Source organism: Lytechinus variegatus, chromosome 18, assembly GCF_018143015.1.
Source record: "Lytechinus variegatus isolate NC3 chromosome 18, Lvar_3.0, whole genome shotgun sequence".
In the NCBI taxonomy this organism is placed as follows: domain Eukaryota; kingdom Metazoa; phylum Echinodermata; class Echinoidea; order Temnopleuroida; family Toxopneustidae; genus Lytechinus; species Lytechinus variegatus.
In genome coordinates, this window is record NC_054757.1 from 10487671 (window position 1) to 10559759 (window position 72089).

A 72089-nucleotide genomic window follows, 5' to 3' on the forward strand; every position below is an offset into this window, starting at 1 on the left:
AAGTATTTTGTACGATAACGAATGATTCGAACCGCAGTAAATATCATCTAACCTATTAATTCACCTTTCAGTCTTGACAAATGGCTGGTCAATGTTTTATTCCATAGGTCGTGATGTTCATTCAAATACAAGCCTTTGGATGGATGGATGGATGAATGAATGGATGAATGAATGAATCAATATATAAAAAAGTGAATAGGCGAATACAGACTTCGAAAAGAATTAATAACAGAATAAGTAGATAAATAAAGTATATAATTGAATAACTATGCAAACACATAAAATCAGCATGCAGGCTACTGTACAAAGTTAATATTCTGTTGACAGTGCTTCTTATAGCAGGGTCTCGCAACACAAAGTTTAAAGATTGATCGTAGAACATTTTTCTACGATTGATTCCATTGACTACAATGTACAATCAAACGTGAAAATCAAGCGTACGATCAATCGCTAACCTTCGTGTTACGGGACCCAGATCAGATTTTTACAGTAAAAATGATAAATCATGGTTTCCTGATGATAATTCCAAACGTAGCATATATTTTGTAATTCCAGGAGCGGAAATGCTTTATCTCTAGATTTCCCTATATTCTGACCACGTTCACAGTCAGGCAAACGTATATTTTGAAACATGTTAAGGTTTATGTTTCCATTTTATGAGAAAGCGATCACTCACCACGTTATATTAATGTAAATTGCTGCTGCATCTGTCATTTTTAGAATTTGGCAGTAATTATGGAGACAAATTAGTAAGCATTCTTGTAATGAAAGCTGGGTTGTTTTACAATCAGGATATGCCGAACCGTCTCATTTGGCTAAAACATGGTTGCTTTGTTTTTCCTCAGGTTTAGTGTGTGTGTGTGTGTTGTAAACAAATGATATGATATCCATTTCAAATTGTGAGGCATCATGTCGTCCACTTTTGTTTTCATAGGGAATCAAGCTTTTAATCACACATTCTGTCAAGTGCTTCATTTTTCGGAGAGGACACTTTGGAAGGAATTAATTTTTGACAAAATTGTAACGTGAACTGTCTGAAATATAAGTGGATGTGCATAGCAAACTGAACATTCTCCGTTTGTTGCATGTTCTTGTACGCACACACACATTATTAATCCCGTAATGTCTGTGCGGAAAAACACCGACTTTGGTGAGGACATTTTTCGAATTCAGAAGGTTCGATATTCCAAAGATTCGAATATTCCGAAGGTTCTTTATACCGAAGGTTCGTAATTCCAAAGGTTCGTCATTCCGAAGGTTCGTTAATCCGAAAACAAAATAAGGTTCGTTTTTTCCGAAAATGAAATTGATTTATTTCAGGAACAATAACGGTGTTACAATTGAAAAATAATAGGATATAATGCAGTAATAGTTTCAACGGAGGATGATACATGCTTGTGTATGGTGTGGTCAAAGCATGTATTGCATCAATAATTGGCGCTTGGATACAAAAATCTTAATAATGAATTTCTCTGAGCGATTGCTGCCTGATCGAGCTAATGGATTACGAATGTTGGGGACTGTGTACTGGACAAATGTAAATAACCTCCAAATAAGGGATTTTTTTTAGGGGAGGTTGTAATTTTTTACAGCTTCTGCTGTTTGTGAAAAAAAAACGTAGGAAAAAATCGTTTTTTTTTTTCAAAATAAAATTCGCCCTTTTTAGAGATTAAATACTCCTTTTAAAGTACCACATAATACACTTCAGTTTAGAAAAACATTTTTTTTGGCTCGCGCTTCGCGCTCGCCTCAGTTACTATGTAGTTAAATATTCACCCTTTTTCGGTTATGAAAATGCTTAGAATGTCCAGTTTTCAGGTTGGAATATAAATTTTTAGGTCGCGCTTCGTGCTTGCGTTAATTCTTTAGTTAGATACACATTTTTTCATGATTACGGAATGCTCGGAATGTTTAATTTTTTATTGATATGTCCAAAATAAGAAAGTTTCGACATTTCGAAATTTCGCTTAATTTCACAAAACAGTTATATTCACATCCTTTTCGGTATGCAAATGAGGGGACTGATGACATCACTCACTAATTCTTTTGTATTATTTGAAATCTTACAATTTCCTCCCTGTTGTCTTGTGAAACGATTACTTAATTCTTCCCTGAACATGTGCAATTACCATTGTTAAGTATGTTTCAATCAAGTTGGTCCTTATTATTAAATCTGTAAAATGAAATATTGGATAATTCAAACAGTAAAAAAACAAAAGAATAGTGATTGAGGGACATCATCGACTGTCTCATTTGCACGTCACCTAGTTGTGCATATCACTGTTCTGTGAAAAATAAACGAAACTTTAAATGTCATAACTTTCTTATTTTACATCCGATTTTGATGAAATTTTCAGCATAATGCTTGTTTGATATTCTATATTTATTAAAATCAACATTTCTCTGGAGTGAACTTGCCCTTTAACAGTTTCACGGTAACTTTTTCGAAAGTTATCAGCTGATGACTTTCATGGTGCTCAAATTTCTAACCAAAGCCATCCCACCAGGATGCGTATTGGCACCCTACACTGTTATAAAATTTATCCTTAAAATAAAAGAAGTTCCTGCAGCAGAGTCTCGAGAACACCTGTAATCTTACCAGATTGCGTAATTATACAGGAAATTGGTATTTGGTGTATGGAACCTTACAAATTTCCTTTAATAAAACACCCTTTTCTCCTTTTTAAACAGACCTGTTCTGTTAAATTGCAGAAAAGTTCCTGCTTTATTAATTTACAGAATGATTCTGTTATTGCTTTTTGCAAAATCTTCTTTCTTTTTTTTCTGTAAAATCAGGGTATTTTTAACAGTGTAACATTTTGTTGTCACACCGGTGGATTATTATTATATTGAGGAGGGGGAAGATAAACTACATTGGTAATTATTAACTTTAGAATTTTCATGGAATTATACTTTACCTTTGTTAGATTTGACGTTTTACACACCAGAGAATTTTTTAAAAAAGGAAAGAGAGAGAGATTTAAATATTCGGTGTTGTCCAACCACTTTCACTTTTCATTCTGGATTGGAAAATGGTTCTTTATACACTGTAGTAATTGTTGTAATTCGTTAAAAAAAGGGAAGAATGGAAAATTATTTCATGACTCCGCAGGACCCAAGTGTGTAAGCCATTACGGAATCAATTTCATCATTAAACTGAGAGTAACATATACCGCCTCTGTATGTCTGGTTATTCAATACTTTCGACCGTTAGATGACACAATTCAAAGAAATTTCAGAAAGAATTTTCAGAAATTGCCACAAAAATCACTTCAACAATTATCAATGATCTCACACACCTGGTAGGTGCTTGATAAAGCTGTTTGTAATATACAAATTACTTTACGAACGACTGGTGATCCTTTCTTACGCTATCTGATATCCCTGTGTAATTGATTTATGACCTAAGAAAATGTTCCAGTCGTGCGTAACTTTACGAACAGCTTTATGAAACACCCACCAGGTAAATTTGTTAAGTCAGAGTAGAAAATTCGATATGAAAAAAGTAATGGGTGATCTTGATTTGTGTAATATGTAAGAGAAAAGTGTCATATTATAATTTACCTGCCCACACTTCATCGCATTTCATTTAAAATCACAAAACGCTGAAGGAAATTTTAAAATATGTCCTATGAATTTAGGATAAGATGTTATATAATTCTTTAATGATTGACTCAGTAAAAAGTTAAATAACTTCGCATTTGTTCTGACTTGTGTCATTTCCTGTCACATGAAAATAATGAAAAGGGTTTAATGCATTTTTACATGTAGATGAAAATAAATCAAACACAAACAGATAAATAATGACACATCTATGTCAGTTTTAATACTCATATATAGAGATGATTAAAACTTTATAGCTTCCTGGTATTCTTCTTTTCAGCAAAATCTGTAGATCCATTTGATTTAATTCTAAAATGGCTCAATCCATGTTTTCAACTTATTTGCACTACCTTTTTAGTAGAATTAATGAAATATAAGAATATATATGAAAAAATAAAAGAAAACAAATGTATAGATTGGTGTTCTCAAGAGTTACGCTCTAGAAATTAAGAAAAGGGAGAAAAAGGCGATTCTAAAGAAGGCAAATGGATTGCACTTCTTTATTGAGCGAAGGTATACTGATCAATAACAAATCTCGAGAGGATCGTTGTGGTTGTGAAATCGGAGGAGAAACAAACGCTTTACACTTTGTATCATGTAACAAATTCAATAAACTTTCAAAGTTGAAAGTAATATGCAAAAGAGAGGACGGGTTTGGACAGAGAGAGTGGGAAATAGAAAGAAATACAAAAAAGGGAATAAAAAATGGCGGGGAAACCAATCAAATATGAAAATTGGCTCGTGACTCCGTTACAAAAAACATTATTTAATACAATAATTACTCAGGAAGTGTGGAGGTTATGCAGTGTCAACACCTCTCGACACTAGGCTCTCCAATCTTTTCACAGTTTGTTTGAGATCATGTGAGAATGGCAAACAATCTCGCTCTAACTTCTGCATTTTGACAATTTTGATCCTTTTTCTCTCTTATTTTGATGTTACACCCCTCTTTTTTGAGAGAGAGTGAGGGGGATTAAAGCAAACTTGATTAAGAAATCCTCGACGCCAGTGATTTGACAAGTGCAAAACTAATTAAGCCTCCGGGGGAAAAAATCGAAGGTGCGATGTCTGAAAAGTGGTGCATTCACGAAACTCATGCGATTGATCATATAAAGCTCAAAGAAGGCCGTGCCAGCTTTACAAATTATCAGAAGTTTTTTTTATTATTATCGCATCCCCAATTCTTAGCATGAAGTATATTTCCTTGATCCGAAAGTTTATTTAAATGATCAGCGCGTTTCCACCTCCGGTATACTACCATTTAAAATCTAACATAGCCTCACCTATATCCCTCTGGTAATTACCTTTTGAAGGTAATTTGTAGATAATTATATAAACATGACAAAGAAGCAAAGAAAATATAATGGTGCATTAAGAATGTCTTGATGTCGCCAATTTTTTTTTTAAGTAGTATGTTTTATTTATAAAAGAAACAAAATATAGGGAAAAATGGGTGATAGGTTAAAACCTTGTTTTTAAAGCATTACCAAAATACAAGACATACGTCATTCAAATAGCACAACCTCCTTTCCGTGCTTGTAGTTGACGTCTAGATATTACGGAAAGTGTGGTTTTGATCCTGCCCATGGCAAATTGTGTTTTATGGAAGATCAGAAATGACTAAGTTATCAAATTCTATCAAGAATGTCATCAAATAGCTTTCTATTTCACTGTTTGGTGAAGTAAATACGAGGAGATATCAAAAGGGAATATTTATTTGTACGCTTTATCTTCCGAGCATTGAACTGTCAGAGCGTGATGACTTTTAATGAATGAATGAAGGTGTCTTTGAGGTAAGAGGCAGGACAGTCATATAGGTGACCCGACTCACTGACTTGTCGCTTTCAGAATAATAGGGAGTTTTCGTTCCACGACACACGACAAATTTAACTACAAAGATAATGTATTTTCAAATGTCCTTCATGACAAAGTACGACCAAAAAGTCTTTGTCTAAAATCGGTAAATCAAAGCAGCAGTTTCATCCTGAGCTCTGAACAAACGACATTCCTACACTGAAAAATCTGTGGTGTTAAAACTGACACCAATTGGTGTTAATAGAGGACCACACCCTGAGGTGTTAAAATAACACCCTAGAGACTGAACATAACACCAAAGAGTGTAAATGTAACAACCATAGGTGTTGTAATAACACCTACAGGTGTAAAGCTAACACCACCAATTTAACACCGGTGTAAAATAACTGTTGTGGTCCTCTATGTACACCGGATAACACCTCAGTTTTTGCTGTGTATCGTGAGCTCCAAAACTTAGGTACGAAACTGCTATTTCGGTTAACCAATTCTCGACAAAAACCTACCAGCATTTTTTTTTTATCATTTGACGGGCACTTTCAATATATTGACTGTGTCCTTGAATCTGTCTTGCATTGCAGAGCGAAACTCCCTATCGGTTATAACGACGAAGAAAATCCCAAAAGAGAGTTGGTTGTCACCTACTTTCCAGATGGAATTTCAGATTGTTATTCGTCTGAAGAAATGCTGAACACTTCTTATTAATGTCTATTACAGCAACCTAAGAAGTTCATTCCCATTGCTGATCTTTATCTTCCCCTTTTTTAACATGACATGTGTTTGCTCATGACTTTGGATAAAGCATGAGTGTGAATTACATGTATTTCTAATTGCCTGAAATTACTTCGTAGCGCAATATATCATGGATCAAACATCACACACACACACACACACAAAGACTCTTGACTTTCAGCTCTATATGACTTAATCACAAACGATTCTAAATAGTGAGTCATGAGGCCGGGGTGGGGTATGATCGAGAGAGGGATGTTTCACCAAAAAAAAATAAGTATGACTTCGACGTTTCATAAACATGACAAATTTGTTTGCAAGTTATGGGCGACTTCATGAATGGCAGAATAGGATCAGTGGTCGTTCGTGAATTCGCTCGATCATAACTTACCAATAGCTGTGTGCAACACAGTTGAGTGTTGGACGGTACATCCGCGTACTTTAGTATAGACTTCACTGACACTTTCTGCAACGTTCAGAATGTACACAGCAAAAACTGTGGTGTTAACCGGTGTACATAGAGGACCACATCAGTTATTTTACACCGGTGTTAAATTGGTGGTGTTAGTTTTACACCTATAGGTAACACCTTTTGCTGTTACATTTACACTCTTTGTTGTTATGTTTAATTTCCTCTAATTTTAACGCCCATTGGTGTCAGTTTTAACACCGCAGTTTTTACAGTGTACTGAAAAGGCCCGTCAAATGACAATGGACAGATTAGAGGTCGTTGTCGAAAGTTGGTGGACCGTGCACTCATCTGGGACCGGGACGACCACATCGCCTTAAGATTCAGACAGGACCAGTCCACCATGACACTGGTGTTTTGATTCACCGATTTTCGACAAAGGCTGCTTTGAAGGGCTTTTGACAAATGATTATCTGCGTTATATGAAGCGTCTGCAAAGTAATTGCTAATATTCCCTGGTCCGGGCTTAAAATATTTATATCTAAATAAATAGAGAATAATTCTCGAAGCACAATGCTGAAAATTTCATCAAAATCGGATGACAAATGACAAAGTTATTGAATTTTAAAATTTATCAATATTTTGTCAAAACAGTCATATGCACATCGTCATGAATATTCATTAGGCGAGCTGATGATGTCACATCCCACTTTCCTTTTCCTTATGTTATTACATGAAATCACAAATGTTTCATTTTTTCATACATGTTTGAATGATGTGTCTCCATTATTATGAAATAAGTTGTGGCAGGAAATAACTAATGCACTTAATCAGTTGTCAATCCCATTGTTTTAGTTCTTGGTGGATTTTTTTTTAATAAACCTTATTTTCATATAATAAAATACAAAAGAACAAGTGGGGATATGACATCATCAGCCCACCTAATGAATATTCATGAACACATGCCTAGAACTGTTTCACCGGAATAATGCAAATCTTTAAAATTCAATAACTTCGTTATTTGTTATCCGATTTTGATGAAATTTTCAGCATTTTGCTTGGTGAATTTTACTCTATTTATTGAGATATATACATATTTTCAGCCCGGACCATCCCTTTAATTCTTTGTGCAACATTTCATTGGATCAGGAAACCCGATGCTGTGCAGTCCCCTTTTGGATGCAATTGCATTGTTTTCCATCAATTCAATCTTGCCTATCATGCCTATGGTGGGTGTGTAATCCTGTTGACATCGGGATCTACATTCGTCTGGCACGATTCTCGATGCTTATTAGGGTGATAAAATTTGACAGATAGACCTGTCGATACTAATTACCCTGCAAACATTACTCAACCAGACGCCGAAATTGATGTCGGAGTTGAACCAGCAAAAGAGCACGTTCCCTTAAAAGCCTCTAGAAATACATAAGTTTTATGATCGAAATGCCTGTTTATTTAAAAAAAACAGGTTTGATGGACACCCCGATCATCATGATCACAGACTCGATATATTGCAGAATAATTCAGTGCAGTAACAAATCATGAACATTAATTTATGAACTATGTCATCAAAACAAAATTACCATCATGATTTTCTGTATACTGTAAAGCAAATCATAGATTTACTGTGTGATTTTCATACTAAAATATTTTCGAGCACAAGTCTCCGATAACTGAACTTAAGGCGTTCCCCATCTAGTAGGCCTATTTTGAAGATTCCACGTTCTCCATATTCGAACTTGTGATGGTTAAAAAAATATTATTTTCTATCAATAAAAAGAAGCGAAAACAATATCTGAAACTTTTTTATTTCTAAAAGTGAATATGTCCTGAAACATGATGATGTTAATTTTCCATCGTAAACGGACTGCCTCATTGCTGAATGTGGTCAAAATTTAGATACTTTGTTTGCATAGATCTTTTGAATGCAAAGGACGGTCTAATAAAAAGACATTGTCTACAATGATAAATTAATTGTCATGATATACCGTAGTAATAGTCAGACATCTGCGCTTCTTAACCATTAGAAACCGATGATAGTTGCCAGGGGCCCGTAACACAAAGCTTAGCAATGATCGTAGAACATTTTTCTACGATTGATTCCATAGACTACAATGTACAATCAATTGTGAAAATCAAGCGTACGATCGATCGCTAACCTTTGTGTCACGGGACCCAGATCTGACAACTTGTCGGGACTATAAAAATTGGTGAACTGATGACATCTATGCAATTGTCTTGAACTGTCTCTGTTTGTAATGCATACAGGATCCACCGAGAGAGTACTAAACCTATCCGCATCCGACAGGGTTGTCATAGACTATCCTGAAACGCCTGGATCTTACGGTGACAACCTGAAGATCACTTGGTTGATACACGTCCCTGATAACAAGAGTGCACTCCTCGAATTCACACGTTTCGGCCTCGAGCGCGGCTTCGATTTCCTTCACGTTGGCTTCGGCAGCGAGCCCGGATTGGAGGAGACGAGATTGATCACGTTGAGTGGTGACGAACGACCGACGGCTGGAATATGGGAGAAAGATAGACCAATAGGCACCGATGGGATCAGAACGAGACATCAAACATCGTGGCTGCTCTTCACTACAGATTCATTCACACCGACAGACGTAGAGGGCAATCATGGGTTCTCTGTCACCGTTAGCGCAATCGGTATAAAAATGTGATTTTGATCAGTTTCGACGGTACGGTGGGGCCGGAAAGTTCTGGTAACGATTACTCTATAAGCCCCTTTTACACCTTCACGAATGAATCACAGATCATCTAGGATTGTCAATCCGTGGGGTCATCCGTGAACATACTTGCTTCTCATCCGGCATCATCCTTGATGTACCGGCATATCAGGAAGAATTTTTTTATCCTGGTGTACACGGACGGACAATCCCGGGACAATCATCCGTGTTCATCCTTGTAGCCACCTTTTACATCCGTGTATCTACCGAATGCATCCGGGAAGCTCCTTTTAAAAATCGGGGGTCCTTGTTAATACCGGCTGTTTTCGGGGTCGAAAGTTTTTTTTTCCATTGTCTGCGTACATGAACAATAGTCCGTGTTCATGTCCATGTATGTGCTCGCTTCAGACGTTTACAAAATGAAAGAAACTTCAAACCTGGCCAATGCTCTATAGATATCCCAGTAGAGATCGTTAAGGTCCGTGTAAGAACCCAGTAACATCCGTGTATTCCGTGTTGACTTCGGAGGAGCGTTTCATGAAAGTTGTCAGCACTGACAAGTTAGCTTTCTCCGACAGTTACCATAGTAACTTTCAGAGGCAAGTGCCTCACAGCCAATCGAAACCAAGGATTTCACTGAAATTGTCAGCACCGACAATTTAGTCAGTGTTGACAACTTTCATGAAACACCCCCCCCCCACCCCGGTATAGCTTATTAAGCAGATCCCCAGTGCTACCTTGTCTATGTTTGTAGAAACCGCTCTTTTTGGAACATTTCCGTGTAAGTACCCAGTTGAATCCGTATTCACTCCGGCAATGGTAGAAAAATATCAATTCGGTACAATCATGGAATGAGATCCGTGATGATCCGTGTGGCATCTTTGAGCATGTTGAAGGTGTAAAAGGGGCTATAATGTACACTTCAGACGTTGCAAAAAAAACGAAAGAAACTTCAATCTTGGCCAATATCCTAGTAGAGAACCTAAGCCACCCTGATGGTCCGTGTGAGGACCCAGTAACGTCAGTGTATTCCGTGTTGACTCCCGGTAGCTTATAAAGCAGATTCCTAGTGCTATCTTGTCTATCCTTGAACTTTTCTGTACATGTCCATGTACATAGGCGGATCCAGGGGGGGCACGAGGGGTCGCCCCCCCCCCCCTATTGGCGGAGCAAAAAAAAGAAGAAAAAAAAGGAACAAGAAAGGAAAAAAGAAAAGGAAGGGAAAAGAGAGGAGAAAAGAAGAAAGACAAACGTAAGAGGAGGAACATGATTGAATAATATAACATGAGGGGAAGACTTTGAAAATAATTTTTTGAAAAAATCTATTTGTTAGGATATAAAATTTTGAACTTTCATTATTTTGTTTGATTTACAAATTGATTTAAAAAAGGTGCTCTTTAAAAATGTCTGTGTTATGGTCTGAATATTATCATTTTCTGCTCGCGCTGCGCGCTCGCAAAATTTGAATGAAAACTTGTCAGGTACCTATTATTTTCCTGTATTCCATAAAGTTCTCAAAAAGTTCCCTATTCAAGTCAGATTGTCAAAACGTATCAGCTAGCGCTGCACGCTAGCATTTTGAATAGTGAGTTATGTATATCCCATTATTAATTCTAAATCAAACTACTTTGATGGCAGTTTATCAAAAATTTCGGCTCGCGATTTCTGCTCTAATTGATAGATATCATGCATCTTATTCATAATTACAAAAGTGCTTTAAATGACATTGTCCAGTTTTCAGGCCATAATATTAACATATTTCGCGCTCTCATGCTTGGGAAGAGAAATATGAAGATAGTCATCATTTTCATATGATGACATAATGCCCTTATAGAATGTCCCGGTCCTATGTAAAAACTCAAGGTAATAATAATAAAATACATCAGCTCTTTTTAACTGTGATCCATCACAATTCACAATTTTCCCACAAAGTGTTTGCAATACAGAGCTTAAATTGACCCTTTCTTAGATCGGAATATCATATATTTTTAGCTCGCGCTTTCAGCTCGCTTTATTGATTTTCATGATAAGAAAGGTACTTAGAAAACCCAAAATTCTAGGCCGAAATCTAAAACACACGTTAATTCAGATACGCAGATTGTTCTCTATTTAAATCATTATCCAGTTTCAGATCACAAAATCAAAAGTGTATTCTCGCGGATAAATAACTTATCCTTTTCATGATGAAACATGAATAGAGTGTCCAGAATTTTTTCGCTCGCGCTTCGCGCTCGCATCAATAAAGTTTAGTTTGTATACTCAGATTATCTTCCAAGATTACCAAAAGTGCTTAGCATTTCCATTATTCAGGTAAAAAAGGTCAAAAATTTTCAGCTCGCGCTTCGCGCTCGCAATATTTGAATGTTGAAATATGTAACATCTTCATGGCTAAATGCAAGCAGTCCATAACAGGTACAATTTCGAGGAGTACAAAACGTATACAAAAATTTTCTGCTCGCGCTCTGCGCTCGCATTATTAATGTAAGGAAGATTCCCACTTACTCATGATTTACAAACACTAATTGAATAGAGTGTTTTGTTCAGTAGGTCTAAACCTGGAAATTTTTTGCTCACGCTTCGTGCTCGCATGTTTGATTATATACCTATTCTGTTAAGTTACAAAACGTGCTAAGAATTTCAATTCCTTAGGTTAAAATGTCTAAAAATTTCGGCTCGCCCGTTGCGCTCGCATTATTTGATTTTTAAAAATGTGTAACGTATTCATGGCTAATTGCAAGCAAGTATTTAACAGTACCTTTTCCATCACTTCATTTCTGCTCACTCTTTAGGTTCGTCGTAGTTATTAACTTGCATACGCATTTTTTTTCAGGAAAACAAACACTTCCCAGAATGTTCAAAATTTTAGGAAAAAGTACATAAGATTTCCAAAAATATTAGCTCGCGCTTCGCGCTCGCATTATATAAATAAGGGTCATGGTATTATACATTTATGTGTCATAAGAATAAAGCTAAAAAGTGACCATTAGGACTTCCCCTTCAAAGAAACAAAAAATCCCGGCAAAAATCATATTCGAGCGGCCGATCAGGGAAAATATGGCTGAAAGAAATTCCGGCCCCCCCCCCCCATTGGCGAAACCTGGATCCGCCCCTGCGTGTAAATACCTAGTCAAATCCGTTTTCACTCCGGGACACTCCGGCAATACTAATTTGACACCCGGATCACAACGGAGTGAGATCCGTGTTGCATCCTTGAAGGTGTAAGAGGGGCTTTATAGCGATTGGCCATGGGGTTGATTTCCACGATTGATTGCATTCATTATTGTATGATCAGCCGTAAAAAAATACAGCTCAGTGAACAATCGCTAATAGCTTTATGTTACGAGACCCGATCAGATAATGATTACAATAGGCGGACTTTTGTGTATTAAAATGGTTTGACCCCTCAAAATACTTCGTCCATTCCAAAGGTTCCGCCGCCACTGACTTACGATGGGGAATCGTGGATGCGAGGCAGTTGAACTACTACGGTAAAACCTCAATAACATTTGCTCCAAGGCGGGCTTACAATGGCCGTAAATACCTGAATTTGAGAGATTTCTGCGGCGGCCGCAGGGTAGACACAGGGGCCGCGGAATGGTTTTGAAGGGGGGGGGGGCTATGAAAAAAAATCACAATCAGATGATCATTATTTACCTTTTTACCCAGCCCCGCGTTTCCGCGGCCCCTGCAAAGCTTGATTCTCCGATTTTCGACAAAGACTGCTCTGTAATGAAGGCATTTTTGACAAAAGATTCTCAACGTTCCGGAAATGGACGGGGCGGATAATTGACAATATTTTACCTATAGTTGTAAACAAGGACAATGTTTGACGGGGGAGGGGGGTTGACCTTTTTAATAATAAAACGTTAAACATTTTAAGACCAACCTTTTTTTGGGGGGTTAAATTTCTCTGGACCAAAATGTCCTTCAGTTTGTATTGAAAAAGCATTTTTTTTTGCTTGTCAAATTTAAACCAGCACCCCATGTTTAAAAAAAACATCCCAGGGCCCTGTTCCTATATGACTGTTGGCGAATTTGAATATTAATGAATAGGGAATATAGGTTGCAAATAATGTGCCATTCTTTCCTTTTCTACAATTCTATATATATATTACATTCTTTAAAGACGAAGGTGTGGACTATGAACCAGAGAGAGATTTCTGCGATCATACAAATGTGAAGCAACATGGAAAAGTACATCTTCCAAGCTATAAGCAAGGAGCAGCGGTTGTGTATCTTAAATCGAATACACTGGTATCTTACGTATTCCAAGCAGAAGAAGGCGCGTGTCTGGGGATGTACCTGAAAGAATTCACAACCACTGACAGGTGAGAAGTTCATTTACTTGCAGATTTAAAAGTTCAAATTAAATTTCTTTAAAAAGTTTAAACTTATAATAGTTAGATATTCCTGAATAAGAATACTCATCCGTAAATTTAAACTAAATTCTTAATCTCTGCTTGCATAACTTACCTTACTTTTTGCATTGATCATGTTTGAAGGTGAGCAATTTCGAACAAACAAATTACATCTATGATGAACTTTGGATCGGATAAAAGTCAGATATTATTCAGGAAATTGAGTTTAAGAATACAAAAAGAATAATTATAACAGTACATTGCAAAATCATATTGTGAATATAATACATTGCCAAGGGGAACAGCCCACTCGTCATAGCCCAACCCACCCCCAAATACCCGCACCAAACAAACACCATTATGCAAGTGGTGAAAACCTTCCGAGCTGGCCAAGATAAACCTATGTGTTAACGACTTGGGGGAACTTCTCGTTTGACCAGGAGTGCCATACTATACATTGGAGATGGCAAGGAGGTTGGGAATAGAGACACTGTACTACATCGTCTGGTTGATACAACTACCCAGTTTGATGCATTCCCTGTTGAAAGCACAGGGAGATGGATGTGGCTTATGTTTGCCAATAGCTACAAAATCAACGAAGAGCAGAGTGGCTTCAAATTACGAATCACAGAAATAAAGCGTAAGTTTTTACTTCCTCACCCCCCCCCCCCCCCTGATAAGGTCGCTGAACATAATCGGTGTAAGCTTAATTTCACCAAGTGAATAGCCAATTTTTACAAGCTGGATGCTACTCCGGCTGATCAGTAGCACTACTCATAATCAATATTGATATTTTTAAAAATCTGGAAAAGCAAAACGAAGAAGTTGTAAGCTTAATTTCACCAAGTGAATAGCCAATTTTTCAAGTTGGCTGCGACTCGGGCTGATCAATAGCACTATTCATAATCAATATTGATATTTTTAAAAATCTGTAAAAGCAAAACGAAGAAGTTGGAAGCTTTTCTTTCGGCTATAGGAGAATTGTAAAAGATATATATATATTAATTCACAACCTGGCTGTACTGTAAAATATTGAAGAATAAAAAAATTGTATTATTACCAAACCCTTATTTCCATTTTCAAACAATGCATCCAACGTCTTTCATTTACCAATCACTACAGACCAGGCAGATCTTTGCGCTCATCCACCTCTGGCTTACTTGTCATTCCGAAAGTTTCAAAAACTTGGGGGGAAAGATCATTTGCTTTTGCATGCCCCACTTTGTGGAATAGCCTTCCTGTCGAAACTTTCACAAACTCTTAGCTCTTTATGCGCCTTGAGCACTCTACAGAATGGATTTTGCGCTTTGCAAGTCTCATTATTATCATTATCATCATTAATGTGGGGGCGTCGTGGTCTAGTGATTGAGACTATCGTCTTTCCATCTGAGGGATATGGGCTCGATTCCCAGCCACAGAGTGTTTTCTTTAAGCAAGGAATTTACCCTCATTGTGCTGCACTCAACCCAGGTGAGGCAAATTGGTGCTTAGGAAGTGATTCCTCAAAAAGCTGTGAGCACCGGAATCGGAGCGGAGCGCCTTGAGCACATAACAACGAGGATAAGTGCTCTATCCAAATCCTTTATTATCATTACTATCAACGTGAACATGACTTCGAAATATATCAATCAGAAATGTATCAAATAAGCGCCAAAGGGTCAATACATTCTAGATAAATTGGACCAATGTTGCAAATAATTTCGTTCACAGAAAACCGAAAACTTCGTGTGTTTTTATCTCTCATTTTGTTAAATATCTGTATAGCAAGCTAAAACGCTATTCGATTGAAAATGTCGATATCTTCCTTTATTTTTTAGCTAACATCACCCTGACTCCAGGAGTCCCTTATAACTTCTCCTACGATGGGTCTGCAGAACGTCCAGTGCCGACGTCAAATGTATACTCCGCATCTTGGACTGTTGGCGCGCCTCCTGGAACAAACATCCGAATAAAATTTCTGAAACTGGAAATGGAGTAAGATTTTTTTTTTTTTTTGGGGGGGGAGAGGAGGGTGATGAACGGATTGGATATGATTTTGTGATGTTATTTTGAAAGTACACGGATGTCAACCATGTCCCTTGGATCCTAGTACCACAGTCTCTTCATCTAGAATTTAAAGGATTATGTCCACAAGGGATTAAATTAGTCTTCTCTTTTCCCTTCTGAGAAAATTAAAGATGTTTTTTTTTTATTCCCCTATATTGCAGATATTCTAAATGTTATAATCTTTACATAGCATAATACCCGAACATGAGAATGTAAGATTACATTTAGAAAAAATCTGCAGGTCTTAATTTTTTTCTTTTGAAATTTTCTATGCGTGCCTTTATGTAATTGCGCACATCTATTTCTTTTTGCTTATGAGGAATCGTTGTGGCATCGACTTCCGTTTTTTAAAATGTAAATTATTACAGTGCTCACGAAACCAACATTGCAAGTAGTCTCAATATTTTGTTTTAAAAGTGGAAGTGGTTCAGTTTATTTTCAAAAGGGGTTAGATCAAAAAAATAAAAATTGGGAAAAAAATAATGGAGAACCGCAGATTTCTTCTAAATGTGATTTTACATTCTCATAGTGAATTATTATGTTAAATCAAAGCTTATTGCTTTCAGAAACACTGCAATATGAGTGAATTAAAAAAAACCTTAATTTTCTCTTAATGGCTAAAAGTGGACCTAACCCCTAATTAAAATAAACTAACATGGACCTATCCCCTTTTGAAAAATAAAGTACATTTTCTTCGCCCATTTCTAAATGGTTTTTCATGGGAATTTCAAATTTTCATTGATTTTTTTTCTTCTAGAGCTAGTAAAAGTGTACAGATTGCGACCAAATAATTTGATGAAAAAATTGGTCTAACACCTTTCCGAAACAAGCTCCTCAAATATTCACCTAACCTAATCGTATACATATTTAGATATCAGTGACTTCTAATCATGACATGTTTCCTAATTATCATTTGTTTTTACAGTGTTAATCTAGATTTCTTCATGATCGCTGATGGTTGGACTTACCTACGATACGAGCAGTACAGGTATGCCGTTTCTTCAGGAACGTGTCAAAGTGATACTTCCGGGCCACGCCCTCTAGATGATGTCATCATCAATCTATCACGAGTTTTCATTGGTTTCTATGGATTCGACGAAGGCGAGGACAGCATCATTGAGGTGGAGCTTAGTGTGGTGGAGAAAGATGGTAGGTATATTATTTTTTATGTGTCATTATTGGATATCCAATCTGATGTTATTTAAATCAGTCGGTAAGTCATATATGTATTCATATTTCCTCTGTCAAATCATGTATCAGACAATTCACATTCATTTCATTCTTTTCTGAAGACTATTCCTACCTGTTTAATTTCATATTTCATTGTGCTATCTTTCACGTTAAGACAAATTCTATATTGTCAATAATCCCAACTGTCATTGTCAAATGAATAAATGTTATCTACTCATTTATTCATTTCAACCATGCCAGATAAATAAAGGGGCAAATGAAAACCTGTTTGGGTCTTTTGATACTAATTACCTGATGACACTTAACAAACATAAGACTATGTTTTTATCCCCCTTCAGATCAAGACTACCCTACTGGTGACCATTTACCAGGAGATGTCATACCTGTTTCACCACGTAATGAAACGATATTGAAATCACCAAATCACCCAGGAGAATATCCTCATTCTAGTATCATGACATGGATCTTTCGCGTTCCTCCACTTTACCACTTCAATGTTCACTTCGAAGACTTTCATATTGCTGAGGGTCTGGATAAGTTAAGCATCGGAAATGGAACCGCTCCCTTTTCGAGTGTATACGAAGTGTTTTCCGGCGGCGAATCGAAAATTGACGAACAAGACACGGTGCTCACAGATCTTCAAATCACCAAACAGTACATGTGGATTAAAGTTGAAAGTTACCAACTTGCAAAAGATGGGAGCTTTATAATTAATATCACCGCTGAGATTGGTGAGTAGACAATGATATATAACTAGAGCATTGTTATTTGAATGGTCATTCTTTTCCACGAAATGTCCCACGATTCGTAGATTAGTAACAATCGTTTTCTTTCCTTTGCTCGATGTTCCAATAGGGCTGTTAAATATCTTTAAAATCTTATTCATTCTAAATAAATACGAATGGTCTCACTTGATTCTTTAAAACTATACTATTAGGTATCATCATATCGAAATTGAAATAGATTGGTTAATGACTGCCCGAAGTGAAAATGCATGCGCCATATCACCATTTTTTTCTGATCAATGACCACTGTGACTATTGTGACTACCTTATCAATTTAGATCATCGCCATTACTACACACATTCACGAGCCTAGTGTATTTATTAATTCTATCAGTAGAATTTTTTTATAAATACAGATACTACAAGGTCAACTATTTCTCTACTATCGTTTCAAAGTTACCTTTAACATTACCATTACTTAGAGGATCGGTAATATAAAATGTAATTGAGTTTTCAAGTGGACTTCGACCTCAAGATGTTTGTTTAAATCTCGACCCCTTCCCCCTCCTGCTTTAGATAAAATTGTCCTGGCCAATGATGGGTCTAAGCTGCTTATGTCGCCGTATTACCCTCTCCATTATGAGAACGAGGCATACGTTGAATGGGAAGTAGGGGTGTCATCGGGATATGGTGTAATGGTGCATTTCATTGAGTTTCATCTCATAGACGATGGAGACACTCTTACCGTAGAGGACGCTCTCCCGGGTGCTGAGGACAGTATCCCAGCAATTTTCACAGGAGTTGACATGCCGTCTGACTTCGTCCTTTGGTCTACTGAAGCTCGAATACGCTTCGAAACAAATTCGGAAGGCGTCGGTGCGGGTTTCAAAATCAAAGTTCAGCCTATGTTTGGAGAAGGTATGTTAATGAATCTCGACAGAAATCATCAATTATCAGTGGATTATCAAAAAATATATTTGCTACAATTCTACCACCCCGATCACATTACTAAACAAGAACGGATAAAAATTTTTTCTTAAAGACTTACTTCCATTGAGGTGTTCTTAAACATCGAGTAACCGATGAAAAACTTATATGTGTACGTGTGTGTGGGTGTGCGTGAGGGTGTGTGTGTGTGTGAAATTACCATTGTTCTTTTCATCCATTTCTTTCACAATATTCATCCATTTCATCAATTTCTTTCATAATATATATATATATATATATATATATATATATATATATATATATATATATATATATATATATAATGAAATTACTGAAATATATCACATTATGAAACAAGGTCCGTTTTCTTTTCAACATTACAATTGATATAGGTCATTGTCTTAGCCCATTAGGGTTAGAAGGGGGTTGGATTCCCGATGATAGTCTGTACTCTTCTACCCTAATTGACCAACAACACGCCGCAACTCACGCCAGGCTTAATGGCCCCTCAGCATGGGTTCCAGAACCGAACGATCCAGCACCAGTGCTCACGGTAACACCATTCATGAGTGGATCTGGGATTTTATTTGGATGAATAGGGACTCAAAATATTCGCATATCCCCCCCCCCAAAAAAAAAAGCTTCCCCAAAACAGGTTCTCATTTTAAAAAAGTGGGGTAGTCATGTTTCAGAAAAAAAGAATTTACGATTGGCATTATTTTCGGACAACGGAAAGGGGGCTCGTTCCTATGAAAAATATAGTTAAAATAATTTCTCCCCATTTTTTTAGTTCAGTAATAATTGAATCTCTTTCAACACATTTCGTATTTTCAACAGAGTAGCAACGTTAGTCATTTTTTATTTATTAATATAACATTGCAGTTACGATTCGTCTCTTTGGTGTTTCCTCTGCAGGTTCGACTCAAGACAAAGTCTTATGTAACGGGTGTGGTCGTCCAAAGTGGTCCTGACAGCATCGGCAACTGGGTAGACTCTTTCACATTTGAATTTCCTCCCAGTGATGAAAATGAGGTTTGTTGGAAAAACATAAATATCTATCTGTATTAATATTTGCATGAATAATGTTAACACGATAGCTCAGTCAGTAGAGTGGGGTTTCGTATTCCGGTGACCCGGGTTCGATTCCCAATTAGTGCGCTAGTGCCCTTTGGTAAGGCATTTAAATCGTCATTACTTAAGCCGTTTGGTCAACTGGTTGCTTGCGTACAAGCATTCATACTTTCTCAGCAATCGGGTAAGAAATCACTACCATTTACCAACGAATCATTAATTACATAACTTTAAAAACCGGTGACTTTTTCCTTTGTAATTAATTTGTTTAAATAGGACCAGAATCGAGAGCAACGGGACTGAAACACGACAGTTTAAGAAATCATGCTTAGAAAAATAAACATGTGACCAAATAAAAAAAAACCTCACAATGATTAAAAACCTGTGAAGATCATGATAGCTTTCTTTCTACCAACTTGCCCTCTAAAGCACTTTCCCAACATAGTCGGAACAAGTATTTGAGTTCTATGAAGCAACAAATACAGTATCTTTGAATGTGATAATATGTATACTTTTCTTGATCATGGCAGGGGAAAGACAGTTGGAGGACGACCCTCTTGTGGCTATTTTTGAGTTACAGTTTGGAGGCGATTCCCTCTCTTTTCCGACCGCCGTCGATAGTCCAACAAATACATGATCAAGTGACAGCCATTATAATCTTTCAACAGTTCATTCAAAATTGTCCGTTTCACATTTTAAGACTTTATAACAGCAAGAAAGTTATTCAAATATATTTCATTTTCTTGAACTTGATCACCTTGTATGTAGGTCATTGAAGGGAGGTGGGAATCGAAGAAAGTTTACCGGCTCCTGTTTGTCAAATATTACCAGACTGAAGTCATAAGGGTTAAACCTAGGACTAGGTCGGCATCGATCTTTTCTCTTCGTCTTGAAATTCTCGGTTGCCGTACTGGTAAGTATCATACATTTCAAGGATTTTTCCCTCCGTTTTATCTAAAGTTTCAATAAATCCGGATTTCCAGTTTTCTGTCCTATATTCTTTTACCTGTTTTACACTCTTTCCTCTAAGCATTCTCATCGCACCCCTCCTCTACCTCTTTTTCCATTATAATATCCAGCTTCAAACATAATTTATTGAATTTTATGATTGCTAAGTGTTTTCATTATTATATACTTATCAAATGAACCCTTTCAAATATTTACAACTGTATGATACGTAAGCCCCCCCCCCACACATACACAACAACAACAACAACAAAATAGAAAAATATGGAAAAAAATTCTGCACAGCGATTAGAACTTGCACTACTCTAAAAGACCAAGGTCAAAGATACGTAAGCAATTCCTGTTTACCGCTGACCCTATGAATGGCTTTATAGAGTAGAGAGCAAGTTGCCACAAAATTTGTATAATTGAGTGTTTAGTTATTGAAATAATAACGATGAGTTTTCCTTATTCATCGAACAATTACTTTGTAGATTGTTTCTTTGATTTGGGCCTATCATCCGGTCATTTACCCGATCGAAACATCAAGATTTACCGTGGAGGAGACATTGCCTCGGAAGCCTCGGACACTGTTCGGATGCTTCCTTCTCATGTGTTCCCTCTGGACGGGCTATCACCGGGTGGACCTGATGACAGTCTCGCTGTCCGCATCGATTTCGATACCACGACCCTTGTCAAGGCTATCATCATCCAGAGATGTGGAGACACGAATCTCAAGAAATTTCGTTTCCAATACGACAATCATTCTGAGATGGAGTTCGTAAGTTCCGATACTATACACATTTCTCTATTTAAGACTCGAAAATATATGTAATATAGACTCTCTTGAGTCATCCTTTAGGGGGAGGTCAGGTGTCCGATGCTCATGAATGGGACATCGACTTTTCTTGGACGACATGATGTAAGGATAAAATGTCATTTTTTATGATGGACGTGAAGAAAATGAACCTTAATATGAATGAATGATTAAATGGCCTTTCCAATGCTTTATTCAGGGTAATCCGTACACTATTGAAAACTGATCCCATTTCCGTAATTATAAAAATTATTTCGATTATTTTGGGAAGAGGGTTGGGGAGAGGTATTGAGGGAGGTCCGATTACTTTTATTTGTCAAAATAATGTCGTCCAATTGTAGGGTATCCTTTGAAAAGCGTGACCATTAGAGACAAAGATTTAATATTCTAAATACCTGAGAATCTAATCTTTGCATATATTCATGCATGGATCCCGTTCTATACATACCTGCATTGGTCTCGTTGATTTTGGCCAGGACATTTCTGAGTGTGATCAAAGACTATGTAAGGTGGTGATCAAGGAACCGCTAGCTGCATTGTCAGTGACCATCGGTAACTTAGAATGGAGTCCTTCGCTGCCACACTGTTTGCGTTTTGAATTTCTGGGCTGCATCAAAGTAGGTAAGGATCAACGCCGAGGAGCGATCCAGGGAACATTCCATGAAATTACTGACTACTGTTATAAGCTACTGAAATACTTGCATCTGATTGGCATAGAGCAAATTATTCGATGGAAGTCACTGAGTATTTGTTTCATGCTCCCCAGAAATCGACCTGAGTAGAAATGAATATGACATGATCACATATAATAAAATGAATATTAATAATCACAAATCTCACAATAATATAAAATACGTGTATATATTAAAGTGATTGGTTAACATTGGTTTGACTTTTAAAAAATCTGAGCTAGAAGGTCACACTTGTCACCTGTGTCTGTGATATGTTACAAAAATGAAGCCCCCAAAAAATTGCGTTCGAAAATAATTATTTAGTGCTTCAAACATTGAAATATAAAGTGAACGGAAACACCATCTTAGTTTCATCCCATACACTTATGTGTACTATAAGACGCCTATTTACAAAATCGGGGTTTGCCTTGTAGTTTTAGCTTCTCAGTGGTGGTTGTTTTCAGGGTTTATTGGTTCTAATACATGCACTTGTACACATGCTTCATCTTGGTTTGAGAATTTTTTAAATCGGCTGCTCACAAAGTTAAACAATATCTTTAAGGTCCTGTTGGACCGGCATCTTGATTTCTTCATTGATGGAATGCAGATGATGGTGTTCAATTTTATTACATCAAAGATAACACATTCCATTAGTGGCCATAGCTGCATCTAATGTTCACTATGTTGATATTCCTGTTTCTTCACAGACTGCATTCAACCTTATTGCACGGATGATTGCGACTTGACGATGCTTAGATCTGAAAATGCCCTGGAGATCGCCAAGTCACACACTGCTTTGATGCCGGCGAGGTCAATCTGCGAGCTAGATATCCCAGAAAAGGACGATATGTTCATCACTTTTATATTACTTGGATTTAATGTAAGGGCCAATTGTATAGTGTGGTATGCAAGGGGCGGATCTATAATTTTCCAAAAGGAAGGCACATTTTCCCGCCGAAAATTAGACAAGCCAAAAAAAAGGCATATTTACATTAATTTTGTTATTATGACTCTCAAAGGGGAGGGGCGCGAGCCGGATGTGCCCCGCCCCCCTCCCTGGATCCGCCAGTGGTGGTAATATATATATATACAGTTGAGGCCAGAAGTTTACATACACCTAGGAAATTCAAAGAAAAGTCAACACTTGCCAAACATCATAAAATTTACTGTAACTTATAAAATATATGTGCTATCATGACAAATGTGATATCAAACAAATGAGTATGCCATGCCCCTTCATCACATTGCTTTATCATCAGGAGCTGAAAAATATTTTTTAAAAAATTAAAAATAAAAACTTGATAATTTTTTTCCATAATTGCGCTAGTTCTTTCTCAACACAAACATTTCTGATCACACTTTTTTGCTCAGTGGTGACATATGATGATAGAAATGAAATATAAATCATAAATTTGACATTTATATATTTCTATGAAACGATGAATCATGTGAAAGAGCTTAATAGGTTTTTTCATTTGATACCAGATTCGTCATGGTAGTATATTTCTGAAGATATAGTAAATTTTAAGATGTATGGCAAGATAACAAATTTCACTGAATTCCATGGGTGTATGTAAACTTTTGGCCTCAACTGTATATATATATATATATATATATGATATTGTAACGTACTCCTTTCGTATGGAAATTAATAGATAGAGCAGCATTATAAAGTGGTTTGCATTCTTGAAGTATTTGAAATTATTTTGAGTAGGAAGAAAAGCCTACTTGATTAAGAGAAGGGTGATATTCTGAAGAGACAATTTCCGCCACAGTTTTTCAACAGATTGCACTTGGGAATGCGAAACTAGCCATATTATTTATGCTCATTCACATGATTAATTATGTGTCAAGAAATCTCACTATGAGAAACAATTAAGTAATGATATCCATTTTCCACCTTGGTCAAGAACTGAAAAATAGGTGAGCTACTTAACCAATACAACACAATCTTTCGATGATGGAAATGGTTTCCAAAATGCCACTTTTCGTTTGTATTTCAATGGAGGTTTCGATTGTTCAAATCATTCAAAAGATACAGACCCTTCCGGGAACGTCAGCATTTGAACGTCTCGTGGAAATGTGAATCTTCTTAAGAGTGAATGTTTAAGATCATTAACTGTCAATTTATAACAATCTCATCAAGTTTTTTTTCCCGGGTTTGTCCTCTTGATACATCCATTTGCCATAGTCTGAGGAACAAATCGCAGATGGTGGACTACTTGAAATCAACGAACCTGAGAATTTAGAGGAATTCCCCTTGGGCTCTGAGATCCCGCCTGTGTTTGTCTCATCGTCTTCTACAGTATATTTCCGCATCCTGACAGGCATCAGCACCGATCATCCCAACGTAACAGTAACCTATGGTTACACAGGTCTGTATGACACTTATCCCTTCTTCCTATGATAAACATAATAGTGGAATAATGAAGTCAATCATTGATTGATGACAATTCTATCACTGTAACAGCAAGATGATTTTTATACAGAATAAATCAAGCAAGTAATGTATTAATTAAGTGTGGTTGAGGCACTTACTGAATTAATGCCCCTACCTCCAAGGTGTATAATATCCGTCGGCAGTACGTGGTGTCCGAGTCCAGCGAAGGTCTAGAGGTCCTGTTTGTTGCGGCTGAACACGTACTTGACTTGACACTCTCCAGACACAGAACTCTAACTGGTTAACCTTGACACTGACTCTTAATTGGTCATTGGGGTACATATTTGGGGGTATTGCAGGCGCGCCGTGCGTAATGTTCATTCATGCAAGGAGGTGAGTTAACTCAGTGAAGGGCTATTAATCGTCTATATGGCCGGTTAAACCCAGGCGACATTGTTTAACGACCCTTTATGCAACACAAGAATAGCACTCGAAATTCCCATCGAATTCGGATTTTATATTTCAAAGTTTCACTTCGTTTTACTGTCATTCTCAAACAAAAGAACAGAATGATGCCACAGACTCAAATTTTCTTCTGGAATCTACACAATAAATGAAATTCAATTTTAGCAGTTTTCAAGATAAGATTTCTTTTTGATCGAACCATCATGGCCATGTGCACATGGAAGAAATCAAGCAATTTTAAAGTTCATGTTTTATAACCATGGACCAGACTCTAAATACGAGTGGTGACATCTCCAGTTCTCCCTTCCCATCGTCATATCGCACTATGAACTAAGCTAACATTAACCAAGTAAATGTTTTCGGAATAAATCTGTCTAATTTCAGTCGAATTTTGTATTGTATGAAGATAAACCGGGTTGTCACCATGGCTACGAAGACGACGAAAATACAAAATGTAAAACTTCAAGTGGCATCATCATGTCTGAGAACTACTTCAATGGCTATCCAGACGGCGTTCACCACACCTGGACGCTCATCACCCGACTTTGGACCAGGGTTATCCTGTCCTTCATTGAAATCGACGCGTATTCCGCCGATGGTGACTGCCTGGAGGACGATTACGTCAACGTGTCCTTTACTGACCAAATCACCGTCTTGTGCGAGGTTCCAGGGAAGTCCGCTGTTGTGGAGTCCTCCGGAAACTGGATGACTGTCACATTCCACTCTGACCCACAGGATAATGGGCAGCAAACCGGGTTCCTTGCAGAGTATAGAACAGAACTTCTCAAGCCCGAATACTCCAAGTCTGTTGATAACGCAAGTAAGTAACGCTGATTGGGTAAATACTATTGTAATTGTTTTCTGTTTCTGTTTGTGGTAACTCCCGAAGGAACTCGGCAAGACAGCATTTTTTGCTGGTAAACGCCAAGCTGGTATTTAATCAATTAGCTTGGAAACATTTTGCGTCTAGGTTAATCAGTCATTGTGGCTGACGTAACAGACGACAGATATCACTCTTGGACCTTTTTATCAAAGTGGAGACAATGGCAGAGTTGGGATTTGAACTCACAACCTTGCGATTATGAGTCCAATGCTCTAACCACTGGAACACACGACCCGTATATTGTATATTCTATATTTTATTGTAATTGTTGACCAGTTAGGAATGGTATGCTGGCACTAGAGTGGATCTAGGAATAAAAATACAGTTTGGTTTTAATGGGTTTCAGTGAGAAAGCACTTAGAATTTTATCCTTAACTTTTCCGATCTCCTACATTTCAAAGCCTTTGGAATACATATTTATTTCGAATTTCCAATGCTTCACCCAAAGGCTTTATACCTCTTTCTAAAATTACCCTAACAACCATGTTAACAACTTTCCATCCGGCTTCTCAGTTCATGCTAGTTCTTTGACGCATTGCATAGCTCACAGAGGGTGAAATCAGGTCTGTAAAGAGGATTCTCGCTTAATAACGTGATTTGATTTGCACCCCCCATAATAATAATAATAATAATATAGTGATAATGAATAAATAAATAAATACATTATAATAAATGAAATAAATAACATAAATAAATCTTGATTGATGACTACCACTTATTTTTTTCATGTTTTTTTTTCAGCATAATCCCCCTGTTATTTATCTTGAACCAGGCACAATATTTTTTTCTTCTAATTTCAGGTTTCAGATGTGAAGATGAGTGGGAAATATTCCAAGGTTCGTGTTACAATCTGTTTCGCAACTCTGAAGACATAACATGGAAAGATGCAGAAGCGAAATGCAAGGACGAGCAAGGTCATCTAGTAAGCATCAGGGACGAAGATGAGATGACCTTTATTCACTTTATGATATCCTCCACCGAGTTGAATTCCACCGAAATAAATGCATATATAGGTAAACTATACCGGGACCGTTTCATAAAGCTTTTCGTAGGTTAAGAGCGACTTTAAGAACGAATGGTGAAAATTTCTTATGCGCGAAACAATTGCCAATTCAATACACCCTTTACCACAAGAAAGGATCACCAGCCGTTCTAAAAGTCGCTTTTTAGTTAGGAACAGCCTTATGAAAACACCCACCGGGAAATCACAATTCTAGACCACGTGATAATATCTTGTTACTAATTAGCCTTAGATTGAAGTTTGATAACTGAATGTCTTAACTGGCTTCACTGGTCACAACCGGTTCCAATTTTCTTTTAATATTATTGGAACCATTCGTGAATTATTTGTGATTGTTGAGAATTACAGTCGTAAAAATTCAAAACAAGTATTGCACAAGGGAGTTCAAGGCATTAAGTCTTTATCGTCATGATCAGGAAAAAGTTAATGTTACGATACCAGTAAGTCTGAATGGTGACACGACAATTTGCTAAAGCAACAATTGCTCCAGGGCTTTATTTCATCTAAGATATTTGGTTAGGATTGGTTATTTGGTGATTTTCTTTTTACCTGATTGCTAAGAAAGCATGAATGCTCGTAAGCAAGCAACCAGAGGACCGACAACTTAAGGTCCTCTTCGAGGGGCCTGGTAGTGAGGATTAATGCCTTACCAAAGGGCACTATTGCACCAAGTGGTAATCGTACCCGGGTCACAGAAATCTGAAACCCCCGCTCTACCGACTGAGCCATCGTTAGGGTTGCAATGGGGTTTTATGTTAGGTTTAGGGTTATGTTTAGGATTGAGTATAGCGTTAAATCCAGGGTTAAAGTTAGTAATTCCATTGATGTTTCGAATTCTCAGCTGAGCAATTGTCGCCCTAGCAAATGTCATGGAACCGTTTGAATAAGTAGGAGCGTGATACAAATAATAGAAATTCAATATTCTCTTTTTTGATAACTAAGTATGTCATAATACGATTAATTAAAGGGTTTCTTTTTTTGCTTACATTTAGCCTAAACTCTCTTGATGTGTATGAGAATACACAAAATATGAAAAGAAAAATCAACAGATGTTAGTTATAATTCAATGCCGTTTCCTTGACTTTCCCATCGTTCAGGTCTTGGGAACAGAGAAGTCTATGGAGTCTTCAGATGGACGGATGGAACTCCAATGTCATATACAGCTTGGGCGAAGAAAAATGAGTAACTATGTAGACATTCTTGAGTGCCTTTTCCATTTTACTGCATACATTTCGCCCATTTGCTTTCCGTTGACATGTTCGTGTAACATTTTTATGTTTGAAAATTAATTCATGTTCACTTCATTTCACATGAAAGCCATATAATTAGTCTTGATGCAATCCTGCCAAATAATAGTCAAAATAAGTGATGTATTAATGAATATCTGTCCGGAAAAAAATAGTCGAAATCAAATGGAAAATCGGGAGTATTTCAGCAAGAAAAATGCTCAGTCTTTACCAATACTAAGGCCCATAATGGTCCATCATTGTTATAAAGAAGCGAGCCCTAAATGATCTTGCATTCGTATTATATACTTTCCATTCATACTTTGTTTCCCAATCAGAGAAAGACCTAAGAATAATATTAACTCGAATGCAAATTTGCATCAAATTTCCATAGCATTAAAGAGTGAGGAATTGCCCTGTCGACTCCAAATATATTCAGGAGGATCTTTTTAATAAACGAGCTACAAAAATCTAGCAATTTCCCTCATAAAAACACCTCATTATGTGGTATTTTCCACCTAATTTTGTATATCTCATTATTGGAAATCTGAAATGAATTAAATTCTTACCAACCATTCAATCAATCAATCATCTTCTCAATTAATTCCTTACCCACTCCATAAATTACTCACTCAAACACCAACTGATTAAACCACTCAATCACTCACCAACTCATTATAATAATCACTCACTCTACCACTCAATATGACAAACAAGAAATCGCCAACTTACACACTCGCTCGACCACTCATGCACGCAATAAAGTCATTCAATCACTCAATCCATCAGTCAGTCAATCATTCTATCACTCAATCCATAGTCAATCAATTACGTACCCACTCACTCACTCACACAATCAGTCATTCAAACAATGATTCCATCCAATCACACCCACCTACCCACTCACGCACTCAATCAATCAATCCACCATTCAGTCACTCAACACACCCACTCACACGCTCAATCTTTCAATCGATCTATCACTTTAATCAGTCATTAACTTACACACTCAATCACCCACCCTTCCACTCACACACTCAATCACTGGTAAACCCACCCACTCAATCAAGAAACTTTTTTTTTGCAGTCAAGAACCGGCAGGCACAACAGATACACAACCAGATGGAGCTTCTCTGGAAGGCTGTGTCAAGTTGGTTCTCAATACGGACTTACTGACCGACCTATCCCTTGATCTATGGCATGATGTTGCGTGTGCAGCCGAGGACACCAATGAATTCATTTGTGAACGGGCTGCTGAGAGAATTGGGGGTAATGCACTTCTTTTATATAAAGAAACTCTAATTCCGATTAAGGGCCATCGTTGTATGAAAAAGAAGATAGATAGATAGATAGATAGTAGATATAAATTAGAATCTTCTGATTTGGTGCAAATCGGACTCACTACGCATGCGCGAGGTAGTCCATCCCGCGTCGCACTTCATGTTACAGTCGTGACGGTTCTCCAGCAGTTTGAAGTTTTCCCCCTATTCACGGCGTGACAAGTTTGACGGAGTTGCCGTGCTTTGAAAGTTCTCTGTCAAAATTCATTTGTCGCATAAGATCTTAAGCAAGATTACCTTGATGCGGAGTAAGGATGGGAATGCAACATTAGGGGAGATAAGATTCTACTTCATTGGCTACGTTGTGAAATGTTAAGTTCCTAATAAGTGGCAGATAATACTGACAGATAATCGAAAGTTAAAGATAGGAACTGTGTATGGAGTTCATTTATATTGAAATAGGTTACGTCTTTTGAGGAGGGGGAGGGGGCTTTACAGGCCTGAGGCATTTACAAATTTATGAGAAATAAATGGCTTTATGAATTTCATCCTTTTTGATCGTGGTGGCCGACAAATAAACTGTCTTGTTTTCCTGTTTGGAAGTAGAGTATATACGTATATGTTCCAGATTACCTCCAAGTAAGTTTGATGCTTTTTGTTTTGATAAAAGTGATATAGAAGAGAGTTCAGTGTGTGAAATATCATTTTATATATTTTTACAGGTTCACCCGTCGATGCCCAACTTCCACTTTATATTGCAGGTGAGGATAATTACACAAAGCATATTGTTTAATTTGTTATTTATTTACTTTAAAAGATTGTGTGGCGAAAATATAAAATGAAGATGATGCAAATAGTTTTAAAATATTTATCCTCCCAACTTCATGCAATATTCCATTTGTGATGATATTTTCTGATCATGAATCTGATTTAATTGAAATTATTGATCGTCATTAATAAACATCTCTTAGGAAAACCAACTTTCCCCCACTACAGTAGCAAAAATAGTTGTGTATGTATTTGGCTGTGTACTTGGAAATTGATCCTGTGTAACTTGTAATTTTTGCTTTGCCTCCTGACCACTTTTGGCCGGTTTTGCCAAGATTTCCTCAATGGTTCTTCATGTTCTTGCAAACATCTGCAAACTTTCAAGCTACATTCATTAACCACCATACAATATGAAACATGCATGCGTGTTTAGAGAAAGTTTAATAAATTTTCATCAAAATACACAGACGCAGAACACGATCGATGTGGGTCGGGGTTATTCCATTGTTCCTCCGGTGAATGTATAAGTGAGGTTTTCATCTGTGACGGCAAAGATGATTGCATCGATGGCAGCGATGAGAACAATTGTGCTGAAGGTAAATCTGCTCACTTTTAATTTCGAAGACCTTATGATATATTCCAAAAATGGTTAGATAAAGGTAATATGAAGGAAATGTTATACTGGGTAATTCAATAAGGCTTTAAGCTAGGCGCTAGAAAAAAATCTTCTTAATGAAGTTTTGATGATTTATTGTTTTTGCTTTTTAACAACTTTCTACATGTCGACATAACTATACTCCATTTTTTTCTGTGCAAGTAGTAACCCAACATGTATTTCAATCGTATGTTTATATTTGAGGTTTAAAGCAATATGCCTAATTTTCAGGGGGCTCTATTTACTCCCATGTATGCCATGAATTCTGTAAATATGGCAAATTAATGAAAAAATATGGGAATTCAATCTTTATCAATTCATATTATATACAAGATCTGTCATATGACGCAATTTTTTTACGATTTTACTGCAAAACTATTTTTTTCGGCGATTTCCACCGATTTAGGCCCATCTTGCAATTATCCAGTCATACCTAATAGCTGACAAATAAGCGAAATTATTTCATTTCCCTTCTCACATTTCAGATGATAAATGTTTAGACAATCAGTTCCAGTGTACAGACGGTGCGTGTATAGCGTCTGCGTTCTTTTGTGATACTATTCCTCACTGTCTTGATAACTCTGACGAAACGGCTTGCAGTAAGTTTTAATAGTTGAAACTTTTTTGTTTTATAATGGAAACTCCACTATACTGGCATCGCACTAGACTGATAGCTAGCTCATGCGCAGTTTGCATCACTGTGGTGGCTCTGAAGTACGGTCGAACACGCGTGACTTCAGTCGCAAAGTTCGCAACTTCCGTAGCGTGATATTTGCATGATGGACCGTATGGACGGTGACGAGAAGATGACGAGACACGATCTCTCAGCTCAAAACTCGGGAAGAGGTAACCCCGACGATGGTGGTTGAGGGCATTAAATTCGAATTTTGTACATCAGTCAACGGGAGAAGGTCGTTTCGCCTGTCTAAAGAAGTTTCTTTTATCATAAGAAATATGGGGGGGGGGGGGTAACAAGAAAAATTCAACGGGAGAAGGTCGCTTCGCCTTCCTAAAGAGATTTCTTCATAAATTAAATCTCAAGAAAAAGTCATGCATGATCATCGAACATGTGCTTTACTCGTTTCCCATAGCAAGAAACAAGACTGATTTCAACGTTATAATGATATCGCATTTAACTGTCCCCTGTTTATGTGTGTCATCTGAATGTTTTATTACTACTGAAGATGAATATCAATTTAAGTACAGTATTAACAATTAAATTCGTGCCGTCTTCCTAGATCCTGACAAATTGTTGCTTTCAGATTATCCTGAATGTGAAGAAAATGAAATCCCGTGTGCCAGCAAGCAATGTATTGAAGACTCAAAGAGATGTGATTTCATCCGTCAATGCCATGATGGATCAGATGAAATAGGATGTGGTGAGTGAATGCTTCCCAGGAAGTGGAGCAAGTACATACATAAAGTATATGTACCAGTAACGTGCTTCAATACCTCGGGACGCGTCGTTATGACGTATAAAGTGCTATATGTATGCTTATATATATGCCTAAAAGCGGAACATTAATATAATTAAAACGTGTTTTTGTTCGTTTTTTAAGAGTATCTACCCTTTATAACATGACCGCCATATCATTACAAAATGTTCACTTGGTAGAAAGGCCTATGTTAGTTCATATTACATTTTGGGGGGTTATTATGCATGATAATCTTGAAGAATTTACCCCCTTCGCAGACTTAAGTGCTCAGGTGCTGTTGATCTGTTAAAAGATATTTACTAGATTTACAAACAAGTACTACCATTATATCAAATAATAATAATACATTCTTGATTGATATTTTCCTTCGCAAAAGAAAAAGAGAACTATAATGTCGATGTATTCCAGTGTTATGATGGAACGCTGCTACCAAAAGAGGTTCACTGTGATGGCATGATAGATTGTATTGGAAATACACACGAAGATGAACGGAACTGTCGTAAGTAGACCCTATTGTTCCTTTTATAATACATAGGTTTATCTCAATATACATGTAGTAGTAGTAGTAGTAGTAGTAGTAGTTAGTTGTAGTAGTAATAGTAGTAGTAGAAGTAGTAGTAGTTAATTAGTTGTAGTAGTAGTAGTAGTTGTAGTAGTAGTAGAAGTAATGGTAGTAGTAGTAGTGGTAGTAGTAGTAGTAGTTGTTGTAGTAGTAGAAGTAGAAGTATAGTAGTAGCAGCAATATTTCCGTTTCCATATCAAAATCTTTGAGCGAATTTAATTACATGTTATATATTCAAATACGCTCGATTGCCCAGATTCAGCTCGACTGGCACAGCCACGCTGGTCTACGTGGGGTCCAAATCCACTGAAGATCTTTCGCTGAAAAGGAGTGGGCGCTTCCTGCAGCCGGGTGACTGTGGCCTGGCGGTGATGGGGGTTGAATATATTGGTCCCAGCCCACCTCCCCCAATTATCCAAGTTCAGTATCTAGCAGGGCGTCACGCGTCTAAAAGATTACTTTACTACTCAGATACAGTTCATCTTTTCTTTGAACTACTTGAAGCAGATTTTAACTGAACCAAATTGTCACTGTCCATACGCCATCCTGTTGTTAATCCGAAACTGGGCAGCACAAGATAGGATGGGCACGCTAGAGAACAAGAAGTCTATTGATGATGTGCCCTTCAAAATAATGTATTATTTCAGTATTTCCGGCTTTATCAAGAAATGTTAGTTAAATCAGAAAACCTATTAATATGGTAAACTTGATAGCATTTTTTCTTGACATTCTTTTTGCTTTAATCAGCAAACCTGGATGAATTAGAAGAGCGGGAATTCTATTGTCCTAGTGGCGACCTTGACGGTGTACCATTCAAATGCATGTATGACTTTAATTCGTATGGCTTGATCAAAGGATGCCGAAATGTTGACCATTTGAAAGACTGCGGAAACGGTGAGTGAGATTTAGCTAGCCTGTATCTTTAAAGCTGAATAATTTCACGATTTCAGTTTTCTGGTGTATAAGCACCGGCCCTTATCATCTTTAATACTGATATTGTCAGTTAGGATCTTCTATAACTGATAGAAAATACTTTGAAAGCTGTTGCAACTTCTGTTTTCAAAACTTTGTTTTGAAGAATAATGGTGTAAAAATGCGTAATCTCAACTTCTAAGACTTTGGATCTCCTCGATCAAATATTCATCCACCGTGGTATTCCATTTATGGTTACGTATGAGCGAACGGTGTGTGCGTTTTAGTGTGTGTTTCCGAGAGGTGAGGGTGTGTTTGTGCAAGAGTATGGTGTGTGCGTATGGGGTGCATTAGTGTGTGTTTACGAGAGAGGGTGAGGATGTGTTTGTGCAAGAGTATGGATCAGAGTGTGTGTGTGTGTGTGCATGGTGTGTGCGTGTGGGGTGCGTTTGTGTGTGTTTACGAGAGAGGGTGAGGGTGTGTTTGTGCAAGAGTATGGATGAGAGTGTATGTGTGTGCGTGGTGTGTGATGTGAGTGTGTGGTGTGTGTGAGGGTGAGAGATTGCGTGTTGGTAGTTGATTTGTGTGTGTGTGTTTTCTGCTCTAGCCAATAAACAAAAAAAGTACATTCTTTTTAGGTGAAGTCGTTGCGTTTCACATGAACTGGAGATATCTAATTCATTTGCAGTCATGATGATTGACACGTCAACATACATCTTTCATTGCGTTTGATAACATGATAATAGATATGCACGTCTTAATTGAGGAGGGTGTGTGTGAGGGAGTGTGTGTGTGGAAGTACCGTGGCCAAGTGGTCGAAGGCGCCTGGCTATGCATGGAAAGTCCGGTGTTCAATCTGCGGCACCTAAGCCCGTAAGCAAAGCACTTAATCGGCAGTGCTCTGTTATCCTGCAATCAAATAAATGGAAATGTCATGCAGCATTCCTGGTAACTAGGTGTGCACTTGTGTTCAATTTTATTTCAAAGTGTGGGTGGGTCTGCGGGCTGTGTGTATGAAGATGAGAGGTTGCGTATCTGTGCTTGAAGTTTGCGTGCTTTTTGTTCCCATCAATCTGAGTAATAAAACGTGTATTTTGTAATAACGTCTGTGTTTTCACATCTACCGTAGATATTTAATTCAAATATCTACTGTTACTTTATTGGATGATTCAATATTCCTCAGTATGTTTAAAACTGATAGACACACACATGCCATGGTTATTGCATGAGATGTATGGGTGTATGCAAACTTTTGTGTGTGGGGGGGGGTTAGGGTGTGGGTGTTTCGACGAGGATGTATGAGCGTGTCTGGGGTTAGTGTTTGGTTTGAAGGTTGCGTTTGCCTATTTGATGCTTTGTTTTATTTTTAGTAGGCCTTTTCTTTTTTAAACAGTTTGATAAAACAGAATGAAAGTCCTCGCAATAAACCTATATGCAGTGTTTTCACATCTTATCAAGATGTGTAATCATTTGTTGATATGAAATGATTGACACGTAAACGTCACTCACACTATATATATATTGTACAAATGATAGACATATTTTTTGATAATTCAACTATATGTTAGGGTGTGGGTGCGTATGTGCGGAGGGTGTGTATGTGAGTGGATGTGGGATGTGCGTGTGTGTTTGCACTGACCCATCGTTCTCGGTACGAGCTATTGCAAACGACCCCACATTATTATGCTTCTGCGTAATAGAGGCATAGCTGAAAAGTCCATGATAAGCATCAGTGTAACATGTCCTTCACATTACTAGCAAATAAGTTCACTTTTATGAATTTATGATTATGTTGTATTATTATTGTATTTCGATGCAAATTTTTGTAAAGCGCTATGGTACAAACGTGAATAGCGTTTCTTAAATACAAGTATTATTATTATTTTTATGTTTAAATTGAAATACCTGTCTGAAAAAAATATCCCAGATTTCCAACATAAACCTCTAGGGTGTGTGTGTGTTTGTGTGTGTGTGTAAGGGCGGGCATGTAGGAGTGAGTGTGTGTGTGTCAAGGTGCGGGTTAGACTTTGGGTGAGTGGTATTTTGGTGTGTATCATAGTCATTTTTTAACAATAAAAAAAATAATAGATGTTTACTAGGCCTATATTCATTGCAAGAACTAATTTTGTGTTTTCACATCTACTCAAGATAAGGGGAGTGTTCCATGAAAGGACTTGCTAGACAAGTTACCATAGCTACAATGCTTCCCAGCGAGCCAAAATCAGGGAAAGTCGTCAGATCTGACAACTTGTCGACAGAAATGTTGATGAAACGTTCCCCTGTGCTGTCATTCCATCTAATTATATTAACACAATTTAACTTCACGTTCGTTCTGTTTGAAAACTGATAGAGACATGTCCTGAGAATTCGATGAGGTGTCCTGGCTCTTATTGTATACCGCTCAAATACCGATGTGACAATAAGAAAGACTGTCCCTATGGAGAGGACGAGAATGAGTGTGGTAAGAAGCTTCTTGGTTTGTTCATTATTCGGCAAGAAATTTATCCACATTGTGCTGCACTCGACCCAGGTGAGGTGAATGGGTACCCGGTAGGAAGAAAGTCCTTGAAAGCTCGAGCGCCCGTTCAAGGTAGCCGTGCAAAAGCCGGGGTAATAATAATAGCAGGGCCCGCTGGGAGAATAGTTTTCGGAACTGAAGTGGCTACCCTGGGTAAATATGCTATTATTATCATAATTCCTATGACAAAGTCAGTTTGAATTTCTATGCAGTTATCATGTTTATCGAAATTAATCTTAATTAATAATTAGAAAAAATTGTATTCGTTTCAATATTTCTTCAGTGCAGTTTGAAAACGTTTGAAGCCCAAAGAGTGAGTATATAGTTGGGCGAAGATAAATAAATGTGCGTAATAAATTAGCGAAGGAATTGTGTTTTAGGTCTAATTAAGTAGCCAAACATGTAAAATCGACATTAATTGCAATAATTGTGTACATACATGCGATAGTTTTCAGTAGGTCTCATATTTACTGGTGGAGGCAGACAGAAATCACACAATGGAAGAATCAGAGGAAGAGAAGGAGAAAAAAATATTCGAGTCTGCACTTGAATTTATCTATTTGGAAGGCTCGTTTTAATGCTCTTCTTAATTATTATTTATTCTAACATGAGATGTGTTCTACTTTTACTCTACTTGCTTTAACCGTAAAGATGACTTCATCTGCCCCCCTGGCACCTATCGTTGCAATAGCAAATCAGGCAAGGGTCTTTGTATCAGCCCTGATCACGTGTGTGATGACGTCATAGACTGTCCAGATAGAGATGATGAACTATTGTGCTGTGAGTATTAAAACCTATTGAAATAGCCACACTCTTATCGTGAAAACTACGCACACATCAAACACACAAAAATCAAATATACGGACGTCGCTGAATTGGGATGTCAGAATATATATAAATATATATATATATAAATATATATATATATATATATATATATATATATATATATATTTTTTTATTCTGTTCTTTATTCACAATATTTCCATTGCTTCATATTATGGTACCTAATTCTCTCTCTCTTCTCTACCCTGATCCCCACACTTCCCTCTTTCATTCCCTCCGACCTCTCTCTTTATCTCTTACTTGCTCCTCAAACTTCTCTTATTCCCTCTCCCTTTCACTCCTCACTCCGATCCATCCCCCCTCTGCTTCTCGCACTTTCTCCGCTCAACTCCCCCTCCTCTCCTCACTCTCTCCCACTTTCAATTCCCCTTTCTCCCTCTCTCTCTCTTTGTATCTCCAGATGAATGTCCTGATGGATGTGACTGTCAGGATCTCTCTTATTCTTGTAACCTAACTGTTGACGTCAGCCTCCAGTTACCAAGACAACTCAGAAAACTGTATGCCAAAATTTCTACCTACCCCATCCCCAATCGCTGAAGGGAAAAAACAATTATCAAAGCATTATAGAAATGATAACGATACACTGAACTATGCATGTTTAATGAACTATGCATATGATCGATAATTTTGCATTAAGCCGAGATTCTTTAAATCGATTATGGGTTAAGTAAGATTTGAGATGTAGGTTTAAAAGCACGTATGCCCGATGAATGACAAAGACATATTTTAGATGATGCCTTATAGGCGTTGTATTTCCTATAGGGTCAATCAGTTTTATATCTCATGTTAATTTTCTTAAAGTTTCTAATTTCATTAATCGGTCAAGATTTAATTGAAACGTCTTTTTCGTTAAGTATCTATAATTCTCTATATTTTCAAAAATGTGGCACTGGGCTTAAAAAATAATTCAAAATATGTTAATCCTTGTTATGAATTTAAATAAATATTTTCATTTATCGATGGGTTTGTGGTGGAGTGTTTTAAAGTTCTCATGAACTTACCAGAAAGCAGTCATTCCGTTGGCTGATGTGATATTTAGATTTAGTCCTTTTCGGTTTAGCTATTTACTTTGATTCTCATTAAATTTTTATAAGGTCTCTGACGTTACTTAATGAAACGACTGAGAATAGCACTAGAGTTCTGCGACCTCTTGATAATGACCCGGAAGGAATTGATTTCATCCCTTCCAAGTGGCCAAATCTGATCTACCTGTAAGTACATAAATTCACTGCCAAGATAAACGAGAAGAAAAATATATCGTTTGTTATTTTTTATCAAAGAAACATGTTTCTTGTTAGATACTTATGTTGAATTTGAATACATGAAGAACGAAGCAACATTTCAAATTGATAAATTGTAGAATCCTGTAGAGTGTCTTATTTCAATCAAGCCATTGCTTATCCCTGATAGAGGAAACCAATAAAAAAGTCCACCCTAGCAAAAAGTTGATTTGAATTAAAAAAAAAACAACCAACATAACACAGAAAATTTTATAAAAATTGGATGTAAAATAGAAGCGTAATGACATCTTAAAGTTTCGCTTAATTTCACAAAATATACACATCCTGGTAGGTATGCAAATTAAGGAAATTATGGCATAATTCATTTACTATTTCTATTTTATTTTATTATACGAAATATGAAATATTGTATTTTTCTCATTGTCCTATGAAACAAAGTTTTATTTCTCCTAAAAATGTTGAATGTTTAACACTTTATGGTTCAGTCGAGTCGGTCCTTAATGTCAAATATGTAAAAATTGAAATATTGTATAACGCAAACAATTTTTAAAAAGTTAAATGGTGAGGGCTATCATCGACTTTGTCATTTCCATGTGACTAAATTGTGCATATATTTTATGAAAAATAAGCAAAACTTTGAATGTCATAAATTTTTCTTTTTCTCATCCGATTTTGGTTATATTTTCAGCACTAATGCTTGCCTGATTTTTCCTTATTGATTCAAATCAACATTTTTTTGGGGGGTGGTCTTGTCCTGTAGGGAAACTACTCAATTGATTGATAATTCTGTTATATTTAAAAAAAAAAAACGATAATAATTACAGGGATATTAGCCACTCCGAGATTTCCGAGGTAAAACCGGACGCATTTGCTAACAACAGGAATGTTCGACATCTGTAAGTATTGCTATTTTTAACAATTTCTATATCAAGTATCAATAGTTAAAAATTTGTAATACGCAACATGGTATTAATGACATATAACATGTTCTATGTGTTTGATATTTCTCTTGAAAGGAAATGTTGTGTATAACTTACATTTCCATGACTAGCATATAACGTTTTCCGCGACTTCACACTGTCTTTATTATCATCGAATATGTAAAGTTATCTTAAACTTTTACCTTAGAGAAGCTTAGATATTCTTTCAGAGTATGGATCCAAATTATTGAAATGACTTTCAATCGATACTAGTAGAAAATTAAATTATCCAGATTTCAGGTTTACTGTTTTTTTTTCATTCATTGCTTTCATAATAAAGTTAAATAAAATTACATTGGTGAAATGAAAAATATGAAAATAGATAGGTTTTGTATGGCATAACGATTAATACAACTGCATCTCTCTTCATAATATCACCCCGGATTTTATACTACCAGGGGTCCGTTGCAGAAAGAGTTGCGTTTGAACGCAAGTAAAAAAATAAATAGCAAGTCCCAAATGCGCGCTGTTGATTGGTTGAAAATAATGTTTCGCATGATTTTAAGAGTTGCGATTTATTGCAACTCTTTCTGCAACGGGCCCCTGAATAATTATATTGTAATCAGGAATATGAAAATAGAACACTTCACACATTCAGGGTATATTTCTCATCCTAAAGACACTATGTATGTTTTATATATTTTATAGAGATTTCATTTGTCTCTTATTGTCGTTTCTGTATCGTACAGGAATCTGCATAACAACAAAATTCGTGAGCTCCACGAAGGTTCTTTTACAGGCCTTGAACAACTTCGCTTCATGTGAGTTGATTTTGATATATTTAGTCAAGTAGAACCTTAACAACTTGATGGTCATGCAATATTTTTTGTCATATCTACTCAATCTAATAATTCCTCACCAGAGATAGCTTGTGTATTTGATACTCTTCAACGATGTTTAAGTTACCCTGAATAACCCTGGATCATGAAGACATCCATCTTATTTTTAACCAAACTTACTTGAACACTGTTTGTATTCTAAATCAGGAACTTATCTGGGAACAACTTACGTGAAATCCACAGTGGAACGTTTAGTAACCTCGATAAGCTCCAAGAACTGTAAGTTTACACTTGAATATGATGCTAAACAAAATAATTGTCTAGAAATGTGTTGCTTTCTCCATATTGTTTTACTGTCTCATCGCATACAAAAAATGTTTGGATACTATTTACAGTTTTATATATTCCGTTTATTTTGAAATAAAATTGACCATGGTCACTTCTGTGACGACAGCTCTGTTGTATAAATTTTTCGTCATCTCTTGTTGACAGGGATATTCGTGGCAATGAAGAAATCGCTTACGCTGAAGAGAGTCAACGTGCTATATTTGCTGGCCTTGAAAATTTCAAATTGTGAGTACATACAATTAATCGTGAAGAATAACTTACCAGAAGTCAGGCAGCAAATAGTGTGGAATGTATAATTATTCATCTTAAAGAAAAAAATATTAATGAATATCCTGATATCAACCACTATGACCCAAAGATTCAGATCGTTATTCATTTTCGCAAACTATACATGTATGATCCGGGCTCCGTAACACAAAGATTAGCGATCAATCGCTAAATGAACTGGCCGATCAATTTCAATGTTACACGCGCATTAGGTTCAAAATACGGACCAGGGATCAATCGGTGCGGTTCTTTCATATTTGCAATTCATCGCTAATCTTTGTGTTACGGGACCCTGGACTGTAAACATGTAATACCCCCGTTCTGTGTCCACAATTATATCACGCATGTCTTACTTCAAACATCGATAACTATGGTATCCTGAGAGTATCTTCTAGAATGATGTTTTGTCGGAGGTGATAACAAAATGCCCTTCACATTTTCACTGGATAGTCATCCTATAATTCATTATCCCATGTGACGAATCAACATAACAATGGCGTGATTATATATTGATAAACTAAACATTTTGAAACTGGCTTAATGTTTCTCTTGGAAACCGTAGGTACACTGACAAGTACATCTTCTGCTGCATGGCGAAAATCGATGATGCCAACTGCGACGCCCCTCGAGATCAGTTCTCATCTTGCACTGACCTCATGGAGAGCATCATTCTCCGAGCCTTGATCTGGATTCTAGGTTTCAGTGCGTTCATCGGTAACGTCTTCGTCATAGGGTACAGATTGATCGTGGGTAGGAAGGAACGCAAAAAGAACAACGTCCAGGCTAGTCTGATCACCAACTTGGCTATATCTGATTTCTTGATGGGAGTTTACATGCTGACCATAGCCAGTGCTGATGTCAACTTTCGTGGGACGTACATCTACCAGGCAGATTACTGGACGTCGAGTACCCTGTGCCAACTCACTGGTATGGTCTCTGTCATCTCCAGCGAGGCATCTGTGTTCTTGGTGATGATGATCAGCTTGGACCGTTGCTTTCACGTGGTGGCGCCCTTCAAGAGAGGTCTCCACATGTCGCAACGATCCAGTCATATCATCGAGACGGCCATCTGGGCTTTGTCATTCCTGCTTGGCTTGCTCCCGATCGTGATTCCGTCGTACTTCAAAGACGAGTTCTATGGAGCTTCTGGTGTATGTCTGGCCCTTCCTCTAACGACCGACCGTCCTGCAGGATGGCATTACTCCATCTCCATCTTCATCGGCGCCAACTTCATGTGCTTCTTGGTCACCTTCCTGTGCTATGTGGCCATCTTCATGTCCGTGAAGACATCACAGCGGCAAGTTGCTAAAAGTAGTGCCGCCGTTGGTCGGGAGGACAAGAGACTAAAGGAAGAGATCAAGCTGGCCACCAAGATGGCTCTCATTGTAGGCACAGATCTTATTTGTTGGATGCCTATCATTATCATGGGGCTGCTTTCAGCAGGTGGCACGTCTCTGCCTGCTCAGGTTTGTTTCTGAGTGCTTTTAAGTCCATTATTAATGTAGGTCTATGGTTATTTCTACATATGTCTTGAAATAGGATTGTATGTTCAATCATGGACCCTACTGCATGTACTACATGGTTCAATCTGAAAACTTGGTTATAAAACGTAACCCGATAACTAAAGGGATTTAAGCCTGCCGTCCACTGTCTGCTAGCAGCGAATGTACACCCACTTTCATGTAATTGGCATGCAGCTGGTTCTGTGATCCAAGAACTTGCAGGTAGATCATTTGTTACTTTCAATGCTACTTGATACGTCTCCAGAAATCTTTTACCAAAATTTAACATCCAATACCTTGTACATCATCATGGCTTGTTATTTCATTCAGCACTATATTACCTGCACTACTGTACAAGATAATTCATACCATTTTGAAATTTACGAACTTGGATCATACTCCGTCTTTAAGAAAATGGTACGAGGTCAGAGATTAAATACCATATTCGTCAATCGAAATCTTGTATGATTTTTATTCAACAAAGCTTTACTCTCGTTTATTACATTCTGTTTCTTTCATTAAAGTGTATTATACTCGTATTCCTAACTGTACCTCGTCTCTCTTTGTATATTCAGATCTAAGACATAAATCTGTCGCTTTTGTTTTTAACTTTTCCGCCTTTTCTAGGTGTATGCCTGGACAGCAGTGATTATCCTACCTATCAATTCATCTCTGAATCCCTACCTCTATACCATCTCAACCGTTCACTCGCAACACCTTAACAAACTCAGACTCAAACAGGAGGCTGCTGACACAAAAACAAGAGGTATGGCGAATGTTGGTTTACCAAAAGCTTGACATGACTATTCTAACTCATTGTTCTCTCTGATAGTATCGTATTTTTCCCCTTCAATTTTTCGCCATTTTATAGGTAATTATTTTACTCACCAGTTTGTAATGAGAGATAAAATGTCATCTCAGAATACTAATTTCATTTTAAGAGATGAAATAAAATATTTTAAAGACAAAATGTCCTCAGAATACCGCCCCGGGTTTCCCGTTGTTATGTCCTCAATTGTGACATCATCTGAAACCACTTCCTGCTGGCAATTTGTCGCTGTGTTCTAGTCAATAAAAGGATTTAATGCTGCAGCAGATCATGAAGTCATGTAAGAGTGGGGAAAATTAGTTCGGATGCACAATTTGGTGACATTTAGAATTGTCAATGTTCGTAGTCATGTTTACTCAAGTTTATTAATAATGTGATCCAATCCACATAGCCAAGTGTCACCAAGAGTCGGGTCAACTCAATCTCTGTTCACTCACCATTGATTCATTTTTCAGAGAGTGTTAATTCTGAACTCACAACGTCACTCATCACACCCTTCACGTCACTACCCAGTCCCCTTCCTCAACGCATGCGCACCTGGCTCAAATGCTTCTCACGTGACTTGACCAAAGAAGAACTGGAAACTATTGAGCGTGACGTCGTTGAAGCAGTGTCCTCCATGAGGTCTGAAGGGGTCAAAGTTGACGAATTTCTGCATGTGGATAACCTGGCAATCCAAACTGTAAGTTATTTTATCAAAGAGTAGGGGTTATTAGGGCAGAACTCCACTCATAATTCTAGATAAAAATTTTGGTGTAAATCATGGTATTCTATTAGCACTCTCTTCATCTTAAAACCTAGCCATAAGGTGTCACGCGCGTAAAACATTCCCAATAGTCTTGTGTGTTAAAATGGAACTGTTGAAAAATTCATAAAAATAAACGTGAAATTGGATGGACGAATGTTTACTACTGTTGGATAGGATATACATGAGACATGCCATATCTGACCGGAGAATTGTATCATAGCCAGCTCATTTTTTAAATAAAGCGCCATTTATGACGATAACTATAATTGGATCAAACTCAAACATTAAAAAAGCCCTAATTCTTCCGCCGGTCAAAAAATAGTTCCAAAGTCATTGATATATCTTTCCAATTTTGGCAAAGGAAGTTCAGTAGTTACCATTTCTAGAATCGGTGGTAAATTTTCAATTCATACACTTTTGTCAATCAGCAATATCATATTGGAAAAAAAATCGAATGGGTTGGGTCGAACGAATATCTGTAGATTCCTGTTGTAAATAGACGCATGAAACCATAACTTAAAATCTATAGTAATCCAAAACAAGGGGCGCTAAACTTCTCTATGATAAGATGAAACAACCTTAAAAAAATAAACGGAGGGGATAAGAGGAATGGAATTGATGAAAGAAGACTATTAGGAAGTGATTCTGGGTTGTGTAAGTCTTCATTATTTCTGTTATTTAATTATGAGAAAAATGATATCGATATCACCTTCATGTCGCCCTGCGCACTCCCCCCTTCCCATAGTCTTGGCGCAGCCTTTGATTTAAAACCCTACATTTTATCACTTTGGCAAGTACTTCAGAGTTTTGAACCTGAGCCGAATACCGTTTATTTTATGTTACTTTCACTCTTCACTATTAATGTCTACTCTTGTAATCCTCCAATTGATTCTCCCCATTTTTTCTATAATCTCAGAACAATGCTGGGAAAATCTCACAGGCATTTATTGTCCTCGACGCCCCTCTCCCCCTCGCCAACGGAAAGAGCAAGCTTATTGATGATGACGAAAAACCGGAAGCGAACAGCCCGATGACGAGGAATCTAGTCAAACTCCAGACTATGTTTGACCGAGTCGCTATTCGTAAAACCACGAATAAATTGTAGAAGAAACGATCTGTCATTGAATATTGTAGTAAATATTGCAAAATGAGGGATTGATTGATAGAAAATGTACTTAATTCCATGATTCGATTACAATGATTACTAAGAAAAATATAACAAAATAAAAAGAGTATGTTTACTGGAAAGCATGTATTTGTTTACGCAGGTTCCTTGTTACATAGTACTAATCTGCGTCATTAGTTAATTAGACTGTCTTTGAATAATATACGAAAGAACAAAGACAATAGTCGTACTCAGCTTTCTTACGATCTCAGGTCTGAATAAATGGTAAGAACCGGTATGAGATCTCAGTTGGAGTAGAGCCTAAATGAAAACACAAGTAAGGAATGGAGCATGAGAACTGCTTTTGAATAATATGCAATTAAAGAGAATTACAAGCTGAAGCTGTGTGTTAGGATGTAATATTCATGGGTAAAATCCATCCAAAGAGCAAGTAGACATGAATGTAAAGAGAAGGATCAAACAAACTGCATATTCCATCTAAATTCGGCTGTAAAATGAAATATATTATATTCAAATTTTCCTTAATTTCACAAAAGAGTCACACGCACAACCTTTTTTATATGAATATGAATGGCTTATGCTGGTTTTTTTTTAGTTTGCCACATGAAATAAGCCTATCAATTATTTCATTCTTGCAGATTTCATGATAAAGCAGGTCTTTAATTCACTCAACAAAACAACATGTTATAATAATGACGCGAGATTTGAAACATTAGTTTTGATATTTTCAGCGTTATGATAGATTGATTTATCTTATTTTTTCAAAGCAACTTGAGGTGGACTTAGCCTGTAAAAATATAAGATTCAACTAACCTAGACATTGTTTGGTGAAATTATTGTGAAGTTATAGTCTGGGAACCTTATACCTTAAATAATTATCATGGCCATGGGAAGCAGTGTGCTGAAGACCCCCCTATATTTAGCTGTGTTGCGTGTATTATTCCCAACTGGCAGCCACCCCTTGAGATCTTGTAGGTATAGTAAACAGCAAAAATGCAAATAATTTAATATCGGAACTCGTTTATTTGGGTAAAATCACCTTCATTTTGTCGCAAAAAACCTTTTTTCTCCTTGTCAAATTTCTCGTGACCAGAATAACCTTCATTTTGTAGTGAAACCTTTCTTTTTTCTTTTGCTCGTCAAATTTGAAGCTGCACCCAGTGTTAAAAAGCTATTCCCATGGCCCTGTTTATAATGCAGTTTATAAAATTCACACACTTGATTACCGCGACAATACAAAACTGCGGTCGCAGCATTGCTCCACTACTTCATATAATGGGTGTATCCTTTTGCATTTGTTTTTGTTCTTTTTTTTTGCTTTAAAAAGTATATATCTGTTAACTGTGCAATGTTGATATGGATGATATATCATAGGATATATACATTTTTCTTAGATTTCACCTAATAAATGAATTAAAACTTTGAAAATGGTTGATATTTACAATTATCAAAACTTTATTCATTTAAAAAATGCTTATATAATGGAGTCATGGCCATTTCCATGTTCTTTACTCGACATCATGATATTTTGCACAACATATTGATGAATACACAGCACAATGTCGGCAATGTGATAATCTAATTATCATGGATAGTTATGACTTAATCATTTTAACGGGTTACATAGTAGAATTAAGGAGGGGAATGATACGAACTGAGAAACTTATAGGATGTAAACTGTCACTCATGGAGCGACAAAACAACTTCATTTGCAATTAAGTGTTGTGCACTGTATAATCTCATTGAGAGAAATATGCATCATTATCTGCATGAATAATATCCGAACTCCCATCTGAATATCAGAGGGGCAAATAAAGTCTCCTTTCACTATAAAAATCATGAAATGTATTGTAGGGTCATATACATAGATTTCGCATTTTTACAATGATATATATATATATATATATATATATATATATATATATATATATATATATATATATATATGTTTACAATGATATATATATATATGTTTATGATGTGATGTCATATATAATCACTGGATGATATGAAGACCACGATGGATGTCAATCCAAAATTTACATATTAATTTGAAAGATTGAGCATTAACATTGTTGAAAAAGTACAATTAAATTCATATTCATTTGACACAATAAAAGGATTGATTATTTACATAAATTGTTTAGTGACGTCATAATAGTGTATTAAGCGCTCTGTGAAATTTTATTATTACCTCATATACAGTCTAGTTGTAAAACTGTATTGATTTGTGTTACATAGTAGCTTCACTCGGTATGCATTATTGATTTGACAGATTTTTAATCATTGTAAATATAAATGATTTTTACATCAATAAAATAGAGAATATTTTGTGCATCATCTATGAGGAAAATTGTCTTAATTACTAACATTTTCAAACAAATGCATTTGGAAATGAATCTATAGGGGAGTACCACAATTATACTGAAAAAATGGTGTTGATATTAACACATTTCAATTTCCCCGAGATCACTTCACTCTTGTGTGTTAAAATAATGTACATGAAGTATGGAAACAACATGCGATGTGTGTGTGTGTTTGTATGTTTCACTGTATTTCTCTTAAGTTGGCGTATTTCAACGAAAGTGACCTCCATTTCAGTTCGTCATAAAAAAACGTGCCAGAGAAAATGGACCATTACCCTACCCCCCCCCCACAAAAAAGTGAAATCTTAGATCTACCCTGCTTATACTTGACAGATTTGCCTTGTTTCCATCGTTACGTAAGTTTCATTATTAAAGAAAATGGAAGCTATGGACTTCAAAGTCCCAAAATGTTTGCAATTTAAACGCAGTCTTCTTTATCATAAATTTATCATCATGTCATCATCATCATCATGGACCCCTCATAAAAAACAGCCTGTGGATGAAGATGGTCCTCCAACCCAAGAGTTGAGAATAAATAAATATATCATGCCCATAATAGAGTTAGACTCGTAAGACTACAGTCTGTAAAAAAATGGGGCACTTTAATGGTACCACGATCAACTTCGGGTATTTCTTGGATAAATATCATATGCCTTGATTTCGCCACTCATTTACTTATTATCAAAAAATAATTTAATGGAAAACATTACTAAAACCTTGTATTATATTTATCTTCATCGACGAATCAACTAGACCCAAGTTTTTTCTATTCATTCGATAAAAGCGAGAAAATTTAATGCATTTTGGTACAGCAAACCAGGGCCCTGGAAATGATGTTCTTACTGGGGGTGCTGATGTAAATTTCAATTGCAAAAATATTTTTAAAAATAAAACAAATCAAATACAAAATGGAGACCAAATTGCCGATAAATTTGAAGAGAGAAAAAAAAGGTTTCACTAGAAAATGAAGGTAATTTTGGTTGCACTTTCCATTAGTACACATCTTCCAGAATGCCTATGGAGAATAATAAACGCAGCGCCCCTAAGGAATTTTTTTGGGATGCTTCAGCACGCCCCTTTTCCCGCGGCCATTTAGCAAACAAATCTCAGCTGACATAAATGAAAAGTAAATTGATTAAATAGCAATCATAAACAAGTCTTTATTTTTCATCAAATGAAAATCTGTACTGTTTTAACATATGCCAGTGCAGCATTATCACAATATTTACAGAAAACTATGTATTGTTTGAAATATACACAAGAACAATAAACATAATGATTTTTATATCACGAATCAACGAGGTTGGTGACTCTTCGATTACGTGTTACTGCTGAGCAGGTATAAGTGAGAAGTAGGGTATAAAAAGAAAATGTACAAAAAGCATATAAGTGATAGGAAGGCAGTTATAACGTAAAAATAACTTACATTTATCCCCTAAACACCACTGTTATATGATTCTGATTTTTTAGCAGTTTTTTCCTTAGAATTATTTGCCAACGACACAAACATCTTTTATTCTGTATAACAATAAGCAACTTCCATTTGTCCTGTAGATCTTGTCCCATATACAAAATGTAATATGATTGTGATTTTTTGCAAGGCCAGCCCCCCTCCCTGCAAAAATTGTTGCGCGGCACCTACACACCACTTCTCTTTTAGTTGACTGCGGTGTTTCCTTAAGGTTCAATTTTCGGCCCACTTTTATTTTTACTCATATTAATGACAAAAAAAAACTCAGTTTTGTCCTCTGCCTTATTTGCAGACGACACAAACATATTTTATTCTAACAAAGACCTTAGTTCATTAAACAATATAGTTAATCGTGAAATCAACAAGGTATTATAGTGGTTCAAAGCCAATAAACCATCCCTTGATGCAAAAAAGACACATGTATATTAGATATCATTCCCATAATTATAACACACATATTTTACATTAATATTGACGGCACACATTAAGAACAGAAAAATAACTCAAAATTTGTAGGTGTAATCATAGACCTGGCATCAACACATAGATCATGTTACAATGTGCATTCCAAAAGGTATTGGCATAATTTTCAAGTTACCATTTCCTCTTCCCCATAAAACATTCTTATTGTACAATTCTTTAGTCCTCCCTTTTATAACACACAGTGTTATAAAGTTTGTACCAATAATGTTTTTTAAACTCAATTCTATATCTTCAAACTACAAAAGAGAGCCATCCGTATGTGTACAGGGTCACATTACTTAGCTCACACTTGCCCTGTTTTATAAACTTAAAACATAAAAAAAAAATATATAAACACTATTCAAGTAGCAATCTTTATGTTCAAGTATATCAATAATCAACTCTCTCCGTCCTTTGATAACATGTTTGGGGTGAACCGGTCTGTCCACTCCTACCCAACCCACATATCAGGAAACATCCATAAACCCAAAGTTATCAATAACCCACAGATCCAATCGATGTTATGGTCCCTATATTTCGAAGAATTTTCCAAGCAATACTAAATCACGCTCAACTATATTTTCCTTGAAAGCTTATCTTAATAGAAACACCATTAATATGCAACTGCTCCCTACTACTGCACCTACACATGTGCCGGCATTGCACCCGCTCTTGATCAATGGAGAAATACATGTACCTTTTTTTAACGAGGCCACCATCATTATCAAGTCTAATCGATCACGATGGTAGTCTCCTCCATTCTTTTAAATTGTCTTTTTGTTAACTGAGTAATAGATTTGTTTAATCATTATTGATCCAATGCTTATACTACAACAATATTATTATTTTTGGTTATATTATACTGCATTTGTACATATTTTGTAAACTTATATCTGATGCATTGAATGCAGAAAGAAAAGTATTCAAATCAAATATGCAAAGGAAAGAGTTCATGTACTACGCACTATTCCATTTTTATCTCTTTTATTTTTTTGTTGCGGTTGACTTCCCTTTATAAGCAAAGTCTTTACAAGACTTTGCATAACACAAGGTGAAATTTTGAATCATGTAGAGGATAAAAATAAGCGCAGGTGGAGGAGTGATATGTCTACTGATAATTGATGCAATGCTGTTCTTTTATTTGTCGGCAAATCAACAACAACAAAAAACCCCGAAAATTCAAGACCAAGAGAATAGAAAAGGGAAGGGATAGGAGTGAAATATAATAGTAGTTTTTGAATGTTATGCCAAAATCTATCACAAACTTAAAATTTTCAATGAAAATGTCGCAACTTTTTATCAATTTTTTTTTTACATACGCCTCACCAAGCCCCCTTTAATGTGTTGGCTCATTACGCCACTGTCGGCTATAACATGATCATTTAACATTATACGTACACACTTTAAGATGGTCGGTTCATTATATTCTGCTCGAATTCATTTCAGGGGTAGCGCTACAATAAAAAGGGCGACAGCCCCTCCCTCTTATTTCTTTAAGAAGCAACGAAAGAAAAAAAGAAGAAGAGAGGAAACGGAAAACCATGATTGTGACTATTTCGGTTCAATAACGATTATTCATATAGTGCCTATTTATTCATAACTATATTTCTTTTAAATAATAGTTATAATTATGTATCTTCCGATTCCTCAGTATACTTTGAAAAAAAAATAGTTATAGATCCTACAAAAAATTCCAAATTATGATTTATGTCATATATTCCCTTGTTCTATTTTTATGATAAAGGTTTTAGTTTTCTTTCTTTTTTTAAAGTTTATTCATATGTTATTTCTCAATTACTTTGACCAGCGGGTTTGCAATTCATTTCGTTTGTTACACATGTTAACATTTTCTGTTTATGTTCCATAATGTAATATTAGAGTCTAGAGATCTACCGCTCCGGCAGGGAAGACGTGCAGAATGCATGATATGGAAATGTCGTCTTCTTGTCCCAAATATTTCGTCGTTGAGATCGGCTTACTTACCATCTTCCCTGTAATAGTTTCAAACTCTCAATATAATACATCTGAAGACGACTGATTTTCAAATACTTCTTCGTATTCCGAATCCAGTCGCATGTAAGATGGACTTTCATTATCAGCTGTGTGTGAACCTGTTCCAAGATGATCCATTGATGCACTGTCTAGGTTCTGGAAAGGATTATGAAGAAAAATTAGAATGATTAGAATGGTGGAATGGTCATGGCTATGAAACCGCTTGTTTTCCTTCCTTATATCTCGTTTCCATTCTGCGTATATTTCCAACACATATATATATATATTTAAACCATTTGAAAGAAAAAACAAGCAAAAGTTTTAACCATCCCTTGATCGCCCTCCATACCCAACGTGTTTCTAAAGATACTATTATACAGTGCATCACAGAAAAAACGAAATTGAGAATAATCATAATTTATCGTTCCTTAGGACGTATCATTACTTTTCATTTCATTTCGTTTAATTCCATTTCCAACGATTTACAATATAATGTTTGGTTACGTACAGTTTGATATAAGCAATAAAACATTAATTTTAGTATGATGGGGTGTCCAACTTCGCGCACTTTTCAAAAATATTCATCAGGCTTAATTTTGTTCACAAAATATTCATAATCTATACAAAACCAATTCAAAAAATAGTTACCACATTAACGGCAAGATCGTAAACTATATAATCATGGACGAAAATGTAAAGTAGGTCAAGAGGTTTTGCCGGAATATCGCGATCTCAAAATTCTATTCTGATCGGCGAATTGCGGGCTGTGCTGGAAAACCGTTCAGAATAAGTGTGACCCAACTTCGCGCACCAAAGCTTTTGTGGAGATTTAAACAAACACTGAAGCTCAAAAAGTGAAACATTTATATCAGATTGATGGCAAAATGCTATGGAATCGGTTAGTACCACATTTTAACTCACATTTTTGATGATTTCTGCTTGCAAAATGGTGATATCGAAATGCTTGTTGATTTCTTCAAAACGGGCGCTAGCGGTGACATATTTGCCGATCTTTTGCCAATATTTTCATGAATACTGAACTCATCCTAAAAAAAACTTTCACTAGAGGGTAATTTTAGGTCGCTTTTCACGTTGATGTCAGATTTTAAGGATATTAGCAAGTTTTTGAGATAATGACCGTCCGCGAAGTATGGACACGCGCGAAGTTTGGACTCATTGCCATACAATACATTAGTCCGGGGGCTGGGAGAGTTTATTCAGCTGATCGGGTACAATGGTTTGATTGTCCCATCATGTTGGCGTGAAGGTAGTCATCAAGGGAAAGTGTTGCTGCCGGGCCATATCCTGTACGGAAGGCCCTGATGGCCCCAAATAGGGGCCCCAAAAATTGGTTTATTCAGCTGAAAAGGTACATGGCTAATTCTTTTTGCAATGGACCGAGAATATATTGTGATTTCCCAAAATACCCATGCAAGCAACTTTATCCTGTACGGGGGCCCAGACAGGCTCAAAGGGCCCCCCGACTAATGGGTTTATTCAGCTGAAAAGGTACATGACTGATTCTTTTTGCAATGGACCGAATATACATTGGGATTTCCCAAAACACCCATACCAGCAACTTTATCCTGTACGGGGGCCCAGACAGTAGCCCCAAAGCGCCCATATGCCCCACAACTAATTTATTCAGCTGAAAATGTACATGGATAATTCCTTTTGAAATGGAAGCAGTATACATTGGGATTTTCAAAAATACCCATGCCAGCAACATCATCCTGTATAGGGGCCCAGACGGTAGGTCCAATGGGCCCCCGAAAATAGGGTTCAGCTGAAAAGGTACATGGCTAATTCTTTTAAAATGGAATCTGCATACTTTAAGGCTCACAAAAATACACATGCCAGCAACTTTACCCTGCCATGGGCAGCATTCTACCTGTGTGGGGTCCAAAACAGAATTCATGCAGGGCCCATTAGAATGGTGCCTTATCAATGTATATATACATATTTTTTTTTGGGGGGGGGGTACAAAAACATGAAGGCCTCCATTGATAACATTGTAAGGGATGGGAGTGTTCAGGAATATCCATCCGAATTAGACAAAATAGTTTGAGAGGCCGATTACTGTACAAAAACAATATGGCCCCTGAAATTGTGGCTAATCTAGCTCCACGCCCTGAACCTCTTTTTATTGGGATTGCCTGACATTGTATAATGGCAACAGCCGCCTATTCTGATTTGCCTTCAACCACTTGTCAGTGCTTCCAGACTACTCTACATCATGGCTTCCACAACTCAGGTGAGAAACGTTAATTGCACTCATAATTTTATTCAAACCGATTTGACTAATTAAACTATCTGTTGAACATGATAATCATCAAGCATCATACATTAGTTATCAACAATAAAAGTTTTATTATAAAAATTTTATTTTATGATCACAACTGCCCTCACTTGCCAGATACAATGTCCCGCCATGCGTGGATCAAGTGGGCCTGAAATGCCCCCCCCCCCTCCTCCCCTCAAAAGAGGGGGGGTATATAGAAAAGAGAAAAGGGAATGGAAAGGGGACCGAGAGAGAAGAGAAAAGCAGATCGGAAAGGATGAGAGGTGGAAAAGAGAGAAAATGGTGAAGGGTTGACAATGAAAAGGAGGAAATAGAAAACGAGAAGAGAACGGGGGAGGGGAGAGAAAAGGAAGGGGAGGAAGAGAGAAAATGAGAAGGGGCATATAGATGGAAGAGAGTGTGAATGGGACAAAGAGAAAATGAGAAGGGAAGAGGGGAGAGAAAAGGAATGGGGAAGAGACAAAAAAAAGAGAGAATGAAACTGGGAGACACTAAAGAAAAGGGACAGTGAACAAAATAGAGAAGAGAGGGAAGGGGAAGGGAAGAGAAAGAGGAAATATAAAAACTAAGAGATACAGGAAGAACAGAATAAAAGATAGAGAAAATGAGAAAAAGGATAATTGGATTAAGGAAATTGATTGAGGAAACATGCAGGATATAGAGACGATCATAATGATAATATGGAAAAGAGAAATGAATAACAGTAAATGGAAGAAATTATCTTTTTTTAACAGAAGCCCTTGCCGTCTCGTAAAAAATAAAAAAAAATGAAAAGGGAAATATATGGGAAGATGTAGTTGGATCTTGGAAGCTGAAGCAGCCTCGTACCTTTGATGGCGACACAAAGGATTATGAGGGACAAAAGAGGAAAATAACAAGAAAGGAGGAAGAAGTTTTTAAAAATACATAGAAGTGGAGATGGAAAGAAAAGTAACCAAAAATATCACACCTTTCAGGTTAATAAATCAAAATACTATTCTATTATATTCGGGCCTTGAAATGTAATCAACAAAAGTGATGGTAGTATTAGGCACACGGCAAAATACTCCCATATCCATAGCCCTTGTTGTGATATTACAAACCACTTGAAAGTGGAATTTGGGGATACGCCATTCTGCGCGCTCGCTTCGCTCGCTATATTGCTACTGTCATTATTTCAGTTCAAGAAAGATTATGCATGTTTCAATCTATTTTGTAAACCCTCACTTATAGTGTAGTTATGTAAATAATTATCCCTCTATGTATTTAGCCCAGTAAATCAAATGTGGGATTTCCGCCAGTTCCAAGCATATATATTCGATATCCCCAAATGAAACTACATGTATAGGCCTATTTATTGCACACTGGGCCCCTTTCAGGCATATATTACTGGAAATAAGGACCAAGGTATACTGATTACACTACAAAATTAATTACCATGTACTAGTATATCCTGTTATCCTAGGGGCTTTTGGGGTTGACTGCATGTCTGGGCCTTATACAGAATAAACTTGATGGCATTGGCATGATTGGTATCTTTTAAAAACCTTAGCTGAGTGCATACAAATTCCATCCAAAAAGGTTATACCCATGTATCACTTCTGCCGAAAAAATTGGTTGTTAGACATCTGTTTCATTTTTGGCTGCTATCTGGAATTGACAATTATCCATGTATGTCTTTAGCCTAAAATACACTTTTGGGGGAGGGACACTATGGGGATACTGTCTGGGCCCCCGTACAGGATAAAGTTGCTGGCATGTGTATTTTTGTGAGCCTTAAAGTATGCAGATTCCATTTTAAAAAGAATTAGCCATGTACCTTTTCAACTGAACAAACCCATTTTCTGGGGGCCCTTCAGGCCTACTCTCTGAGCCCCGTAAAGGATGAAGTTGCTGGCATGAGTTTTTCTTTTCAAATCGCATTGTATACTGCTTCCATTTCAAAAGGAATTATCCGTGTACATTTTCAGCTGAATAAATTAGTAGTAGGACATTTATGGGCACTTTGGGGCTACTGTCTGGGCCCTCGTACAGGATAAAATTGCTGGCATGGGTATTTTTGAAAATCTCAATGTATACTGCCTCCATTGCAAAAGGAATTATCCATGTACATTTTAGCTTAATAAATTAGTTTGGGACATAAATTATACTGGATATATGGGCACTTTGGGGCTACTGTCTGGACCCCCGTACAGGGTAAAGTTGCTGGCATGGGTAGTTTTATGAGCCTTAGAGTATGCAGATTCCATTTTAAAAAGAATTAGCCATGTACCTTTTCAGCTGAACAACCCTATATTCGAGGGCCCTTTGGGCCTACTCTCTGGGCCCTGTAAAGGATGAAGTTGCTGGCATGAGTTTTTCTTTTCAAATCGTATTGTATATTGCTTCCATTTCAAAAGGATTTATCCGTGTTGATTTTCAGCTGAATAAATTAGTTGTGGGACATATATGGGCACTTTGGGGCTACTGTCTGGGTACCCGTACAGGATAAAGTTGCTGGCATGGGTATTTTGGGCTATCCCAATACATACTCGGTCCATTGCAAAAGGAATTAGCCATGTACCTTTTCAGCTGAATAAAACCATTTTCGGGGGCCCTTTGGGCCTACTGTCTGGGCCCCCGTACAGGATAAAGTTGCTGGCATTGGTATTTTTTAAAATCTCAATGTATACTCGGTCCATTGCAAAAAGAATTAACCATGTACCTTTTCAGCTGAATAAGCCAATTTTTTGGGCCCCTATTTGGGGCCATCAGGGACTTCCGTACAGGATATGGTCCGACAGCAACACTTTTCCTTAATCACTGCCCTCATGCCAACATGATGGGACCATCAAACCTTTTGTACCCGATCAGTTGAATAAACTCTCCCAGCCCCCGGACTACATGGCCAGTAGCTCCGTGATATAGCAAAGATTATCATACAAACATGTTGGGGATTGAGGAGGCTGCTAAAAAAAGAAACGGAGCTTGTAGAGTGCATATCCTTCTATTAAATTAGCCATCAATTATTATAGATTTTTTAAACTTGGATTCGATAAAATGACCCCACAATTTTGAGGGGGCGTAACATGGCCCAAGTGGGGCCTCCTCCTGTTTACGCGCGTGCGATGGGAAATCAAGATCATAATTATATTTTAGAAAATAATATTGATTGATGTTATCTCAACTACTTACAAACCGTGAACGTGGGTAGTCGTACGCTTCATTTGGCAAATGTATATTGGGAGGCCTTCCCCCTGGCGGGGCTGTATTTGCCCTTGTCATGCCTTTAGCTCCTCGATCACTTTGTTTGTCCTCACCCATAGCTTCCTTGACTTTACTTAAAAATTTTTGCATGGCCAGCCTGTAATCAATGTTGACGACCATTTTATCGATGAGGACAATGTACATTTTATCAATGAAATGTGAGTCTTTCATTTCTATTGGGGTTGGGGTCGTCATCTTCGCTAGTGCAAGTTTGCATCAATGTAGGCCTAGTCTATTGAATTTTTGGTACCAAATATGACAAAAAGGTCGATTTAGAAGCATTTGAAAGGACAAAATCGCACCCATGTTATAATTGTGTTCGCACGTGTAGTATATTGCGAGACATAGGTAGCATCCCGTTGGAAATCAGGGGCGGTATTCTGAACATTGTCTTTTCTCCATATTTTATCTTTTCTCAGAGATATGACAAAATCGGTATTCTGGTGGATGTCATAACTCTTGCCACAAAAATTGTCATAAATTTCGTCTCAACTCTTTAGCGCATGTGGTGATAACTGATAAAGGTCTGCAAGCGTAGACTATACTTTGTTATTACACGTGACTACTTACGGTTTCACGCGCGTAAAACATTCCCCATAGACTTGTTTGTTAAAATGGCAATTTTGAAAAATTCGTAAAAAATAAATGTGAAATTAGAGGGTGGAATGTTTACTACTATTGGATAGGATATATATCTGGCATTTCATATCTGACCAGGAAAGGATACCGTAGCCAGCTCATTTTAAAAATAAATCGCCATTTATGAAGATAACTATGAATGGATCAAATTCATCGACTGAAACAGTAAAATAGCCCTAATTAGTCCGCCAGTCAAAAAATAGTACCAAGTCACTTTTTTATCTTCCCAATTTGAGCGAAGGAAGTTCAGTAGTTACCATTTCTAGAATCAGTGTTAGATTTTTAATCATATTCATACATTTTGTCAATCAGCAACATCTAATTGAAAATAATTCGAATGGGTTGGGTCGAACGAATATCTTGAGCCCTCCTGATGTAATTAGGCTCATGGCACCTTATGGCTGCTGTCAAGATGACGCAGTAGTGATTGTTGTTGCATCTCACCTAATAAATGTCTGTTGTAAATACGTTTAAAGAACTGCCTACTGGACTTTTGATTTATATAACCTAAGTTTCAACCATGGTGTCAGATCCTGCATTATTTTGCTGAGTAACCCACCGAGCTTTGCGATGGAGGAATCATTGAAATCAGACCAGTTCATTCCATTTTCTCCCTAACCCCGAGAGGAGAGAGATGGTGAAAGACAAAGAGCTTATTGTATTATTCAGTGAATGACCATTGCTGTATGTGTGATGTTATGTCCATATAGTTGGCTATGTCGTTGTATGGATTTGGAGTGCATGAATGTGCCTGGCCAAATTACAGTATGACGGACAGTTAGCGTGACGTTTATGGGATATGAACATTCTATCTCAGCGAAAGTAGTAATAATTGAGCAAACATAAATGTTGAAAAGATACAAATACTTGCTAATTATTATACTGTTCATGAGTATATGCACATGTGTTAAAGTTACTAAACTAAAAAAAAGTAAGACAAAGTTACTAACATTAACGATACACAGAAACAAAGACAACAACAGACAAAATGACAAATCTAAGTCATCCTCCTCCACTTGACTTACAGAGAAATATTTCCGAGAATTGGAAAAGATTCAAACAAAAATTCACTCTATACAATGTTGCCTCAGGAATGTCAGAAAAAGATGACAAGTCACAAACATCAATGCTTCTACATGTAATTGGTGATACTGCCTTGGAATTGTATAATACATTTGAATTTGCCGAGGATGAGAGCATGAAGCTTGAGAAAGTGTTGGACAAATTTGAGGAATATTGAATTCCAAAACGTAATCTAAAGTATGAGAGACAAAGATCACAAGATCACAATTAGAGCATGAGAGTGTTGATCAGTATGCAACTGAATTGCGAAGTCGTGCACAGTCGTGTGAGTTTTCTTCGTTGAAAGATAGTCTTATACGGGACAGAATTACCTGTGGTATCTTAGATGATAGTCTAAGAGAGCATTTGTTGAGGCTAGATGATCTCACATTGGATAAAACATTGCAAGTTTGTCGGGTTGCTGAACAAACTCGAACGCAGGCCCAAGCGTTGAGTTCCACCGGGAAAAATGCATCAATTCCGGTTGATTCTTTCAGCAAGAATAAGAAATCTGGTAAAAAGTCAAACCAAACAAGACAAACAAAACCTCAAGATCGTACTAACAATAAAACATGTACAAGATGTGGTAATAGACATACCAAAGAAAATATCCTGCACAATGTAAAACATGTAAAAAGTGCGGTAAGCAAATTCATTTTGCTAAGTGTTGTCGTACCCCAGTAGCAAAAGTCAATGAATTGCAACACTTGAAGGTAGATTCAGATGGTTTCATGATATGTTCACTTGATTCACAGGAATATGAATCATAGGAAGAGTGGAAAGTCAATTTAAGAGTCAATAATGAGCTAGTTGAGTTCAAGATAGATACTGGAGCTCATGCTAACACTCTCCCTGAAACAATCTATCACAAATTGAAACCGAAACCAAAACTACAAAAAGCCAAAGTGAAGTAAACAGGTTACTATGAGACTAACATTCCAGTAAAAGGTCGTTGTTACGTCCAAATGTAGTACAAAGGAGTTAAAAACAGTGTTCAATGTTTCATCATTCCTGGAAATCGTCAACAATTGCTAGGTCTCAGGACGAGTGAAGAGTTGTATCTCGTAAAACGCGTCTAGTTATCACGTTGATAAACAAACACAGATAAAAACAGGCAAAACTGTAGTGCAAGATTATGACAATGTATTTGTAGGATTAGGATGTCTTCCAGGCAAACATCACATTACATTGAAAGACAATGCACAACCAGTTCAACATGCATGTCGCAAAGTTCCATTTCCACTTCAAAAGAAACTAAAGAGGAACTAGATAAGATGGAAAACATGAATGTAATCAAACAGGTTGATGAACCGACAGATTGTGTGTCTTCTCTTGTTGTAGTCAAGAAGAAGAATGGTCAACTCAGAGTCTGTCTAGATCCTCGTGATCTTAATCGAGCAATCAAACGAAAACACCATAAATTGCCTTCTAGAGCTGAAATAACCTCTCAGTTTGCTGGAACCAAGTATTTCAGTAAATTAGATGCATCAAGTGGTTTTTGGCAAATCCAACTAGATGAAGATAGTTCCAAGCTTTGTACATTTATCGTACGGAATATATAGATTCTTGAGACTACCTTTTGGTATTTGCAGTGCTCCTGAAGTATTTCACAAGATAATACATAACTTGTTCGTAGATATACCTGGTGTCAATACCATGATGGATGACATAGTGGTATGGGGAAGAACTCAAGAAGAGCATGACGATCGTCTGAGAAAAGTTCTAGACATCGCACAAAAATCAAACCTGAAACTCAATCGAGACAAGTGTGAGTTCAATGTGAACCAGATGACTTTCATTGGTGACTTGATCAGCCAAGATGGAGTCAGACCAGATCCTAAAAAGGTGGCTGCCATCAGAAACATGGCAAGACCAACTTGTAAACAGGACAAACAATGGTTCTTGGGGATGATAAACTACCAAGCAAAATTCATTCCAAATCTATCAACAAGGTCAGCACCTCTACGGATTTTGCTTGACAAGAAAGTAGAGTGGATGTGGGAAAATGAACAAGAAAAAACATGGTGCGAACTGAAAGAAGCTCTAATGAGTCAACCAGTGCTTCATTTCTATGACTGCACAAAGCCCACAAAGATATCAGCTGACGCTTCAAAAAATGGACTAGGAGCAGTTCTCCTATACAGCAACATGAACAAAATTGGCATCCAATAGCTTACGCATCAAGAGCTATGACTGATGCAGAAACACGTTACGCTCAGATAGAAAAAGAACTCTTAGTTATCACTTACGGATGTGAAAGATTTCATCAATATATGTATGGTCAAAAGATAGAAGTTGAAATAGATTAGAAGCCACTTATCCCACTGTCCTTTATGCATTCAAAGATTACTAATCAGAGTACAGAGATATGATCTCAAAGTGTCATATACACCTGGAAAGTACATGTTCACTGCCGATACACTGTCACGAGCAGTAGATCCAAAAGCAGAATTGAATTTTGAAACTGAAGAAGATATTACAGTCTATGTAGATATGATAGTACAAACAATGCCAGTAACATCAAACAAAAGACAAGATATTGTTAAAGAGACCAAAAAAGATGTAGAGCTTCAAGAGTTGCTAGCCACCATCAGAAATGGTTGGCCAGAAAGTAAGCAACAATGTCCAGCAAGAATAAAACAGTACTGGAACATTAGAAGTGAATTCTCTGAAGCAGATTAAATCATATTCAAAGGTTCTAAAATAGTAATTCCAATTTTCATGAGACGATACATACTAAACCAAACCAAGTATACGAAGGTCACTTCGGCATGGAGAAATGTAAGAAACGTGCTAGGGAAGTAATCTATTGGCCAAGAATCAATGCAGACATCACTGAAATGGTCCAAAATTGTACTTCATGCCTAATGTACAAACCAAAACAAAAGGCTGAAAGCCTAAATCCACATGCCGTGCCTAATTGTCCTTGGGAAAAAATTGCCGTAGATCTATTCACTTTGAACAAAAGAGAATATATGGTCGTCGTCGACTACTACTCACAAATCATTGAAGTATGTACTTTGACTTCAACTACAAGCAAGGCCGTGATTAATCACATGAAAGCAATATTTGCTCGTCATGGTACACCATGTGAACTGATGTCGAATAATGGTCCTCAATTTGCAAGCCAAGAATTCAAAAGCTTTGCAAAAGAATGTGGGATTTCCGCCAGTTCCAAGCATATATATTCGATATCCCCAAATGAAACTACATGTATAGGCCTATTTATTGCACACTGGGCCCCTTTCAGGCATATATTACTGGAAATAAGGACCAAGGTATACTGATTACACTACAAAATTAATTACCATGTACTAGTATATCATGTTATCCTAGGGGCTTTTGGGGTTGACTGCATGTCTGGGCCTTATACAGAATAAACTTGATGGCATTGGCATGATTGGTATCTTTTAAAAACCTTAGCTGAGTGCATACAAATTCCATCCAAAAAGGTTATACCCATGTATCACTTCTGCCGAAAAAATTGGTTGTTAGACATCTGTTTCATTTTTGGCTGCTATCTGGAATTGACAATTATCCATGTATGTCTTTAGCCTAAAATACACTTTTGGGGGAGGGACACTATGGGGATACTGTCTGGGCCCCCGTACAGGATAAAGTTGCTGGCATGTGTATTTTTGTGAGCCTTAAAGTATGCAGATTCCATTTTAAAAAGAATTAGCCATGTACCTTTTCAACTGAACAAACCCATTTTCGGGGGCCCTTCAGGCCTACTCTCTGAGCCCCGTAAAGGATGAAGTTGCTGGCATGAGTTTTTCTTTTCAAATCGCATTGTATACTGCTTCCATTTCAAAAGGAATTATCCGTGTACATTTTCAGCTGAATAAATTAGTAGTAGGACATTTATGGGCACTTTGGGGCTACTGTCTGGGCCCTCGTACAGGATAAAATTGCTGACATGGGTATTTTTGAAAATCCCAATGGATACTGCCTCCATTGCAAAAGGAATTATCCATGTACATTTTCAGCTTAATAAATTAGTTGGGGGACATACACTGGATATATGGGCACTTTGGGGCTACTGTCTGGACCCCCGTACAGGGTAAAGTTGCTGGCATGGGTAGTTTTATGAGCCTTAGAGTATGCAGATTCCATTTTAAAAAGAATTAGCCATGTACCTTTTCAGCTGAACAACCCTATATTCGAGGGCCCTTTGGGCCTACTCTCTGGGCCCTGTAAAGGATGAAGTTGCTGGCATGAGTTTTTCTTTTCAAATCGTATTGTATATTGCTTCCATTTCAAAAGGATTTATCCGTGTTGATTTTCAGCTGAATAAATTAGTTGTGGGACATATATGGGCACTTTGGGGCTACTGTCTGGGTACCCGTACAGGATAAAGTTGCTGGCATGGGTATTTTGGGCTATCCCAATACATACTCGGTCCATTGCAAAAGGAATTAGCCATGTACCTTTTCAGCTGAATAAAACCATTTTCGGGGGCCCTTTGGGCCTACTGTCTGGGCCCCCGTACAGGATAAAGTTGCTGGCATTGGTATTTTTTAAAATCTCAATGTATACTCGGTCCATTGCAAAAAGAATTAACCATGTACCTTTTCAGCTGAATAAGCCAATTTTTTGGGCCCCTATTTGGGGCCATCAGGGACTTCCGTACAGGATATGGCCCGGCAGCAACACTTTTCCTTAATCACTGCCCTCATGCCAACATGATGGGACCATCAAACCTTTTGTACCCGATCAGTTGAATAAACTCTCCCAGCCCCCGGACTACATGGCCAGTAGCTCCGTGATATGGCAAAGATTATCATACAAACATGTTGGGGATTGAGGAGGCTGCTAAAAAAAGAAACGGAGCTTGTAGAGTGCATATCCTTCTATTAAATTAGCCATCAATTATTATAGATTTTTTAAACTTGGATTCGATAAAATGACCCCACAATTTTGAGGGGGCGTAACATGGCCCAAGTGGGGCCTCCTCCTGTTTACGCGCGTGCGATGGGAAATCAAGATCATAATTATATTTTAGAAAATAATATTGATTGATGTTATCTCAACTACTTACAAACCGTGAACGTGGGTAGTCGTACGCTTCATTTGGCAAATGTATATTGGGAGGCCTTCCCCCTGGCGGGGCTGTATTTGCCCTTGTCATGCCTTTAGCTCCTCGATCACTTTGTTTGTCCTCACCCATAGCTTCCTTGACTTTACTTAAAAATTTTTGCATGGCCAGCCTGTAATCAATATAAACGACCATTTTATCGATAATGAGGACAATATACATTTTATTAATGAAATGTGAGTCTTTCATTTCTATTGGGGTTGGGGTCGTCATCTTCGCTAGTGCAAGTTTGCATCAATGTAGGCCTAGTCTATTGAATTTTTGGTACCAAATATGACAAAAAGGTCGATTTAGAAGCATTTGAAAGGACAAAATCGCACCCATGTTATAATTGTGTTCGCACGTGTAGTATATTGCGAGACATAGGTAGCATCCCGTTGGAAATCAGGGGCGGTATTCTGAACATTGTCTTTTCTCCATATTTTATCTTTTCTCAGAGATATGACAAAATCGGTATTCTGGTGGATGTCATAACTCTTGCCACAAAAATTGTCATAAATTTCGTCTCAACTCTTTAGCGCATGTGGTGATAACTGATAAAGGTCTGCAAGGGTAGACTATACTTTGTTATTACACGTGACTACTTACGGTTTCACGCGCGTAAAACATTCCCCATAGACTTGTTTGTTAAAATGGCAATTTTGAAAAATTCGTAAAAAATAAATGTGAAATTAGAGGGTGGAATGTTTACTACTATTGGATAGGATATATATCTGGCATTTCATATCTGACCAGGAAAGGATACCGTAGCCAGCTCATTTTAAAAATAAATCGCCATTTATGAAGATAACTATGAATGGATCAAATTCATCGACTGAAACAGTAAAATAGCCCTAATTAGTCCGCCAGTCAAAAAATAGTACCAAGTCACTTTTTTATCTTCCCAATTTGGGCGAAGGAAGTTCAGTAGTTACCATTTCTAGAATCAGTGTTAGATTTTTAATCATATTCATACATTTTGTCAATCAGCAACATCTAATTGAAAATAATTCGAATGGGTTGGGTCGAACGAATATCTTGAGCCCTCCTGATGTAATTAGGCTCATGGCACCTTATGGCTGCTGTCAAGATGACGCAGTAGTGATTGTTGTTGCATCTCACCTAATAAATGTCTGTTGTAAATACGTTTAAAGAACTGCCTACTGGACTTTTGATTTATATAACCTAAGTTTCAACCATGGTGTCAGATCCTGCATTATTTTGCTGAGTAACCCACCGAGCTTTGCGATGGAGGAATCATTGAAATCAGACCAGTTCATTCCATTTTCTCCCTAACCCCGAGAGGAGAGAGATGGTGAAAGACAAAGAGCTTATTGTATTATTCAGTGAATGACCATTGCTGTATGTGTGATGTTATGTCCATATAGTTGGCTATGTCGTTGTATGGATTTTGAGTGCATGAATGTGCCTGGCCAAATTACAGTATGACGGACAGTTAGCGTGACGTTTATGGGATATGAACATTCTATCTCAGCGAAAGTAGTAATAATTGAGCAAACATAAATGTTGAAAAGATACAAATACTTGCTAATTATTATACTGTTCATGAGTATATGCACATGTGTTAAAGTTACTAAACTAAAAAAAAGTAAGACAAAGTTACTAACATTAACGATACACAGAAACAAAGACAACAACAGACAAAATGACAAATCTAAGTCAACCTCCTCCACTTGACTTACAGAGAAATATTTCCGAGAATTGGAAAAGATTCAAACAAAAATTCACTCTATACAATGTTGCCTCAGGAATGTCAGAAAAAGATGACAAGTCACAAACATCAATGCTTCTACATGTAATTGGTGATACTGCCTTGGAATTGTATAATACATTTGAATTTGCCGAGGATGAGAGCATGAAGCTTGAGAAAGTGTTGGACAAATTTGAGGAATATTGAATTCCAAAACGTAATCTAAAGTATGAGAGACAAAGATCACAAGATCACAATTAGAGCATGAGAGTGTTGATCAGTATGCAACTGAATTGCGAAGTCGTGCACAGTCGTGTGAGTTTTCTTCGTTGAAAGATAGTCTTATACGGGACAGAATTACCTGTGGTATCTTAGATGATAGTCTAAGAGAGCATTTGTTGAGGCTAGATGATCTCACATTGGATAAAACATTGCAAGTTTGTCGGGTTGCTGAACAAACTCGAACGCAGGCCCAAGCGTTGAGTTCCACCGGGAAAAATGCATCAATTCCGGTTGATTCTTTCAGCAAGAATAAGAAATCTGGTAAAAAGTCAAACCAAACAAGACAAACAAAACCTCAAGATCGTACTAACAATAAAACATGTACAAGATGTGGTAATAGACATACCAAAGAAAATATCCTGCACAATGTAAAACATGTAAAAAGTGCGGTAAGCAAATTCATTTTGCTAAGTGTTGTCGTACCCCAGTAGCAAAAGTCAATGAATTGCAACACTTGAAGGTAGATTCAGATGGTTTCATGATATGTTCACTTGATTCACAGGAATATGAATCATAGGAAGAGTGGAAAGTCAATTTAAGAGTCAATAATGAGCTAGTTGAGTTCAAGATAGATACTGGAGCTCATGCTAACACTCTCCCTGAAACAATCTATCACAAATTGAAACCGAAACCAAAACTACAAAAAGCCAAAGTGAAGTAAACAGGTTACTATGAGACTAACATTCCAGTAAAAGGTCGTTGTTACGTCCAAATGTAGTACAAAGGAGTTAAAAACAGTGTTCAATGTTTCATCATTCCTGGAAATCGTCAACAATTGCTAGGTCTCAGGACGAGTGAAGAGTTGTATCTCGTAAAACGCGTCTAGTTATCACGTTGATAAACAAACACAGATAAAAACAGGCAAAACTGTAGTGCAAGATTATGACAATGTATTTGTAGGATTAGGATGTCTTCCAGGCAAACATCACATTACATTGAAAGACAATGCACAACCAGTTCAACATGCATGTCGCAAAGTTCCATTTCCACTTCAAAAGAAACTAAAGAGGAACTAGATAAGATGGAAAACATGAATGTAATCAAACAGGTTGATGAACCGACAGATTGTGTGTCTTCTCTTGTTGTAGTCAAGAAGAAGAATGGTCAACTCAGAGTCTGTCTAGATCCTCGTGATCTTAATCGAGCAATCAAACGAAAACACCATAAATTGCCTTCTAGAGCTGAAATAACCTCTCAGTTTGCTGGAACCAAGTATTTCAGTAAATTAGATGCATCAAGTGGTTTTTGGCAAATCCAACTAGATGAAGATAGTTCCAAGCTTTGTACATTTATCGTACGGAATACATAGATTCTTGAGACTACCTTTTGGTATTTGCAGTGCTCCTGAAGTATTTCACAAGATAATACATAACTTGTTCGTAGATATACCTGGTGTCAATACCATGATGGATGACATAGTGGTATGGGGAAGAACTCAAGAAGAGCATGACGATCGTCTGAGAAAAGTTCTAGACATCGCACAAAAATCAAACCTGAAACTCAATCGAGACAAGTGTGAGTTCAATGTGAACCAGATGACTTTCATTGGTGACTTGATCAGCCAAGATGGAGTCAGACCAGATCCTAAAAAGGTGGCTGCCATCAGAAACATGGCAAGACCAACTTGTAAACAGGACAAACAATGGTTCTTGGGGATGATAAACTACCAAGCAAAATTCATTCCAAATCTATCAACAAGGTCAGCACCTCTACGGATTTTGCTTGACAAGAAAGTAGAGTGGATGTGGGAAAATGAACAAGAAAAACATGGTGCGAACTGAAAGAAGCTCTAATGAGTCAACCAGTGCTTCATTTCTATGACTGCACAAAGCCCACAAAGATATCAGCTGACGCTTCAAAAAATGGACTAGGAGCAGTTCTCCTATACAGCAACATGAACAAAATTGGCATCCAATAGCTTACGCATCAAGAGCTATGACTGATGCAGAAACACGTTACGCTCAGATAGAAAAAGAACTCTTAGTTATCACTTACGGATGTGAAAGATTTCATCAATATATGTATGGTCAAAAGATAGAAGTTGAAACAGATTAGAAGCCACTTATCCCACTGTTTGTTAAGTCATTGGCAGATTGTCCTTTATGCATTCAAAGATTACTAATCAGAGTACAGAGATATGATCTCAAAGTGTCATATACACCTGGAAAGTACATGTTCACTGCCGATACACTGTCACGAGCAGTAGATCCAAAAGCAGAATTGAATTTTGAAACTGAAGAAGATATTACAGTCTATGTAGATATGATAGTACAAACAATGCCAGTAACATCAAACAAAAGACAAGATATTGTTAAAGAGACCAAAAAAGATGTAGAGCTTCAAGAGTTGCTAGCCACCATCAGAAATGGTTGGCCAGAAAGTAAGCAACAATGTCCAGCAAGAATAAAACAGTACTGGAACATTAGAAGTGAATTCTCTGAAGCAGATTAAATCATATTCAAAGGTTCTAAAACAGTAATTCCAATTTTCATGAGACGATACATACTAAACCAAACCAAGTATACGAAGGTCACTTCGGCATGGAGAAATGTAAGAAACGTGCTAGGGAAGTAATCTATTGGCCAAGAATCAATGCAGACATCACTGAAATGGTCCAAAATTGTACTTCATGCCTAATGTACAAACCAAAACAAAAGGCTGAAAGCCTAAATCCACATGCCGTGCCTAATTGTCCTTGGGAAAAAATTGCCGTAGATCTATTCACTTTGAACAAAAGAGAATATATGGTCGTCGTCGACTACTACTCACAAATCATTGAAGTATGTACTTTGACTTCAACTACAAGCAAGGCCGTGATTAATCACATGAAAGCAATATTTGCTCGTCATGGTACACCATGTGAACTGATGTCGAATAATGGTCCTCAATTTGCAAGCCAAGAATTCAAAAGCTTTGCAAAAGAATAGGATTTTCACCATACCACATCGAGTCCACATTATCCACAATCAAATGGAAAAGAAAATGCTGTGAAGATTGTCAAAAATCTCATACTGAAGTCACAACACAGTGGACAAGATATCCACAGAGCTTTACATGTCTATCGAAGTTCACCAATAGCATGCGGAAAATCTCCAGCAGAACTTTTGTACAATCGTCAGATTAGGTCAAACCTTCCCATGATTGATACATTGCTCAATAACCAACAGATTGATACTAAATCTGTGAGGGGAAGAAAAGATGAGCAGAAGGTGAAACAAAAAGAGCGATTCGATAAACATGCTCAAGACTTGCCAAAGTTAAAACCTGGAGATTATGTGATACTGCAAGACATGAAAAATAATACCTGGTCACAACATGGTATGATAAAGTCTGTCAATATTCATAACAGATCATACCAAATTGAAACAGCTGCAAGCGAGATACGTCGCAGAAACAGACGTCACCTCAGGCCAGATCCCAGACACCAAGCCGAGTTTATTCCATTACCATCACAGGATGACTTCGAGCTAGATGACAGCGCAGAAGCGGAACCAGCATCTGATGTTCGCGCATCTTCGTCACCATCCCGAACAACCAGAAGCGGACGAGTAGTTAAACCGCCAGATCGTTTAAACTTGTAAATAGAAGAAAGCGAACTAAACAGAAAAAACTTTCGCGTTTCGTTTAGTAAATATCCATTATGAATTCAAAAATAACCTAAAACTGCAAATGGTTTGAACTCTAATACAACCCCATGATAACTGCATGATTGCATGTGCATGATATAAATTTGCATGTTAAAGTTAATCAGCAATACGGGATTTAATTTATCGCTATCACAAAACTCAACTCAACAGATGTCTCTACCGGTTCAACGAATTGTCGCATCATACAAACAGCAAAAATGAAATATATATGAACTGTAATGTTACATGTTGAAATATTTGACAACGACAGTACTCCAGCTTTAAGGGACAGAATAATCCCCTAGTACTTTTGCAAGTGTACAGGTAGTCCACCCTGTCACACTGTAGTTTAAGAAGTATTATATATGTGTATATAAACCTCTTTAAAGAAAGGGAGGTGTGGTGATAACTGATAAAGGTCTGCAAGCGTAGACTATACTTTGTTATTACACGTGACTACTTGCATGGAGAAAGTTATGGCTGCTGTCAAGATGACGCAGTAGTGATCGTTGTTGTTGCATCTCACCTAATGAATGTCTGTTGTAAATACGTTTAAAGAACTGCCTACTGGGGTCCGTTGCAGAAAGAGTTGCGTTTAAACGCAAGTCAAAAAATCAATCGCAAGTTCCAAATGCGCGCTGTTGATTGGTTGAAAATCAAGTTGCGCATGATTTTTAGAGTTGCGATTGATTGCAACTCTTTCTGCAACGGGCCCCTGGACTTTTGATTTATATAACCTAAGTTCCAACCAGCGCACACCAAAAATACGCGGCTGTAGATGCGCGTAATCATTTATACAAGCAAAAGACATGACAAAAAGTTATTTTAATTAGTTATTTTATTATTACTTAATTTAGTTATCTTAATTACAAAGAAAGACAGGGCTAGGGAGCTGTGAAGGATTTTAGAGGAGAATTAAAAAAGACGAAAACAGATTTAAAAAAGGAGGAATTAATATGTAGGACCTATAACTAATTGTAGCATGAAAAAAAAATAATGTTGAAAATTGTCATGGATGACGAGTGCCAACTAATACCACAGTTTAATCTGAATAATGTCATTATATGCTTGACATTCAGTCGGCAGTGTATCGGGATATTTGGTACTAAAAAGGACGAAAACAGATTTAAAAAAGGAGGAATTAATATGTAGGACCTATAACTAATTGTAGCATGAAAAAAAAATAATGTTGAAAATTGTCATGGATGACGAGTGCCAACTAATACCACAGTTTAATCTGAATAATGTCATTATATGCTTGACATTCAGTCGGCAGTGTATCGGGATATTTGGTACTAAAAAGGACGAAAACAGATTTAAAAAAGGAGGAATTAATATGTAGGACCTATAACTAATTGTAGCATGAAAAAAAAATAATGTTGAAAATTGTCATGGATGACGAGTGCCAACTAATACCACAGTTTAATCTGAATAATATCATTATATGCTTGACATTCAGTCGGCAGTGTATCGGGATATTTGGTACTAAAAGATATGACAAAATTTATGACTGCTACTCCCTGTCATAACTTTTGTCATATCTTTTGCTTGTATATAAGGATTACGCGCATTTAAAACCGCGTATTTTTGGTGCGCGCTAAAGAGAAGAGACGAAATTTATGACAATTTTTATGTCAAAAGTTATGACATCCACCAGAATACCGATTTTGTCATAACTCTGAGAAAAGATAAAATATGGAGAAAAAACAATGTTCAGAATACCGCCCCAGGATTATACAACACATAAACATCTATTGCCAAAAATCCTTCATGATACAATAAAGCAATATTGACTGGCCTCGGGGCGATACGACATATATCGCCCAAACTAGATTTATATCGCCCGAGTCGTAGACGAGGGTGATATCAATTTAGTGAGGGCGATATATGTCCTTTCGCCCCCAGGCCAGTCAATATTGCTATTATTAACCAAATCAGACATCTAGAGCCAAATCGTTAAAATTTAGATATTTTAAATTTTTAGAATGAGAATCTAGTTTCTCATGTTGAGCAGACTGGGCTTCTGAACTTTACCATTGTGACGTAATTGAAATGACGCGTCCCTGGCCTAGGGACGCAGTATCCAGCGTTGTCTCAACTTCATTACCATTATGACGTATAGCACTGCGCGGTTCAAGGACGCGTACAAAACGCGTAGAATACCCGGATGTTAGAGCTGCCTTTTATTGCCCGCCACATTTCCACGCATTTTCTCATTGACTTTCTTGAGCGGGCAATAAATTGGGCCCGTGGATAAACAATTGGAATTTTATTGACCGGCCATTCGATCCCAGTGTTAAGCAGGCAACAATGTTTCAAAGTTGCCCTGCTCAGATGTCTGATACGGTTAATAATAGACTTTATCAAAAATCAGTGAATCAAAACAGCACTTTCGTCCTGGATTCTGGACAAACGGCATTTGCAATTTTTCGTCACATCCATAGGTGGCGGAAGCGGGGGGACGTGTCCCCCCTCCCTAAATTTTAGGTGGGGGGGATGGTCCCCCTAAATTTTTTTTTGATAACCTTTTTTTTGTTTTGTTTGTCAATTATTTTTCCTGCGTCCCCCCCTAAATTCACGTGGCCCCCCCTGAAACGTGTGTTGTCCCCCCCTAAAATTTAGGTTGATGACCTTTTTTTTTTTTTTTTTTTTTGCTTGTCAAAAATTTTTGGGGCGCTTGTCCTATTTTTTACATGTGTCATCCCAAAATTTCAGGTGGACATCCCCTAAATTTATTGGCTTCCGCCGCCAATGGTCACATCCGAACCTTAACGACGATCAGCCGTCTTGGTTCACCAATTTTCGACAAAGACCTTTCAGCTATTCATTGTGATTCGACGGGTATTTTCAATAGATTTTTTATATTGTTGAATCTGATCCCCGACGCGATTGCGAAAACTTATCTACCAGTCAGGGACACGGCGCAAACCTAGCTGGAAAGATTTTCAAGTTCATAAGGTGCGAATATCGCAAATACATAGTCGATGTATGAAGTTTTGTATGAGGTGGGCGTTATAATTCGGCAGGCAGAAGCCCCTAAAGCTATGAAAAATCAGCTTGAAAAGCAACGCTTATCTGGGGTGC

The 72089-nt window shown here is 37.2% G+C and overlaps 2 protein-coding genes across 2 annotated transcripts; both read left to right on the forward strand.

Annotated features, from left to right (window-relative positions):
* Window positions 1-8814: 8814 nt before the first annotated feature.
* On the forward strand, window positions 8815-19888 carry LOC121432180. The gene is made up of 10 exons (XM_041630037.1): window positions 8815-9226; window positions 13373-13574; window positions 14045-14244; window positions 15422-15578; window positions 16576-16799; window positions 17180-17572; window positions 18143-18484; window positions 18907-19067; window positions 19430-19546; window positions 19862-19888. The coding sequence occupies exons 1-10, from the start codon at window positions 8815-8817 to the stop codon at window positions 19886-19888; spliced, it is 2235 nt and encodes a 744-aa protein (XP_041485971.1).
* A 471-nt stretch (window positions 19889-20359) lies between these two features.
* LOC121432272 (G-protein coupled receptor GRL101-like) lies at window positions 20360-45352 on the forward strand. Its single transcript, XM_041630134.1, has 27 exons — window positions 20360-20498; window positions 21025-21311; window positions 21824-21968; window positions 22726-22898; window positions 24210-24393; window positions 25270-25683; window positions 26547-26759; window positions 27865-27949; window positions 29081-29262; window positions 29996-30034; window positions 30509-30637; window positions 31182-31295; window positions 31959-32075; window positions 32509-32631; window positions 33442-33588; window positions 35957-36067; window positions 36776-36904; window positions 37371-37467; window positions 38065-38181; window positions 39036-39107; window positions 39881-39952; window positions 40178-40249; window positions 40463-40543; window positions 41148-42051; window positions 42715-42853; window positions 43372-43598; window positions 44581-45352. The coding sequence occupies exons 2-27, from the start codon at window positions 21129-21131 to the stop codon at window positions 44767-44769; spliced, it is 4458 nt and encodes a 1485-aa protein (XP_041486068.1). The 5' UTR covers window positions 20360-20498; window positions 21025-21128; the 3' UTR covers window positions 44770-45352.
* The last annotated feature ends 26737 nt before the right edge of the window (window positions 45353-72089 follow it).

Bases quoted from the DNA above. Each gene is read 5' to 3' on its own strand.
- LOC121432272 (XM_041630134.1), top strand. From the start codon at position 21,129: ATGCTTCCTTCTCATGTGTTCCCTCTGGACGGGCTATCACCGGGTGGA. The intron at 30,638-31,181 runs GTAAATCTGCTC...CTCACATTTCAG, and splicing joins TGAGAACAATTGTGCTGAAG to ATGATAAATGTTTAGACAAT. The intron at 36,068-36,775 runs GTAAGAAGCTTC...TTAACCGTAAAG, and splicing joins AGAGGACGAGAATGAGTGTG to ATGACTTCATCTGCCCCCCT.
- LOC121432180 (XM_041630037.1), top strand. From the start codon at position 8,815: ATGCATACAGGATCCACCGAGAGAGTACTAAACCTATCCGCATCCGAC. The intron at 13,575-14,044 runs GTGAGAAGTTCA...TCGTTTGACCAG, and splicing joins GAATTCACAACCACTGACAG to GAGTGCCATACTATACATTG. The intron at 19,547-19,861 runs GTTTGTTGGAAA...TTGTTTAAATAG, and splicing joins CTCCCAGTGATGAAAATGAG to GACCAGAATCGAGAGCAACG.